This window comes from Thalassophryne amazonica, chromosome 18, assembly GCF_902500255.1.
Source record: "Thalassophryne amazonica chromosome 18, fThaAma1.1, whole genome shotgun sequence".
Taxonomy (NCBI): Eukaryota; Metazoa; Chordata; class Actinopteri; order Batrachoidiformes; family Batrachoididae; genus Thalassophryne; species Thalassophryne amazonica.
Genome location: NC_047120.1, coordinates 57,663,973 through 57,736,061, shown reverse-complemented (window position 1 = coordinate 57,736,061; position 72,089 = coordinate 57,663,973). Strand labels below are relative to the sequence as shown.

The window sequence follows — 72,089 nt, the reverse complement described above, 5'->3', positions numbered from 1 at the left end:
GCCGTCTTAAGGATCAAACGCCGTTGTTAACGCCGGCACTAGGGGGTGTGGCTTAGTTCCGGCTTTACCAGGAATCATCGAAAAAAAAATTATTCAACATGTTGAATAATTCCGGGAGTGCTCCCGGAGAATTCGCGTGACGACGGAGAAAACGCGAACAACGGCGTTTGATACTTTTAAATCGTCGTTTCATCCTGCCCCTTCCTGTAGTGCCGCAGTTTACACCGGCATAAATGGCAGCCGGCGTTGTATCCCTAACCAATGGTGATAGAGCCCACATCGGCGTCCTCAAAGGCGTTTTAACTGGCGACAGAGGCAGACAAAACGGCGGCGCTAGCAGACAGTACGCCGTTCTAAATGCCACCTCCCGGTTAACAGTGTTCCAAACGGCCAATAGGCAGCGGTCAATATCAAAACGCTAGCGTGCTGCATGCAGGCCTCTCACTCGCGGCCAGCTCCAGATATTTTTGCAGAGAAGCTCCAGTATGCCTCCTAAAAGAAAATTGGCAGCGGCAAGGACTTACCAAGAGGTCTGGTTCAGAAGCAGAGGGGAGGCCTGTGGTGGAGACGAGCAACACGTTGAGGAGGGGAAAAGGAAGGAGAATAAAAGGCTGAGTATGATCTCCCTCCCCCTGCAGTGACAGCTGCTTCAGCCTATTATACTCTGGGGGTGGTGCCTATATCCAAAGGTTCCTGGAGTAACGCAGGATTTGCCTGGATAAATCCAGCGATACACAGGGCATTATCGGCGGCAGCAGAACACAGCCGTTCTCACACGCATCTTAACCTGCGATTGTAAAGGATAGAACTGGGTATTAACCCCCATTGCCTGATGTGTGCCGGATGCTACAGCGTCAAAACGCTGCTTTATTCGGCGGATTTAGCGGCGTTTTATCCACATATTTGCAGCTAGTACGGTGCTCAAAACGCCGGCGAAATGATCTGCCCCTTTCCACCGTGAAAACAGCCGGAACTACCGCGAACTTCGGTCTACGTACTACCCGCCGACAAAACCGTCTATGTGTAACCTGGGCTTAAGGTCCAGATTTTCCATAACTTCCTGGACTTGGCCATCAGAAGTATGCCTGTATGCGGGGAAAGTGTTGAGCCTGTAGAGACATTCACTGTCATTCATGTCTCTGGGTTTTCAGTCTTTATCTTGAGAGACATGTGGCAAGAGCTTAATGGGATCATGAGGTTACTGGACAGAGATATTTAATGATGCCGCACTTTGTGCAGGAAAACGAAGGTCCAAGTCCTTAGGGTCCTTTTGCTTCCTGTCTTACTGTGTTATTTTGAGATTTCTAGTGAGTAGATGTCTTTGGCACTTGGTCTGTTTGGTGGATCCTTGAGTATAACTGGAATGACTTTGTGTCAAATGAATGGTTACTTGCACAGTTCAGCACAGTGGCTTAGTGGTTAGCACTGTTGCCTCACAGCAAGAAGGTCATGGGTTCGATTCCCACCTGTGGCGTTTCTGTGTGGCGTTTGCATGTTCTCCCCGTGTTTGCATGGGTTTCCTGCGGGTGCTCCGGGTTCCTCCCACATTTAAAAGACATGCACGTTAGGTAAATTGGAAACTTTCTAATTGTCCAGGTCTCCCTCACAAAAGAGGTCTTGATCTCAATGGGACTAACAAAGGTTAAATAAAAATTCATAATTACTTAAGGAGAATAAGATGAAAATTACCACTTGCACCGTGAGGTCGTTCAGTTATGATATTTTGGCCATGTGGCACATTTCTCTGGCCCTGATCCCACATGCAGAAGTCTCAGTCTTGAGGACCCCATCAGTTGGAAAAGATTCAAGGGGACAGCCATATTTCTTACTTTTACAAAAGTTGGGGATGACCCAGCTGACTGCCTGGGTGGTTACCATACAGGCCCAAGATGGCTCTGTGGTTTGGTGGATGTGCAGACATGTGGTTGCAGGGTTTGCTCCCATACCTGGCCTGTTGTGTAAAAAGACCTTTCTGCCACTTGCTGAACACTGCCACCTGCTAGAGCTTTGGTGAATCTTAGACAGATGATGGAAATTAGGAGTAGGTGTAGTTAAGGTTACTTGTGTAGCATGAAATGAGCTTGTCGGTTTCTTTCATTTCCAAAGCATACGTCTGATAGACATCAAGACCACTGCGGTTTGTTATCAGTCTCTCCTCATTTTTCCCTACAACATGCCCAGACATGTCCAGGTAGTATTTTGGGTGTGCTTGCCAGAAGTGAAGCAATAATTGATTCTTGTTGCTTTAAATGGATCAAAACTGTTGCACAGACCGGCATAAAGAGTGTTTCTTGCATAAGGGTTCAAATAAGGCGTTCCATTACATATGTCACAGAAGTCTAAAACAATAGCTCATAGCAGGACGTCTACATGTGTTGTCATAGAATTGTGGAACATTGTGTATATTTAAGAGGAAACCACACCCATGTGCAGTGGTGTCCACAGTTAACCGAAACGTTAGCTTTGATAACCACTAATCTAACTGAAAAGTTAACATTTATAATGCTAAACCAATAAATCGCTAAAAGATTTAGCGGAAGTTACAGCTAACTGCTAACTTTTAGTATCAACTCGGGACACTGTCAGCTACTGATAAGCCAGTTCATGTTTAATCACCGCAGAGGCTTCTAAAGGCAATCACAAACCCAAAACAGACAAAAAGCAGGAGTGGCAGGAGACTTTAAAAGCAAGGCATTTTTCAGTCATGGTTTCATTTATAAACAAAACTAATTCCGGACAGTTTATCGACATTAATGGCAACTTGACATTTTTACAAAGTAATGCGCTAATTCTGAAGGTTTGAGCATTAATCTACACACGCGCCAAAAGGCATTATGGGAAATGAGTCTCCTCTCAATCACTCTCCCCCCCCACCCCCATCAAAATGCATAGAACACTGCCATCTACTGGATGGGAGTGTGAATAAACCAACATATTTGTGAATCTGAAATGGAGTTTTGTGCTCAGAATGTCTCAATATTGCATAAGTGAGCAAAGCGGTGAATGCATGTGATCGGTGATCCACAAATGCTGAATCGCACTTCACAAACAGAATTTTCAGTTTTGCAAATGCCTTTTTTTTTTACAAATGAAAAAAATTACATATTTACAAATACACGTTTATTTGTAAAAACCAACACACAAGTTACAGTAACTTGTGTGTTGCCATTCATGTGGATAAAGTGTCCGGAATTAGTTTTGTTTATAAATGAAACCATGAGTGAAAAGCACCTTACTTTTGATGTCTCCTGCCACTGGTTGTGTTCTTGTATGTGGAAAGTAAATGACGCTTTTTTTTTCTTTTTTTTTTTTGGAGCGGCAGCTGACCCGTCCCCTTCTGAAGCTTTACTCACTATGCCAGCAAAAAAAATGTTAGTGGACTGAAAGTTAGCTTAACTAAATTTAGCAGAAGCTAATTGGTCCTCTGATGGTTTTCAAAGTTATCTGAAAAGCTAATCTGCTAATGAAAAAGTTAGTGTCGGTAATTAGTGGTTAGCAGATTAGCGGAACTGTGCCCATGTGTAACTGATAAAGATAAATAAAAGTGATTTTGCACGACATGACTCCTTTAAAGAAATAGCCTATGAAAACATCACATCTGCTCTCGTATTCGTTGATGTGTAGATGAGCACACTGGGTGGTAAGGAGCACAAAGTGTCACAATATCCTGCACCTTTTAATATCTCCCGCAGTAAGTCCTCCTCCCAAAGGTGCTATTTACCAAGCACTTTTCCAAGTTTGATGTCAGTCCAGTGTGCACAGTCCCTGAGCGAGTGTACAGTTTCTGTTTTGACACCAGCTCCTAATCACACCTGTAAATGATTGATCACCTGGATTTGAAGGGGGAGCAGATATGGAGGTCCTTGTCGTATGACGGCGCTGCGAATGTGTCCAAGCTCAGGACTGTTTCTGCTGCAGGGAACAAGGAAACAGATACCTGAAAAGACCCGCCGAGAGCCAGCAGATTAAGTTCTGCACAACTCACCGCTGGGACCAAACACCGTCTCTGTTAATGGTCCTTGAGGAGCAAGTTTCACAGGTGCAGCTGGATATCTATGGCTCTTTGTTTGGAGTAATCCCACACAATTTAAACCAAGGCTGCACCTTTAAGACGACTGCGACACCTGAGGGGGCAGCCAATTGAAAGCAGGTACTTTTGTGAAATGTGATTTGGCTAATTGATTTTGGAGTGGCCAGCGTGGAGCGCCTGGAGATACGTGCAGGAACAGACAATGATGGAAGCTGAATCTCCTTACATGCAGGTGGAGATCTCAACCTGTTGCTCCAAGGGTTCTCTCCTTTTAGCTGCAGAGGGTCTGGCTGTGGATGCATTGATGTGCAATGCAGGCGCTGCAGCTCAAATGGTTAAGAAAACAAATAATGCCCTCTCAGGCCAGAAGTGATTTACAGATGGGGTTGGAACCTCTCTTCCCCTGCTCTGCAGCAGCTGCGGGTTAGTCCGTGCTTTGACTCGGGTATGGAGCCAATCTGAGGGCCAGGAGGGTTTTAACCCCAATCTTCTCCTCTGTCTCTCAGACTGGCAAACATGGGCTGTGCAGCTGCACTTCTCATTGATGTGCCGAGCTGCCTGCATGGCTGGTTGGCTGGAGGGAGATCGATTGGAGGGGAAATGGCTTAATTGCCTTCACTCTCACTGCTGGAATGCAAATAGCTCTCCACTACTGGCCTCCACTGTGCACCGAGAATCCCACATTGAACAACCAAACCTGGCAAAAAATGCACATTTTATACCCACCGTGCACTGGAATCAGTAAATGGATTTTACGTTCAACTTTGCTCAGTAGGTCTTCAAAGCGCATTAAAGCAAAGCTGAGAACAGCAGCTACTGGTGTAGGTGCCTGGGCTCATCCTTGGATGACGCCGTTGTGCCACTTAGTCCTTTGCTGTTTAGTACTGCAAAAAGGAATGTTGAGCTTTGACCCCAATGAAATAACTGCTCACTTTATTTTGATAACCACTGATGCAAACAAGGAATTTTTGTATTGAAATTACTCAAAGAACCCAAGATTCTCTTTGCTCCTACTTAACATTTGTCCAAAAAGTGACACAAAATTCCTATTTTGACCTTTGAAGCCAATGAAATTAACCCATGCTTTATTTCAACAACATTTCAGCAAAAACTGTTCTATTTAAGACTTTATGCCCCGTTTACTCCAGACTGAGACCTAGATAAGACCTACAACATGAAATATTGTCTACTATCACAAGTCTTGGCTGGTCTCCATTTCGATCAGTCTTGGCTGGTCTCCATTTCGATCTGTTATTTGCATTTACACCAAGCTTGCATTGCAATTGAATTGTGCGTGTGAAAGAAATGTTAATATTCATTGATGCAACCACAACCAGAGCCAACTGAGACTCCATTACGACCCATAGCATCAAGTTGACAGTGAGTTCAGACCTGTGAGAGTTTATCAACTCCGATTATGAGACCCGTGTCTCTGTTAACTGGTCGCACAACTTCTGTGAGTGCTTTAAACACTTCACTACACTTGCACACCTGTTGGAGAGTGATGGCAACCAAGAGGGATCGTTTTCCAACCATGGAGACACCATTGACACCCGGCAACCCCAGCAAGAGTCAGTGGGAGTGATGGCGAGCAGAGGTCATTTTTTGATCGCAGATCAGTCGTGGACTCGGTGCAAACCGGGTGTTAACAACAGAATGTAATTTGGAATCATCCAAATCAGTTCTTCAATGCATGATGAGTCCCATAGGAAAATGTAACCAAAATCAAAATAATACAACCAGTTGAAAAACCTGATAGGGGCGGTTCCTGACATTGCTTATTGTACACTGTAGGAGAGTTTGACTGGTTAGTTTTATAAAACAGGACCTCTTTAAGGTTTTCTAATCTTTCCATTATGAATGGACACCACAGCATACTCCCAACATGTTAGTGGGACTGCCAAGGAGATTTGGACCTTGCAATGAGCCAGTGCAAGGGATGCAAGAGTCTGTGAACTAGTCCAACAAGGATTTCCAGTTTGTGGAAACATGAAGTTGAAAAGAAAGGGTTGGGGAATATAACTCATTGGAGCTTTTGCTTATCTCTGGATTCTATTGCACGAAGTGTATCAGAGTCTATGACTCCCCCAAGATGGGACATCAGTGTGACCGGGACTCAAGCTCAGGTCTAAATATTGATAATCCATCTCCTTACCTCTGTTCTACCCATGCCAACAGCGGTGTCATGCCAACAGAAATGTACTGCATGGCCAAAATGTCATAGCTGATGTTCCATCACAAGCCAAGTGATATTCCTTATTTTAGGTCTCCAAGTACCAATTCATTTGGTACAAAGTAATTCCAGTGGTACCCAAGGATCCTCCAAAATGACCTAGTTCCAAGGACATCTAGTCATCCCCTTCGGTCACTGGTTAGCGCCCAAGTCTTAGCACCATACATTTTAGGGTTCCTCAATAATAGCTTGTTTGAGACAAAGTCATTCCAGTGGTACACAATGATCCTACGAAGAGAGCCAGTGCCAAAGATGTCTAGTCTTCACTTTAGATCACTGGTAATGCCAAAGTCTCACAACCATACATCTTAGTCTCCCTGAGTAATGGCTTGTTTGATACAAAGTCATTCCAGTGGGACCCAAGGATCCTCTGAGGAGACTTAGTACCAAAGACATCTAGTCATCAGTTACTGATTAGCCACCTATTCTCACAACCATGCGGTAGCACAATAAATTTACTGACCAATGCATATGTCCAGGCAGATGGACAGACTTGGAAATGGTTGCGCAAAATTTCACCAAACTTGGATGAGGTATTGTGTGGATGAGTATCTCCAGATGAATAACCTTTGGAGCACATTGGTCAAAGCCATGAAAATATTTTACAAAAAACATGTTTTACAAGACATCTCTGAAACCAGTAGGAGCAGAAAGACATCGTGAAGCTTATGAGTTATATGAGTGATGTTATGATGGCTACAAGAGAACTCAGCCTGGTGAGAACTAGGCCCCAGGTCTGAACTGCATCCAATGGCTAACCCGAACCCTACTCCTCCCCCTAACGCGGGCTGAGTTCTTTCCATTATAATAATGCATCCTAAAATGTTTTGCAGTGCAGTATTGTGTATACCCACAGAGTATTAATGGCTGCTTCAATGCCATTCAGTAATACTGCTTTGATAAATTTGTTGTGCCGTATACAAATAAATTTACCCAATGCACTTTCTTTTAAGCCTTGTGATGAGGGCTGTCATTTCTGTTCTCATTTCTCAAATATTTTCTCACTCCTGCCACCTGCTGTTGACAATGGCACAGCGTACTATGCACCAGTTTAAATGCAATTTTACTCTTATTTTACTGTGCGCACCAGTAACTGCCGGTAAACTTATAATGAAGGCCGACATAAAGAGGCCTTCTATTTTGAAAAGTGTGAAAATGACGTTATAAGGTAACGGCATCTCAAAGGCAAGAGAACATGTTGTAGCAATTAGCTTATTAGCGAACCAGCGAGTTGGATTTGCTACTGTAACTCATGGTGATAACATTACTAATGTTGTCACTTTGGAAATGTAATTGTCAGAGGCTTAAGTAAATGCTGTGTGTATTTTAATTGCTTTATCTAAAAACTGCTTCTTTCTTAGTCATGTAGAAACTGAAGTTAGCGCCAAGCTACAACTTGAAACATTACCTGATTTTCTGATTAAGAAGCTCAACATCACTCTGGGTGTTCTTTTGCTTTTCTAAGTTTGAAATCTGAAGTTTAAAAAGGTTGGATTTCAATTATTTAGATTTGTTTTTGTCAAGTAAACAAAAACCGTATTGTTACCCAGCACCAAAGCTATTCATCTGCCAGAGGTCAAACAGACAAGACAGGTGAAGGGTCACGCCCGAAGTCAAAAAGGCTGGAGATGAAAGAGTGAAAGAGTTAAATATTGAGGCATACATATGTATCCTGTCTGACTTTGATGTCTCCAGCAGGTTACCAGCCATCAATCTTAGCTTGGAGCTGATGAGAGGCTGCTACTTCTGATGAACGGGCTTGCTCAGACTGAACTTGTCTCCTTGCTTTGACATTACAAGTATCCATCCAGACAAACCCAAAGTCAACAATTAGAATTTCCATTTGTTCACAATATGACTTTTCTTAAAGGGGTCTTTAATTAAACTTTGTATCAAATGGAATTGGAGATGTGGAGCAGATGTGTTAGTAAATTCCAAAAACAGCATTTTCAGTTTTAGAAGTGTTTATTTCTTGCTAGCTTTTACATAATATATGAGAAACATGTTATATAAACACATAAATTAAGTGATTTAAGACAGACCAGCCAGTGACATCACGGTGCTGCTGTACTCTGATTGGCTGTCACCCCTGCCACTAAAAAAAAAAAAAAAAAAAAAACAGAACAATGAAATAGAATGTGACCTTTTAACCTCTTAAGATACCTCTTAAAATAGGTCAGGGTTTGCTATCTTTGAACTTGTCCTGAGAATGTTCCCTGTGAATTTGAAGACTGTGACAGGACTGAACTTGTGCTGAGCACATACAGACAGACAGACGGACGGGTGGGCCAACGGACAGACGGAGGCAAAGCCTTTGCAATACCTGATGGCCATATTTGACGGCCTCGGGTAAAAACATAGTTCCATGTGCGCAAGTTTTGAAGTTCATTCAAGAGTAACTGTGAAGTCAGAATTTCTGATTTACAACTCATAAAAATACATCAAATAAAGCACAGACTCAGTTTGGCAAAGCAAATAAAAATGTAACAGTAACTAACATTAGCACTGACGAATGAGACATTAGACCTGTGTGAGTGTTGTTTTACCTGTCCAGCAGATATCCCGCAAAACCTTTGGGTACAGCGTTTACTGATTTAATCCAGAGTTCTTCACAACGGGATGTTTATTAGTTGTGCCTTTTGCCTTTACGTTTGGCACTTTGGTCACACTTAACCTACCGTGTTTCTTCAGCTCCATGACATGAAGCTAACACTAGCATATGTAGCATAGCGTTTCCTTTTAGTGGCATTCTGCAGTGTCTTGTGGTGACTTTTAACCATGTTGTTCAAAATATCAAAGTTTTACCAGATAAGCTCTTACTCTCTCAGCACATTTGTGGCTTCTTCCTGAAGGAAAGAAATGTTATTTGCTTGACACTTGATTCTTTTCCACTCTATTGGTTCATTTATGACTCTTGCTCTTAGGACAGTTTACGTTTCTACATATCTTTTATCATTATTTCCATAAAGAGGCAACATGCACTAAATGATTTTATGTCATTTAGTGCATCAATAAAATTCCCCTTCGGAGACTCTGACAGAGAAAACTCTGATCTTTGTTTACTCAAAAAGTAATTTGTTAAGAACTAATTGGACAAAAACATTTAAGGCCCATTCTCACTTTCACAGATGTGCATCCCAGAAGCTCACAGTTTGAAATCTTGTCCTTACCTTGTGTGACCGGAGGACTTATCTTTGTGGCCGGGATGGCAGTGGGATTCGAACACCAGACTGCTCAAACTGAAGACCAAAACTCTACCAGGTCAGCCAAAGGGGAATTCCCCCCTAGCCAAGCTAGCAGGAACATCTTTTCAATCCAGACCTCACCTTGCTACATATTTCCCCGCCATTTTTGACTTCGTCCCAAAGTCACAGTTGCATTTAAGCATGTTCTGTGACTACCCACATCCTGCCGACAACGCCAGTTTGTGACCAGAGGACCTATCTTTGTGACCGGGACAGCGGTGGGATTTGAACACCGGACTGCTTGAACTGAAGACCAAAACTACCAGGTCAGCCAAAGGGGAATTCCCCCCTAGCCAAGCTAGCAGGAACATCTTTTCAATCCAGACCTCACCTTGCTACACTTGGAAGAACCTTAGAGTGTGTGAGAGAGTGGAAGATGCTTGATCCAGTTCATATGTAAGATCCAATGTATGCAGGAGCCTGAGTGTTGAGGACCCTACTGGCTGGAGAAGGCAAATGGGAAGCCCACACTTCGCTTTGCTGTGGCAAATGGACAGTTACTTTTCAAGAAGTGGAGATGGACTGATTGTCTACCTGAATTATTGCAGTCCAGGCTTGACTTGACTTGTCTGGGACGGTGTCCAAGATGAGCTGGGATACTCTAACTTTGTGATGCCTTTACAATCTGCTACAGGTGAAACAAGGTCACCCCCTCTGTCTTCTTCAACCACTCAGGTCTTTAACACTGAGACACCTGTGTGTTGGCTCTTGTCCAGAGAGTTGTGTCACGTGACCAAAATGTCATAGCTGATTTTCCCTCGCAATGCAATCCATCCACGTCGCCTTAAGTAACCGTTCATCTGGCATTCCATTTGTGCCCAAGGATCCTCCAAAAACACCAAAGACATCTAGTTGTCACCCCAGGTTGCTGGTTAATGTCCAAGTCAGTAACATGAGAAGCACCAGGTCCTGAAAGACCTCATGAAAGCAATGTTTTATTATGTCTAAGGTCTTATTTTTAAATGTGCTTGTCCTTTAATATCATTTGGCTGAGTTTTAGCTGCCGTCATTTGATAGGCAGCGTAGTCCGGGCTGGATGCTGTGGGGCCATTGTGTCCTATTGTAGGTCACAATGGAACTTAACACTTGACAGAGGCAGAGCTTGTTGTCAGGAACTGAACTTGATCCTGTCATGTTGTTCCCATTGAAGAGCTCTAAAGAAAGAATGTTGACCTTATGGCTCAGCAAACTCAGTATCAAACCAAAAATGAATTCTCTGTTGTCGAACAGAAGACCTGCTGTGGAGCTTTGATGAAAACCTGTTTTGACACGTAGCTAGAAAAATACAGTTATACATATCTAGAATTGTGATACAACAGGATATAAGGTTTCAGAACAGAGCCGTCACTTAACCTGCACGTCCCCAGGGGGATGCGAAAGGAGCCTGTCCCGCTGTCCCTGCAGATGTCCGATCATCAGCTGCTTGTCATCTCCGACACCTCTGACTTTCTCACTGTTGCCCTGCAGACCACAAAAAGGGGGGTTCACGTTACCAGAGGGGTAGGTAACTTCAGATGCATAATCCTGGGACCTGGTAAACCGGTCTTTAACAGGAGGACCCAAACCTGGCAAGTCCGAGCCGTCTGTTGACTGGTTGATCATGTGTGCAAAAATGATTGTCCACCATTTGCGCCTCCATCTGTCATCTCACCTGATCTTTCGGCAGCAACACATGGAAGAGAGAACTTTTTGTTTTTTTAATAATTCAAAACCTCCTCTTCATTACTTCATTGTCTTCAGCCTGCAGGCTGACGAACGGCTTTGTAGAAGTTTTATTGCTTCAACAGAAGATTTATATTTCTCGGCATACAGTCGTTACATGATTTACTCATGACAGGCTTTGAAATATTGACAGGCTTTGAAATATTGAATAAAGTCAGAAGTCTGCACACAACCTCCTTAACCCAAGCAGCACGGGATGCCACGCCCTGCTGTCGTGACCCTATTTGAACTCCTATGCCATTTGAAGCAGGGCGGTTACAACAACACATTTGTCACTGATGTCACATTGAAAGAATTCATTGACTATTGGCCAGCTTCTGTCCACTGGATGTTGCCATCAAAATCATTTTATGATGCATAATCATTCATAATCATAAATCAAATCATTGTGAGACTATTGATTAATTTAGTGTTTTGAAACATCACAGCACTGCCAAAACTGGGAATTACCTTTGGTAGCATTAGGCTCAGTGTTATGATGTTTCAAAACACTGAATCATTTTCTGAAACATTTGTTATAGCAAACAAATCAAATGTTTTAAATCAGATCATTGTGAGACGATTCATTTAGTGTTTTGAAACATGACAGCACTGTCAAAACTGGGAATTATCTTTGGTAGCGTTAGGCTCAATGCTATGATGTTTTAAAACACTGAATAATGTCTGAAACATTTGTTGTAGTAAACAAATCAAATGTTTTAAATTAAATCATTGTGACACAATTGATTCATTTAGTGTTTTGAAACTCACAGCACTGTCAAAACTGGGAATTACCTTTGGTAGCATTAGGCTCAGTGCTATGATTTTTTAAAACACTGAATCAATTTCTGAAACATTTGTTGTAGTAAACAAATCAAATGTTTTAAATTAAATCATTGTGACACAATTGATTCATTTAGTGTTTTGAAACATCATAGTACTGTCAAAACTGGGAATTACATTTGGCAGCATTAGGCTCAGTGCTATGATGCTTCAAAACACTGAATCATTTTCTGAATCATTTGCTGTAGTAAACAAACCATATGTTTTAAATCAAATCATTGTGAGACAATTGATTCATTTAGTGTTTTGAAACATCACAGCACTGTCAAAACTGGGAATTATCTTTGGTAGCGTTAGGCTCAATGCTATGATGTTTTAAAACACTGAATAATGTCTGAAACATTTGTTGTAGTAAACAAATCAAATGTTTTAAATTAAATCATTGTGACACAATTGATTCATTTAGTGTTTTGATACTCACAGCACTGTCAAAACTGGGAATTACCTTTGGTAGCATTAGGCTCAGTGCTATGATTTTTTAAAACACTGAATCAATTTCTGAAACATTTGTTGTAGTAAACAAATCAAATGTTTTAAATTAAATCATTGTGACACAATTGATTCATTTAGTGTTTTGAAACATCACAGTACTGTCAAAACTGGGAATTACATTTGGCAGCATTAGGCTCAGTGCTATGATGCTTCAAAACACTGAATCATTTTCTGAATCATTTGCTGTAGTAAACAAACCATATGTTTTAAATCAAATCATTGTGAGACAATTGATTCATTTAGTGTTTTGAAACATCACAGCACTGTCAAAACTGGGAATTACATTTGGCGGCATTAGGCTCAGTGCTATGATGCTTCAGAACACTGAATCATTTTCTGAAACATTTGTTGTAGTAAACAAACCATATGTTTTAAATCAAATCATTGTGAGACAATTGATTCATTTTGTGTTTTGTGAGTTTTCAAAATATCAAGCAAAGTATTTTATGAATCAATTTAGTGCTTTGAAAGATTTTTAAAAATGAATAATCTGAATCAATTTTCTCATTAAACGTTTCAAGAAATTAAAAATACTGAATCATTTTCTGAAGCAGTTGCGTAATTTAGTGTTCTCATCATATCAATACATAGAATTATTTTGTGAAGCAATTTAGTATTTTAAGTCATTTTCTAAAGCAGTTATATAATTTAGAGGCAAAAGTTTTGAAAATGAAAATGGATTTCAGTAGTTCTGAGGTTAAACTGTTTCATTTCAGTCAATCAGTTTCTGCAGCCCATTTTCAAGTCAGTGATTTGAGCGTTTCAAATTTGTGAATCAGTATTTGAAACAATTTTCTTATTTAATATTTCAAGAAATTCAAAATACTGAAACATTTTTAAAGCATTTGTTTCACTTAGTGTTGCTTACAAATAAAAGTATAATTTAATTTGAGTCAAAAGTTTTGAAAACAGAACAGAACTTCTTTCTGTAGCAACTGGTTCAATCTGCTTTTTAATGGTTTCAAATTGACCAATTGCATTTAGTATTTCATGAGTTTCTAAATATTTTCTGAAGCAATAATTTTCTACCATTGTTTTGTGTTTCAGTAGCTTCACAAGAGAAAATTGTTTTCTGGATAAACGTTTCAAAACACCTCATATCAGCCCTCGATGTGGGATATTTTTTTGAGAGATGCTTTAACTTGTAATCTGTAATTATTGTTTTGCTCAAACACCACTCAAATAGTCATAAAGAAGAAAAATAACTGAGATCGGTTTCATGTTTCACTGATCCAGGCATAGACTCCAACAGATTTGCAAAGTTGAAAAGGTTCATATTGTGTGAAATTACGTTTTATGTACAATAAACAACAGGTTTTATGTCATTTTTTTTTAATGCAGACACTTATCCATGTTTATGTGCAGGATAGACTTAATGAAACACAACGCACTCTGCTTTGGGCTCCCTGCAGATCTACACGGACTCCTGGCTTTTGTTTTCCGACCAGCCTGCCCTGGTGTACTGGGGATGAGATTTACAGTGGAAAAAAATATTGCATGTTTTCCCCGCATGTTGAGCTGGTGAGTCTGGAATGTGTGTTTGGGCAAGATTTTGTGAGGAGTGTGAAAAAACAACAGAGCTGTAAACACCCAGGGTAGACCCAGACTGGCTTCTTTGTTCCAGATGTGGAGCGGGAACAGATTATTAGTGGAGCTACAGCCCCAGCGTCACTGTTGTCCATCAGCTGAGCTCTCGTTGGATGTTTCGTTGGATGTTTGTCAGCCCCTCATGATCCTGCAGTATTTTTGCGTTTGGTGCCAGCACCCAAACTGAGAATTGGTACCAAATGTGCATCAGAGCCACAAACGAACGACTAAAAAATGCATAATTTACACGTGACCATCATTCTTTACAACAATGCCAATGCACAAAAACGGCTTATACATGTATTAAGCTTAACAGATTCCAGACGGGGGGGGGGGGGGTTTCAGCCATGTTGCCAAGGCCTTTTCATTTAACCAATCAATTAAAAGTTTCAGTCTAGCAACCAGCAGCAGCAGCAGCAGTGGGTGATGTTGCTGTCATCCGCTGTCTGGCAACAATTATGCCAATGATGAATTCAAAGCTGGAGCCAAGACCAGACACACTCTGGCATTTCCCACGCAACGTTCTTCGCTGCGGCTCACCCGTCGCGTCTCCAACCCATTGTGCTTCGCTCTTGTTGCTTTTCTCGTGAGTGCATGCGGTTTGATTGACACAGAATAGATCTGAACAAATTGCGTTGGAATGTCTCCAAAGTGCCTGATTGATGAAATCAATATAAATTTGGTCTAAAACCTTTAATTTGACTTTCAGCTTGAGGTGGCCAAAGGCTGGTTAAGTTATACCCTAAAACCAGAAGCTAATTTGAAAATAATATATGGTGAAGAAGAGCCCACTGTATGTGGGCAACAGGCCAACGATGTTTTCAAGCAAAATAATTCAGCCAAATACGGTAACTTATTAATTAATTGTCAATGGGTACAATTACAAATTAAATGCTTGTCTTTTCTTGGCATTTCCCTTCTTTTTGGGGACATGCAGTCCACTGTGCAAAAGTCTAAAGCACATTACTGCTCCTGTGTAAATCAGGGGTTCTCAAACTGTAGGATGGGCCCTCTTCGGGGGTAATTGCACCAGGAACACAGTGGGAAAAGGGGGTACAAAAGTGCAACTCGTGAGCACAAAAATAACGAAGCCTATCTGAATCGTGTAAGCCCATTAGGAATCAAATAAAGATTTATTAAAGCAAAACAACATTCCATTTGCTGCAAGTGGACAGGATCTGCACTTAAAAAAAGAAGCAACTTAAAAAGTTGTTTCAATTAGTAACGTCTAAATAAATTAAGTTGCTTGAACTTAATTTAATAAGTTAGATCAACTCTGACTTGCAAACTTAAGTTCAAACAACTTAATTCATTGACATGTTACCAAATAAAACAATTATTTACATTGGTTCAACTGGTAACATCTAAATGAATTAAGTTGTTTGAACTTAAGTTTGTATGTTATAGTTTATCTAACTTATTAAATTAAGTTCAAACAACTTAATTAATTTAGATGTTACCAATTGAAACAATTCCTTTAAGTTGGTTCAACTATTCTCTTTTTCAGTGTGGGAATTGGAGATGAAAAACGAAACTGCTGATCTGATGATGCTTCAGTTAAATCAATTAAAATGTTGTATTTTGTTGTCACTGTTTTCCATAATATTACCTACATCATGATGAATATGAAATCATTGAAGTATATCATTTTCAACAGTTCATGATAGTTTTTTTATGTTGTAATGAGGACACTGAGGGGAGGGGGGCTTTATTAATATATGTGTAAGAGAGGGGGTTTTGTGTTTTAAATTTCTAAATTAATTTCCAAGCTTTGTTATAAGCTTATTTTGCTGCAGATACTGCATTTTGTTTGTTTGTTTTTAAATAATACCTAATATTTTTACAAAGTATAATAAGATCACAAATTTCTTGATTGAACTCAATTTAACTGGACTTTTTTATTTAGTGCATTCATTCATTCATTGTCTGCTGCTTATCTGGGTAAGTATTGCGGTGGTAGCAGATCAAGCAGCTCTTCCCACACTTCCCTATCCTCTGCCAAGCTCTTTTTTTAAATTGTCAGCTTAATCTGTTATTCATAATACTGTTCAAAAACAATCAAATAAGTACAATTTAACTGACTTTTGAGGAGCCAACCGAATTGCAGTTGAATAATTCTGAAATAAGATGATTAAAACTCAGTTTAACAAATCATACTTGTGCCTGAATAACAACACTATACAAAGAAACAAAATCGAAAGCATGAAGTTCAACTATGAGCACTAACGGTAAACATATGTCACAAAATAATAATAATAATAAATGAAGAAAGGACACCTAATTTACTTAAAGAAAATAAAATTGGAAAATTTCATGTGGGAAAAAAAATATAACTGTAGATTTACATTAATAATTACAGTAATTTTTTTAAACATGAATATTAAGCAGGTTATTCTCATGAAGCATTTGCAGTTAATCACACGAAAGGCAACACACAATAATTAATGTATAGCGCATAACTGTCAGCTGGGACACTGAGATCATGTCACCAAGAGACAATGGCAGATTGTGTAACCAGAAAAAAATAAAATTTAAAAATTTAAAAGCTGATATTCCTCTGATTCTTATTCTAACCCGAAGCCTCCATTATGAATGCTGAATGACAAATGCGGGTTGTGCGTGCACATGGATATTCATAGGATTCTGCACAAACTATCTCTAGTTATATGAATCACTGCATGAAAATATCTGGTAATAAGGGAGAAGGCCTGTTTTATTTATATTATTTTTAAATCACCTGATCACAAGCATTAACATTTGATCAGTATGAGACAAGACGTTTACACATGAGTGATGTTGAGCATCAAACTGGTGAACTTTCTGGGTCTTTGGAGGCTGCCAGGAGACACACACACACACACACACACACACACACACACACACACACACACACACACACACACACACACACACGCATACATGCAGCAGCAGCGGTGTGGCTGCACTTAAGGAATGAGACGATGGGCCTTCCAGATAGTTTCTGTCTGATGGTGCCTGGAGCAGAGATTAGAGGCCGGTCGTCCTCTCCTGCTCCGTCTCCTCCTCTGCTTCCTTGTGTTTCCTGAGGCAAAAAAAAAAAAAAAATCATATAGAGGAAAACACCTGAATTCTTTTGTTTGCATCACCTTTGTTGATGGGGGGAGAAAGAGAGAATGGAAAAACATCAGGTTTGAATGGCAGCATGTGTTACAGAAGTGCATGGACAACAATTTTAAGAAATCTCTCACATTACAAGTACTTTTATTTTTTTTCCTTCTTAAAAATAAGCCAACATTATGATTTTGGTAAAAAAAAAAAAAAAAAAAAAAAATCATACCCCAAAATGCTGAAACATACAGAATAATATTCAAAAGCGTCAACATGAATGAGAAATACCGGAGAATTCATGATCGCTGATGAATGTGATTGTGGTTTGATGGTGGAACGTGCAGGAATTGTACCATGTGACATGTAAAAACAGCTGTACCGTGCCCAGGGTATAATTTTAACACAACCTTAACATGTCTGCAAAACCTCACAGTGATGTCACAGCAGGCACGGCAACATTACAAACTGCCATATACACGTAGCCGCTCAGTTTCTGAGGAAATGAAAGGATTAGTAAATTATCTCAAAATTTGCAACAGGGAAACAAAAAGCAATTTTCTGATATTTTGAAAATCTCACCACGGTTTAAACGAGATTACGTCACAATGATGGAATATTATGGTTCGTCTCGGACGCCTTCCTGGATCCCTCATTCCAAGGAACGCACAAGGTCTCAAACCGTGACCTTTCACAATGCATATCTGTGAAATAATTACCTAAAGCCAACTACGAAACAGTCTCCAAAATACTTTAAACTTTGTGTAAAATGGAAAGAGTATAAATTGAAAAAAGTACAAAAACAACATTTTGTTTTTTCAATATATATGTTCATTTTGAATTTGATTCTAGCAGCACAATTATAAAAAAAAAAAAAAAAAAAAAACTTGGCACAGTCATGTTCACCACTCTGTTATCTAATCTTTCTGCCAAGTGTTTGGATATGTTTGTTGTTAAATAATAACTCGGTCACTTTGAAGGTGAATATAATGCGTGGAAATTTCAATATCTTGGTCTGTGATTTTATTTATGCATAACCTGTTGCTATGGGCAACAGCATAGTTACAACAGTTTGTGTAATTACAGTTTTTATCATTTGAATAATTGCTGTTAAATTTTTGCTGGTGATCATTTGTGATTTTGTGTGTGTGTGTGTGTATATATATATATATACACACACACACACACACACACACACGCTTGAGCTGTTGCTAGTCCAAAACTTTCACAATAGTTTCACACGTACAGTACTGCGCAAAAACATTTTGGGCACCCCAGAATTATTAGAAAAGTAATTTTTGATCCCCCCCACCTCCTTTTTTGTTGTTGTTGGCATCTCAACACAAAATTAGTTATGTAATAATTTATATAATAGTAGTTATATAATGATAATAATAAGTCAGTAAAAAAAAAAAAAACAGTCCCAGCAAAAGTGAACATGTGAGCTATATACTTTTTATTCTATATTAATAATAACTTCTTCGTAAGTGTACTGGGCATTAGAATACCACACAAACACAGTTGCAAATGCTCATGAAATATTAAAATAATTGTTAAAAATGATTGCTTCCATTTTAAATCGTGTTTTTCTGAAAATAGTTTTTGAGGTCCTGCAACTTTCATACCAAAAAAAAAAAAAGAAGAAAAAAAAATCACTCAGAAATACAACCTCAACTATCATGTTGATTATCATCAAAGTTGAAATTCATCACACATTTAATTTATTTATGAATATTTTTCAGGCTTTCATAATTTTCTATGCCTTTTTGATGCATTAAATGTGCCTAAAACATTTGCACAGTGCTGTATGTCATGTATTTGTAATTTGGATGTTTATTATTCAGCAATAAATGGTTCTTTTATACATGAGTATATGTAAAATGTTCATATCATGGTCTATCTTTATTTTTATTTTTGCATGGCTTGATGCTAGGGAATAACTCATTCACAGCTTAACAGGTTGGCACGATAAATTTGCAGTTTATGCAGAGGTGCACGCCGTAGGGTGCGTATCGCTGCCAAACTACAACAATCCCTTCAACCATGCATATGATATTTATTTTATTTTACTTTCAGAAAATATTGTTTATGCATCATTTCATAATAAATTAAAGTATGCGCCATCCTGCCACCAAATTTTAAAGAATGACATCAATATGCTTTATTTTTGAGTAATCCTGGGAGCAAACAATCCAGCCATCCAGTTTAAGGGTGAAAACCTTCTTGGTGGAAATAGCAAATAATTCTGTGAAACTTCCTCTTTTGCCTCAGTGTGCTGCCGTGATGACAAGTGGCGCTTTTGATCTCGTGTGTTATGTGGTGAGCTGATAGATCCTGGCACCCCGTCCGGGTCAAGGACTGTCAGTCTCAGCGAGACTCAGTTGAGAGGTGCACACAGAGCGTTACTTGTAGAACACGATGTGCTAGTACCGAAGATCACTGCTGCACCAGTTGCCTGGGAACGTGCACTTGGTTTGTAGGAATGCTGTCACTCTGCGTCAGAGCAGCGTGATGGACAAAACGGACCGGTGTGTGTGCAAAGCAGAGACAGAACACACCTATGCAGCATATTTAAACACGCCTCTGCAGATGTACACCCATGTGCACTGTGCAAGAGAAGACGCCAGTAAGTCTGGGCCACGCTCGGGCGTACCTTTCCCCGCACGCCTTCCCTTTGCATGCATGAAGGCAGCCTTTCCGAGGACCTATCCCTGCCCTGAAACGGCAGGACTCGCCTTGTTCTTCAAGGCAGACATAATTACAAACTTCAAATAACTCCTCTCTGGCTCATGGATCTCGTGCCCACACCTTGGCTTGCCACAGTTTTGAAACATTCACATGCTTCTGATGATCAGCTGGATGAAAATCCACATGTCCTCATGGGTTTTACCCACCTGTCCAAAAGTGAGACCTTTCTGTGGACCTGCTTTCCCAGTGATAATCTTACAAACCTGCACCCAATGGAAAAAGAGAAATCTCTCTGTCACTGGTGGACAACTGCAGTAATCCCAACAGACATCAGAGAAGTACTCAAAGAATGCTGGAAGTGTAGCTAATGGTGGGGACATTGGGTTTAAACCCGTCATGAAATGTTTTACGCAGTAACAGCTGAAACAAATCGTTTATGAAACTTTGAACCAAAAGATTCATTAGTCATTCATTAATTTTCTATACTCCCTTGCTCGGGTTAAGGGTTATGGGGGCTGGAGCCTATCCCAGCAGTCATAGGGCGAGAGGCAGGGTACACCCTGGACAGGACACCAGTCTACCAAATGGCAAATGATTCATTAGCTTCAGAAAAGGATTCACTATTTTGAAACACTACAAATGAATCCATTGCTTCAGAGTATTATTCAATGTTTTGAAATTCTTGACTCAATAAAAATGTTTTATGTGTTCTTGCTGTTAAATGCTTGAAACAAAATTATTCAAGTTTAAAAAAAATATATGGTTGATGTTTTTGGAATGTTCAAAATGCAAAAGATTAAGTGTTTCAAAGCTTTAAGCTTCAAGCATTAAGAAAAGGATTCGGTGTTTCAAATATTACATTATACAATGACTGATTATTAGTTATTGTTGTAAATTAGATAATCTACGAGTGAATGGATTATTTTACAGAATTTTCTGTCATCAAAAACACAAATTGATGTGAATGCCAAAAAAAAGTTCTGTCTTGCAAAATCTCGACCAGAATCCATATCATCCACCCCCCACCCACCCAAACACACACCCAAACAACAACAAAACAATGTTTTTGAAAGTAATTCAAAGTTGTATAATCATAATAATATTTATAACACCTCGTGATTGATAAGACTTATTATTCTACAAAATTTTATGGTGACAGGCTCTAACAGTCTGAAAGGTCTAGAAAATGTCTCTTTTTTAAAAAGATACACATTTGGATCCTGATCCACACCTCAGTTAATTCTTCTCTGTTGCTGAAATAGGTTATGTAATTTGCATGAAATGTTTCAGAAATTTATTGAAAATATGAGATAACCCCTTTTTGGGGGGGTGGGGGGTGGGGGTGGGGTTTGGTTTTAAGATCAAGAATCAACACCTGGATCCTGATAAGGACCGAAATCTAATACTGTAGGTTCCCCCCTCTTGAGACATATGACATATCATTCTCTGAAATTTTATATTTTGAGAAATTGTTTGAAATGTCTGGACAACCTCAAAATGTTTGGTTATATCGAATAACAACAGCAACAAAAAGGTTCCAAAATATACATGTGGTTACTTGATTAAAACCAAACCAGGTCTTCTTTGTGAAACTGGTTATTTCACCAGATTTCCTGTAAAGCTGTTGAAACTTTTTTGATGAATTGACAAAAAAAAAAGTTTGAGAGAAGCACTTACTAAAGAAAAATAAAAAAGTGTGTGTGTGTGTGTGTGTGTGTGTGTGTGTGTGTGTGTGTGTGTGTGTGTGTGTGTGTGTGTGTGAGGGGGGGGGGGGGGGGGTTTGATGCTCCAAATCTGGATGTTGGTCCTCTCCAAAACTGAACGGGTTCTACCTCTTCATGACATTGTTTGTTCCAGCAGCAGGTTTTGTGATGATGAGTCGTTCGGTCAAACAAAAGCAAACAAAGGAAACCAATTCTGTGATCAAATAACCTCCTTGGCAGAACCGATGATCTCAGTCATCATGAGTGTGCTGGGCGTCAGGATTTTCAGCTCCAAGGCCGATCTGGTCTCACACACTTTTGTGACTGAATCTTTTTTTTCCCCACAAGCTATGATCATTTGTGGGTCAGTTCTGGTTGGCTGCAGCCTGTGGGGTTCTGGAGCAGCTCCAGTCCTCGGCAGGCCTGATGTTGATGTTGCTGCTGCAGGGTCACCGTGCTGCAGCTGCAGGAGCGACGTGACCAAAATGATAGGTTTGAACAACAGCTCAGCACTGCACTCTGCAAACACTAACTGCTCCTGTGGCAGAGACATAAAGGTGATTGAGACGTGCCAAAACTTAAAAACATGCAGTGCACGAGCCTGCTCCTCCCACAGTGCTCTGCTCCACCTGTGGATTCACTCTGAGCTGAAATGTGGGGATGGTGTTTAGTTCTGCTGACTCTGCAGCCTGCACCACATCTTCAGGCATTTCTCCCCCCTCAGTGTTTTAACACATTTTGTTTTCCTTGTTTTATGCACCCAACCTGACCTTTAACCAGAAATATGTGGTCACTTTTTAAAGCACCCTTTAAAACTGAGGGATTAAGGGATCATCATTCTCTCTGCAACTCAACTGGTGAATGGAGACTTTTTTGTGCAAAAGAAAATGTGAATAAGATTAATTTTTATGCATTTTACCTCTTCTTTGGTGCAACCAAAAACAGCATTTAACATGCAGCAAAACTGTTGCTGCTATTTATTTATTTTAAGGCAGAGAATCAACACCTGGATCGTGAAAAAGACATCTAACACTGTAGGACCTATCATTCTTCCAAATTTGTGTGATAGTGGCTCTGGATACTGGAACGCAATGTTGAAAAAAAAAATGTTTTATATATATATATATATATATATTGCATTCAGAAAGTATTAACAGCGATGCACTTTTTCCACATTTTTTAAGGACATGGTCTTATTCCAAAATGTAAATTAATTTTTTTCCCCTCAAAATTTTACACACAATACCCCATAATGACAATATGAAAAAGGTTTTTAAGATTTTTGGCAATTTATTAAAATTAAAAACTAAGAAATCAAATGTACATGAGTATTGACAACCTTTGCCACACAGGCGAGAATTGAGCTCAGGTGCATCTTGTTTCCACTGATCATCCTTGAGATGTTTCTACAGCTTACCTGGAGTCCACCTGGGGTAAATTCAGTTGATTGGACATGATTTGGAAAGACACACACCTGTCTACATATAAGGTCCCACAGTTGACAGTGCATGTCAGAGCACAAACCAAGCATGAATTCAAAGGAAAAGTCTGTAGACCTCAGAGACAGGATTATCTCGAGGCACAAATCTAGGGAAGGGTACAGAAACATTCCTGCTGCTTTGAAGGTCCCAATGAGCACAGTGGCTTCCATCATTTGTAAATGGAAGAAGTTCAGATCTAATTCTTCCTAGACCTGGCCACCTATCTAAACTGAACCACCGGGGGAGAAGGCCCTTAGTCAGTGAGTTGATCAAGAACCAGATGGTCACTCTGTCAGAGCTCAAGCATTCCTCTGTGGAGAGAGGAGAACATCCCAGGACAACCATCTCTGCAGCAATCCACCAATCAGGCCTGCATGCCTGCATAGTGGGAAAATGGAAGCCCCTCCTTAGTAAAAGGCACATGGCAGCCCACCTGGAGTTTGCCAAAAGGCACCTGAAGGACTCTCAGACCATGAGAAACAAATTTCTCTGGTCTGATGAGATAAAAATTGAAGTCTTTGGCGTGAATGCCAGGCATCATGTTTGGAGGAAACCAGGCACCATCCCTACAGTGAAGCATGATGGTGGCAGCACCATCCAACCAGATGGAGCTTGAGAGGTCCTGCAAAGAGAAATGGGCAAAACTGCCCAAATATGGGTGCGCCAAGCTTGTGGCATCATATTCAAGAAGACGAGGCTGCAATTGCTGCCAAATGTGCATCAACAAAGTATTGAGCAAAGGGTGTGAATACTTACATACATGCGATCTCTTAGTGTTTTATTTTTAATAAATTTACAAAAAAATTCAAATGATCTTTTTCATATTTTCATTATGGGGTGTTGTGTGTGGAATTTTGAGGGGGAAATGAATTTACTCCATTTTGGATTAAGGCTGAAAAAAAAAGTGAAGTTCTGTAAATACTTTCTGAATGCACTATATATATATATATATATATATGTGTGTGTGTGTGTGTGTGTGTGTGTGTGTGTGTGTGTGTGTGTGTGTGTGTGTGTGTGTGTGTGTGTGTGTGTGTGTGTGTGTGTGTGTGTGTGTGTGTGTGTGTGTGTGTGTGTGTGCGCGTGTGTGTGTGTGTGTGTGTTCACAAAATGTTTTATGTCTGATTGTGCCACTCTTGATATCGCATTAAGTACTTTTTTGCAGATGTTAAAATTTTCCCATGAGAGTTAGAAAACAAACATTAACCTCTGGCTCAACATTTGTGTTTAGTTAATATATCATAATGATTAGGAGGAAATTATGATTAACAACTACTTAAAACACACTTGATCATTTTGTACGTAGGTAAATTTTGCACAGAACTTTTTTTAAATAAAGTCAAAAGGCACCCCAATCTAAAGAAGATTTTAACTTCAAATTAACAACTACAGAAACTACTTTGGAATTTGCCTGAAATTAAAAATATGCCAGCATATTTTTTTATTTATTTGAATAATTTGCAATGTATGTTTACATATATTTAAATTTAATGTTTTAATTATTGTCTGATTAAAAAATAAGCTATTTCTTTTCTGTGTTTAATGCTAAAAAGCTGCTCTCAAAATTTATATAAGTAAAATGATGCTTTCACACATAACCTTTTTCTAAGCAGATTCATAAATTAATGTGCTGTTTATTTAAAAACACAATTACATGCAACCAAATGTGTTGTTCAACAAAAAACATGCTACAAATTAGGTAATTTTATTCTGTGGTATAATATGGAGTCTGACCCTTTAATAATTTACAATGGATTTTACTGGCCTTCCTCATCATAAAAGTTGCCCATCCCTACTCTATAAATACTGCATCAGTACTCTTGTCAGATATTTTCGACAAAGTCTGGACCTTTGCTTTTTACAGCTAGTAGATTGGAAACAAACGTGAGAATGATTGTTTGAAACTGCGCAGAATTCATTATTCAACCAAATATCTCCAGTTCGTCCGGTGCCAGTCTGTCAGTGTGGATTTCTGGCATGAATTAATGGCTTTTTAAAGTTTTTATTGCTTAAGTTACAATGGAAATAAGTGTTTACACTTCATTGTGTTATCCATATATTTTATTTGTATTTTGCATATTACGAAATAAATTCATTTTAATCAATTATCTCGTGAGAAGATGAAATAATATCGAAGGAGGTCTGTGAGTTATGTTAATGAAGCGGATGGTGGAGCTCAGTGACAGCTGGCTGCTGAACACCAATCAGAGCGCGCCGATCACAGACGAAGCCAGTGCGTGTTTGAGGCTCTTGCGGGTAGAAGGTGTGTGAACAACCGTGTCAGCTCCACCGATGATGTAAAGGAGGATCCTTGTCGTTTTCATTCGATTTCTTTTTTAACAACTCCTAAAACCGGTGCGAACATGCGCTGCGCAGACCACTGCGGAGAAGCTTTTGCGCAAATTGGACTCCGCCGTGGATTTGTTGCAGGTTTTTCCTCATGAAACCTTCAGATTGACGGATTTATGGACTCGCGTGTTAATGATGTCTATGGGTTTTATGTCTGACAGTTTGCGTGATCCCTCCAAATCGGCCTTTCTGGAGTTTGGCCACGGACATCCAGCGCACCCGCAACACCACCAGCAGCACCAGCAGCACTCCCCCGGACTTTCTCATATTTACCCCGTGCATGGCTTACACGGTGCAGCGCATTCCCAGCACGAAAGTCCCTTCCCCGCGAACGCGTCTTACGGCCGCTCTTTGGGCTACGCCTACCCAAGTGCGATGAACGCTCATCCCCCGTCCGCGTACATGAGTTACCAGCACAGCAATCACAACAGCAATCTGACGCACAGCAGATTAGAACACGCAGGTATGTGAAAAATCGATCACAAATTGTATGCGCAATTACGCACAGGACGAAGTCTTCTAATGAGAGGGGGGAAATGGCACTTGAAAGTTTATAACATTTTTTAATGCTACAAATGATGTCGAGCGAGTTTAAATGACGCCCAGTTTTTAATCACCTCTTCTATGCATCCCTCTGTTTTATGAAGGCACGTGGGCCATTTTTATTGACTATAATTTTCCAGTAATGGTCGTGTAAAAGTTCTTTTGTCTGCACGTTAAAAAAACGATTCCTCCTTTCATCTTTGTGAATTTAAATGCTGTCTATTGCCAATATTAAATTCCTCCCTCCTTTTTTTTTTTTCAAATCACACAATCATGCATAAATACATTCAAGAATTTTTAATCTAAAATTTTAAGAAAAGACTAAGCATAATTTAAAAAGTGATCAATTCCCATGTGGCTTTAATGTGACAGCATGTAAAAATAATTTGGGTTTTCAGGCCCTGAGGCTTGTGTGCTCTGCAGGCCTTTCATTAAAATAATAAATTAATGAATGAATAAATAAATAAGCACACTCGTTCAGTTCCTTTTTTAAAAGTCTGCTCCATAACTCTGCCTGAAAAGTTAAATGCAAATTTTTTTAATTGCATTTTATCTCCTGTTTTATCAGATCGAGATAAGTCCACCATACATGAAAATAGAGACATTCGTCTAAACGGCAAAGGCAAGAAAATTCGGAAGCCTCGGACCATCTATTCTAGTCTGCAGCTGCAGGCTCTGCACCAGCGCTTCCAGCAGACCCAGTATCTGGCCTTACCGGAGCGGGCCGACCTGGCGGCCAAACTGGGGCTCACACAGACACAGGTGGGCACTGAAATCCAGTGTGGAGCTCAGAAAAAACAAACAAACAAAAAAACCTGACACTTTATATTTGCTAAATTACCTTAATAGGCATGTTGATCCAAAAAGTGCACTGTAATTGGACAGTATAAGACAAAATGTTACAAATCATATAACTCACAGCAAACTTAGTATTGTTAGTTATACCTCTCTGGATGAAAAGAAACTCTTCACATTATTTTTAAGGATCAGGGCTCATCTGGAGATCAAATGAAAAACCCAAATTGTTGCGATTTGTACGACAATCCCTTAATGCGTGCCTTATTTACCGGACTTAATTTGGTGGCTGTGTTTCCATTGTGCGCCGTCATCCTTGACGTGCTCAGTGAATGAAGCACGACTGCAGTTAAAGGATGATCAAACCCGCGTTCCGGGCCCGCAAAACGAGCGGCTTAAACTGTTTAAACAACGGCCTCAGCTGATTTGCAGAGCGGGGGTCCCCGCATGCGCTCATGCGTCATAATTACGCATACGATTTAGAAACGCAGTGCTTGTTTCCAAATGAAATTCATATTTGTGGATGCAAAATCGGCAAACATTGTTTTTAGGCACGTGACCGCGCACGTTTAGAAGGAAATATACAGAACGACCCATTCAAAATAATTAAGATATGTAAACATAATTAGAGGGAAACAAGCAGCTGTGTTATAACTTATGATGTGATATTAAATGAGATTTTTAAAAGGAGAGCTTATGAGATGTTCTGCTCTGTATGTTTGTGTTTTTGTTTTATTTCACCACAAACTCAGGAGTCTGACAGATTTTTTTTTTTTAATAAACACATCTGTTTCCCTCTTGAACGTTTTTATTAATCCCTCAGGAGTTCAGCAGCTGCTGCTTCGTTTTGCACTGGGTAAATGTTTTTAGTAAGCTCTTTGAAGGATTTTGTAAATATTTGTAGCTTTATAAATTAGCATCACTGCACTACCACAGTTTGGACTTCTATGCAATGAGCTCAATATAATTGATGTCACGTTCATGCGTCATAAAAGAGGAAAACTGCAAAATATCTTGATTAACGGTTAGTATTGCGCACGTTAGGCGGAAAATTGGTGGTGGTGGTGGGAGTTAATCTCAGCCCATTAGTGAATGATAGTTCAGTTTAATTATGGATTTAAAAAGAAATTTGCGAGGTTATTTTTAATATGTTTGTTCCTTTCTTAGGTGAAAATCTGGTTTCAGAATAAACGCTCCAAGTATAAAAAGATCATGAAGCACGGCAGCGGTCCAGAGGGAGAACATCTCCACGGCAGTAACTCCATCTCTTCCTGCTCGCCCCATCTTTGGGAGGTGTCGATGGCAAACAAAGGAGCCCCGGTGCACCCCAACAGTTACGTGAACACTTTTGGCCATTGGTATCCAAACCGCCACGCGCATCAGGATGCGATGTCACGGCCTGAGATGATGTGAGCGCATCCAAGACTAAAAATCAAGAAGTGAATTCTGTTAATGTGGGCGACTTTGCGATTTGAATGCGTTTTTTTTTTTTTTTTTTTTTTTTTTTTTCACCACTTCTTCCACTGACAATCCGCAGCAATTTACTCGGACGTGAAGTGTTTTTTATTATTATTATTCTTTTTTTTTTTTTTGTAACAAACTCGACGAATTGTGGACTGCAGTTTTAAACACTTTGGATGAAAAGGTATTTTTAAAAGTGTGTGCATCTATTTTATAAGATAAAAATACATGATTCATAGAGAGTTTATGCTTCATGGTTCAGCTCGGAACTTTATGCAAATAAATTGTTGCAATTGTTTTTATTGTTAATCCCTTGTGCCAGATTGTTGCTGAAACAGGTTTAAGTGCCAAATATTTTGATACTACTGGATCACCAGTTGATGCGTGTTTTTTTCAGCTATATCAAATAACTACAGCTCATTCTGTGGTCAAGAGGAACCGTTTCAGATTTTTGGAGATATTCAAGCAGAGTTAAACCAGAAAAAAACAACAACAAAACAAAAAGGAACAAGCGGTGCCAGCCTTTTACGCACAGCGGTGCGCACTGCTGAATCTGGCTTCGACCTTTTAAAATTATCTTAAATCTGGAGTCTGCACCGACGGGTACACATTTGTAAGATACAATTTTTTATATACATTTGTTAGAGCGATACGCCATGTGTTAAGAGAAAAATATTCTTTCACCTTGTGAAAAAATAACAATATTTCAGGTAATAGTACTTTTAGGAGTTTCTTTTTTAGCACCAGGCTCCGTGACGTTTAGAGTGGTAAACCAGAATTATTTCCCTGAAATATTAATTGGACTTAAACACAAAACTCGCTTTTATTTTTTATTTTTATTTTTATTTTTTTTTTGTTGCATGTTTCCGAGCCTTTGGACCCCATGACCATATGACGCACGTGGTGATGTCACATAATCTGTGCAACTATATATATATATATATATATATATATATATATATATATATATATATATATATATATATAGTGCTGTCCAAAAGTGTTTGGCATCCCAGAGTTATAATCAAAGTAGTGTTTGATGCTCCCACCCCCTTTTTTTTACTGGCATGTCAACACAAAATCAGTTCCAACAAAAGTGATTATGTGAGCTACATATTTTTTTATTCCATAATAATAACAATCATTTCTTTGCAAGTGTACTGCCCAGTAGAACACCACACAAACACAGTTGCAAATGATCATGCAATATTAAAAAGATTGTAGAACACAATTACACTTTAAGTCACATTATCCGTAAAATAGTTTTTGAGGTTCTGTGACTTATACTGTGATGCGACATATACCAACACATCAGATGCAAATAGACCCCAGCTTTCATGTTATCATTAAATTAATTAAATTAGAGTAATCACACATTTTGTTTATAGTTATCAGGTTTTTGCAATTTTCAATGCTTGTATGAAAATGTGGCTAAAACATTTGCACAGTATTGTATACAAAGACACACACACACACTCAGACACTTTTTGTTCTGGCAACATATATATATATATATATATATATATATATATATATTTTTTTTTTTTTTTTATCAAGGCTAGGTTTTTGGACAGTACTGTCATAATATGTTTTGTCTTTTAGATGTCATTGTTATAGATTCATCACATAGGAAATGAATGTCAAGCTGGAACACACACCCACCACAACATCAATAAGGGGTCCAAAAAGTCATGAAGCTACACAATTATCAAAATAAAAATTGTGATTCTACCAGAAAACAGTTTACATTGTATGTCCACTTGCACTGATTTACACTTCTAACTATTTAAAGAAAGGCTCGTGCTGTTCTGTGGGTCCTGCAGGTGAACAGTCCACAGAAGTTGCTTGGGCTTCCTTTTGGTGTGTTTTTAATTCAGCAGGCTGAATGTAAACATGTGCATCAGCCTGTCTGAAACAGGAGTCGGTCCGTCCCTGCTCCAGGTGTAGTTTTTCCAAGTGTGATGTCATCTTGAAAAGGTCATGACATCTGATAATGTTTCTAGGACTGCTGATGCTTCACTGTCTGTAAACCGTGAGTACTATTCATTTTTGTAGCCAATAGATCTAGAAGCAGCATGAAAACCCAGCAGGGACGCTTCATGCTGCATTGCATTTAAGAGAAGAAACAAAATGCACCACCGTGTTGGAGCACGTACAGTCTGCACACAATCCTACCTCAGTCAGGGAGCTGAAGCTTTGTGCACGAGGTGAAAATCCTTCAGCAGCCGTAACAAAGCCATATCAAGCTCCGTATTTTCACTCCTCCACGCTGATTCTCTCACATCAAGACAAGCATTGTGTTACATTAACATCTCCTTCTTTATATATACACAGCCTGGTGCCCTTTCCTCATTCCTGATCATTATGTGCCTTGTTAACACACAGGGCCGGGGAAGAAGAGGCGAGCATTGCTGAACAAAGTAACGTGGGCATCAGGGAAATTATAGGCAATTTCACATCTTCAGATTAGAATAATGGCTGGTGGAGTTGGACAGATAGAGTAGGACCTTTCAAACCGGGCCAATTATCATGCAGGCAGATTGAAGAGAAAGTGAAAAGGCTCCTTGTGTAATAGACACAGTAAGAAGAGGGGGCGGGAGGTTTGGGTGATGGGTTGAAGGCGCGTCCGACTGTATCAGTGCTGTGGATGGGGGGTATCACATATGAGGTGTCTGATGAGTTTTAATTGCCGGGTAGCAATAAGAAGGGAAAATAGGTTGTTATTAACTCCCAGTTGCCTTGAATGTACAAATGGCAAAGCTGGTCTCTCGGGTGATTATTGTTATTAACAGGAGTGATCTGACATGTCGGGGAATTGGGAGCAGCTTCTCTCTAGAACTGTCCTCATGTGGTTTTATGTAGCACGAGACATGACGCAAACTTAAAGATGGCATGTGGTGTGGCAGCAGCACATGCACAGACATGTCAGAGAACAAGACACTGACTTACCTTTTCTGTTTCTGGATCATGATCAAGGGGACAATGTCGTCTTTGATGTTATAATCAGGATCAAAGAGAAGTGATGAGGATGAAGAGTCCAGCAAATAGGATCAAAGTTAAAGATTAAAGAGAAGTGATGAGGATAAAGAGCTCAGAAATTTGGATCAAAGTTCAAGATCAAAGAACAGTGATGAGGATCGGTAATCGGATCACAGATCTGGAGGCATATGCACCCATCCCCCTGAATATTTTAAAATTCTATACCCTTTTTCCTGCATTCTAAGACAGGCTTGGACACTAAATACTAACTCTCTCCTCAACACCTTGGGGGGTGGGGGGGGTTAAATCTTTTTATTTTAAACTCTATTAATCTAATTCTGCATGCAACAGTACTCATCCATCAGGCCTTGTTTATGCAAGACTTTGGTCAGTGGCTCAATGGGAGGGTTGCCGCCACCCCCCACCGCAATCCACCGAGTCTCACGTTTGTTTTCGTGCCCCTGTCAGGAAAAGCGCTATCTATAATCTTCCGTTTCTCCTAACTCTAACCCTAACTCCCAAGACCCCCCTGCCACGCCATATTTCATTCCCTTGTCACAAAATGAATTTGTACCCTCGTCACAGAAAGCATCCCATTTTCGTGCCCCCATCACAAACCAATAGATGAATGTACTTTTCGTGATGCCATCACCGAACTGGCGTGAGACTGGGCTGCAACCGGATTTTACTACCTTGACCAAATTGCCTTTTCCCTGACATTTTGTTGAAATCTAACCGCTGCTGTATTTACTGTGTATGCAGACAGAGATGATCACAAACTCTGCCCTGTTGAACGGCAGATAAATTAATATTGTAGGCAACTAACAGTATAAACCGTGCCTGTCTGACTTGGATAACACCAAAAATCATCCTGAATTGACTCCCAGTGGCTTGGAAACAGAATTTGAAAAGAGGGATGAATTGCACAGCATCATCAGCATAATACAATAACACCAGCATCTGATTTCTAAAATGTTACCATTTGTCTTTCTGCATCATTCATTCAAGCTGATATGTGGAAACCAAATTTTCAGAGTGTTCGTCAAGGTGATGTCACGTTGGGAAAGTTCGGCACTGAGAACAACCTTGAGGTCAGTCGGGGTTCACAAGTCCACAGCTGTCAAAGATGCCTTTGTGCCGTCATTTCATCTGCGTTTACAACAAAATGGTGAGAGTGAGTGATGTTAATGCAGCAGAGGCTCAGCCTGGCCCAGACAGCTGCTGGAAGTCTTTCCATGGATGCATTTGACTCCCAAACTCCATCTCAACCCGAACGGTTGCACCCCAGAGACGAGCGCTGACACCACACTGATGATGTGTCGGGGAGCAAAGAGGATCAGGAGCCGTGGACTCCGGCTCTATTTAGGGTGCCGTGCTGGATCACATTCAGGTTCAGCAGTTCACTTCCACCTCGATGGCCGCGTCCACTTATTAGTGTTCTTTGAGCCACGCTGAACAGCCCACACACGCACAGCGAAGACATTTGTCTCTTGCACAAATGTTTACCCTGACGATGTACAAGCGGGGCCACACAAGCAGAGGGAGCCGCCGAGGGAAGTACACATGTTGATATCAAAAGGCAAAGTAATCTACTGCTTCTGTGGCATCAGCAGGTTGAAGAGCAACATGCCGAAACGATGACTGACACCACAGACAACTGGTGTAGAGTTCAGCCAAACAAGAAGGCAAAACACCGTCAAGTGCTGTGGCACATTTCACATTTTAGGTGAAATGTGTGCAAAGTTTATCGTGTTTTTTTTTTTTTTTTAATTTGATGTTAAAAGTTGTTCTGTGGCAGATCTGACATAAAGAAATACACTGAAAATGTGTCCATAGGATATTTATGCACATTTTAAAAATTTTTAAATCACAAATTAATAAATAATGAAGTTCATACAGAGGAAAATATTTTCATAAACAATTTATAGGAATGGGTAAGCCTAAAATCACCATCAGCTTTCAAATTAATCCACTGAATCCAAATGGGTCTTTAAAAAAATCTGGAAATTCAACACATGACGTTCTTTTTTTTAACACATTCTATTGCTGTGGAACAAATGAAAAGCTTCCAAATATGAAATAATCTACAATAAAGACTAATGAAAAAAAATCTCATGTTAATGTCATTTACAATTATTTATTTTTTATTTTGAATGAATTATCCCACAAAACACCATGTTGATCAGCTCTTTATTCACTGATTATGAGTTGTGGAATTCTGTATTCAGATGCAAACTTTCAAATCAGGTTTGTAATTCTTCTGAAAAGGTATAACTTACAGCTTGTTTTTGTTTTTTTTATTGGAAAGTGAATAGTAGAACATTTCTAAATGTGCTATTTTACTGACAACTTTTAATTTTCTTTTCAAAACCAGCTCTGTGTGTAAAAGATTTCATCATAGAAAGTAAAGGATAATTTTGAGATGCTTAAGTATTCCTATTAAAAGCAACAACAAAAATCAAATGTGGCTTTTCATATGTGATTAAAAAAATTAGGCAATAATTAGAATGCAAAACATAATTTTCAAGTTTTAAAACAGCGTTTTTTTTTTTTTCCTTTCTTGTTTTGAGTGCACAAATGCAAAAACAGTCATCTATGATATAACTCAAAAATTAAAAATAAAAGAGAGGAAAAAACAAAAACCTAATTAAATAACTGTTTTTTGCATTGTCTGAAACCTTTTATCCCTTAAATAAAAAGTGGACAGATTTTTTATTTACATACACTCACTCATCACTCATCATCAACTGCTTATCCGGGATCGGGTTGAGGGGCAACAGCTCCAGCAAGGGACCCCAGACTTCCCTTTCCCGGGCCACGTTTATAGTGTATCCAGAAAGTATTCACAGCACTTCATGTTTTCCAGATTTTGTTATGTTACAACCTTATTCCAGAATTTATAAAATTCATTTTCCCCTCAAACTTCTACACACAATACCCCATAATGACAACATGAAAAAGTTGTTTTGTTTGTTGTTGTTTTTTTTTTATAGATTTTTGCAAATTTATTCAAAATAGAAAAAAATTAAACCCCAAAAAATCACGTACATATGTATTCACTGCCTTTGCCATGAAGCCCAAAATCGTGCTCAGCTGCATCTTGTTTCCACTGGTCATCCTTGAGATGTTTCCACACCTTAACTGGAGTCCACCTGGGGTAAATTAAGTTAATTGGACATGATTTGGAAAGACACACACCTGTCTACATATAAGGTCCCACAGTTGACAGTGCATGTCAGAGCACAAACCAAGCATGAAGTCACAGAAATTGTCTGTAGACCACTGAGACAGGATTGTCTCGAGGCACAAATCTTGGGAAGGGTACAGAAACATTTCTGCTGCTTTGAAGGTCCCAATGAGCACAGTGGCCTCCATCATCTATAAATGGAAGATGTTTGGATCCACCAGGACTCTTCTGCCCATCTAAACTGAGCAATTAGGGGAGAAGATCCTTAGTCAGGGAGGTGACCAAGAACCCGATGGTGACTCTGTCAGAGATCCGGCATTCCTCTGTGGCGAGAGGAGAACCTTCTGGAAGGGCAACCATCTCTGCAGCAAACCACCAATCAGGCCTGTATGGTAGAGTGACCAGATGGAAGTCACTCCTTAGTAAAAGGCACATGGCAGCCCACCTGGAGTTTGCCAAAAGGCACCGGAAGGACTCTCAGACCATGGGAAACAAAATTCTCTGGTCTGATGAGACAAAGATTGAACTCTTTGGTGTGAATGCCAGGCATCATGTTTGGGGGAAACCAGGCACCATCCCTACAGTGAAGCATGGTGGTGGCAGCATCATGCTGTGAGGATGTTTTTCAGCAGCAGGAACTGGGAGACTAGTCAGGATTGAGGGAAAGATGAATACAGCAATGTACAGAGACATCCTGGATGAAAACCTGCTCCTGAGCGCTCTTGACCCCAGATTGACCCAAAGCAAGCCAAGATATCAAAGGAGTGGCTTCAGGACGACTCTGTGAATGTCCTTGAGTGGCCCAGCCAGAGCCCAGACCTGAATCCGATTGAACATCACTGGAGAGGTTTCTAGAGACCTCAAAACAAAATGTTCTCAGAGCCACTATGATGGAACCACTACGGTTACGAAACCACTATAATCTCTGTAGGACATTTATTAATCCAGTGACATTGGAACACTACGTTCCTGGTACCACATGTATCCCGCAATTTTTTGAATGTGTTCTTCACGTAGTTCTCTTCAAGAATCATATACTGAATTTTATCAACAGCACACTGAAGGTAACTGGAGACCTCGGAATCTGCCACATGGAGGAAAGGGATAAAGGCCAATTAATGTCAGTGTCGTTAAGGAGCTTTAAAGTACTCCTCTGTCACGAGGCGCAGTCACCATGGGGGACCAAAGGTTATCGCCGATAGAGTCAGTGCCACAAAACCTTTCGTTAAAAACGGGCTCCAATTTGTAAAAAAATGAAATAAATAAAATAAAATAAATAATAATAATAATGAAACATACTCATTGAGACTAACACTGAATGGTTTCTAGGTGAAGAACATCACATTAATAAATAAATTTAGCACGAAAGGACAAATATTAAGTGAGATGATTGCATATGAAATACATGAACGGCTCCCGAGATCCTAGTGTTTCCAAGATTGTAGTAGTTTGTAGTGGATCAATACACATGATACCGTGATCGCACTGGTTCCAAGAACGTACTGGTTCCAAGATCATAGTGGTTCCAACAACGTCGTGGCCCAGAGATGGTATTGGGTAAAACTGCCCAAAGATAAGTGCACCAAGCTTGTGGCATCATATTCAAGAAGACTTGAGGCTGAAATAGCTGCCAATGTTGCATCAACAAAAAAGTATTGAGCAAAGCGTGTGAATACTTATGTACATGTGATTTCTTTTTTATTTTTAATAAATTTGAAAAAAAAGGCTTTTTTCATGTTGTCATTATGGGGTGTTGTGAGTAGAAATTTTGGAAAAAGGTTGTAGCATAACAAAATGTGGAAAAAGTGAAGCACCTTGAATACTTTCCGGATCCACTGTACCACCTGTGACTGGGAGATCCCGAGGCACCAGTGTGGAAATATAATCTCTTACTTACATTTCATAACCGTTTTACTCACGTTAATTGTGCCTGACATTATTGTCCAAAACTGTTTATTTAAATACACTTTTTTTAGGTTATTTGTTGCAGTATGAGTACTTTCTCATGATATTTCAGAAAGAATCTGATTTAAGAAAAAAAAATGTTATTTTAATTGTCTCATATTGCTTCCTTTCCGGACAGCCTTAAACTCTTATGACGCAGTGACACGCACGCACACACGCATAACCACGCAAACAACCATGAACTTGAAGTTGCACGTTAGAAAAACGAATATGATTGGTGATTTTCTATTTAAGTGGAAAAACGAAATGAGTAATTCGTGTTGCCGTGACGAAAATGAGGCGCTTTTCGTCGCAATATCACGGACCAATAGATTAATGTACGTTTCGTGCTGCTAAATCACGACTTGCCGTGAGATCAGGTTGCATCACTCATTCATTCATTTTCTGAACCCGCTTATTCAACTTAAAGGGTCACGAGGTGCGTGACAATCAACGATTTCAAAATAAGATCAAATAAAATTAAACACAAGTTGGAGCTGTCATGACAATCATCACCTTCTGTGTCTTTATGGAAGGATATTTTAACTGCTTTAATAATAATAATAATAATAATAATAATAATAATAATAATAATAAATGAATTGCATTTTTTTTTACAAGTTTAATATGCAAAACGCGCGTGTTCAGATGAACACTGCGACTCTTCCTTGTCAAACTCCAAATGTTTTATTTCTTTGGCAGCTCTTCGATCATGTTGCTGCGCGTGTGCGTGTCAGATCCACTTCGACGACCTGCTGAATTCTTCTCCATCATCTGGCAACAAGAAAAAAAGGGGAGGAAAAGAAAAAAAACGAGCGACTCCAGCGTGTCTGCGTTCGTGGAGGCTCCAAACCGCAGCGCACGCACAGGCTTGCTCCTCCAGAGGCTGGGAATTTTTTTTTATATTTCTATGCGCAAAGTGGATTTTTGTGTTTGTTCTTTTCCACACAAATTTTGCATTCGGAATCTTGTTTCAGCAAGATGTTGCTGAAACAATAATTTATATATATATATATATATATATATATATATATATATATATATATATATATATATATATATATATATATATATATATATATATATGTGTGTGTGTGTATATATATGTGTATATGTGTGTGTGTGTGTGTGTGTGTGTGTGTGTGTGTGTGTCTCTCCAGTTGGAATTGGAAAAAAAATGTAAAATTACAGCTTGAATCCAGAATACATGCAATTTAAATCGTGCAGCAGCGCAAGACGGTCCCACGAAACGCGCACGACGCACAACCTTTTAAAATTCAGATTCATTTGACATAAATATTAATAAAGTGGCTGATCGGGAAAAACACATTTCAACCACATTTTATTTTGAAACTAAACCATTAAAAAAATGGATTTTTTTTTCTCCTGGATTTCAGAAATGTTTGGTGTTTTCGTAGCATAACGTTTGAACCTTAAAAATCTGCGCAAAATCAGACACACAAAATTTCCTTAGAAGGTCTTGACACAGCGTGGATTTAACACCTTTATTCAGTTGACAGAAGGCAACAAGTGGACTAATTACATGAATATAAAAAGGATTTAGAAAGCACCACAGTGCAGTGTGTCAAACAAATATGATTAGTGGTTCTGCATATAAACACATATTTACAGCCTTCGACGTTTTGCACAAATTCGTATAAATATAACCTGAGTTATTGATCCACGTGATTTGAAGGTGTCGCGAATCAACTGCACAGTTTTGTCATTAGTCTGGTTCTGGCTGGGTTAAAAACTTTGCATATTCATTTACAAAAGATAAAGAAATACAACTGTAGTGATAAATAATAACAATAATAAAAAAAAAAAAACACGCCAGATGTCCTTTAAATATGTTGCCACAAATGATCTGAAATCCCTCGTGCGCTGCTTTGTGATGCAGTTCATCGAAAACGTTTCACTTCTTCCCACTCACGTCCCCCTTTGCTCTCCTGAGTCTTTTTGTGGAGAGACCTCGTTTGGAGAAAAATAAAAGACAAATGTTCTGGAGTCACTGTTAATAAACAGCTCCGACGCTTTGCTGCGGGATAGGATGGTGCACGGTACCCGGGTGCTGTAGGTGCGATCCCTGCTGGTACCAGTGGTTAGTATAATCCTCCATGTACGAGGGCGACGAGCTGTGCGTCGGCTGCGGGATCTGAGGTCTGGTGATCGGGGTGTTCTGAGGGGTGTTGCCCTCCCAGACTGTAGGGGACGGCGGGGAGTTACAGGCCATGGAGTCGCTGGCGTTGGGACTGTGATCCAGGGGAACCTCACCGTTCTTGTACAGCTTCTTGAACTTGGACCGCCGGTTCTGGAACCAAATCTTGACCTGAAAACACACACACACACACACACACACACACACACACACACACACACACACACACACACACACACACACACACACACACACACACACACACACACACACAAGGAGCTTTGAAATATCAACTACAATATTTGGAATGGCAATATGTTCTGATCCCAAAGACTTGTGGAACAGAAAAAGGTCGTGCGTAATTACGCGTGGTTTTGCAAAAAGGAAGCAGGGATTCACGTCAATGCATCATCAATGTGAAGAGATTTTGTGTCACGCTTTTAATCAGGAGGCCTACCTGAGTCTGAGTGAGGCCGAGCTGAGCCGCCAGCTCGGCTCTCTCTGGCAGGGCGAGGTACTGCGCCTTCTGGAAGCGCCTCTGGAGCGCAGCGAGTTGGTAACTTGAGTAGATCGTCCTCGGTTTGCGGATCTTTTTCGGCTTTCCGTTCACCATGCGGACTTCAGGCTCTGGCTCCTCTTTCACTAAAAAAATAAAAATTAAATAAAATAAAAGCAAAATTAATTAACACTCCGTGCCATAACTGCAAAAAAAAAAAAAAAAAAAAAAAAAAAAAAAAAAAAATCCCGGAGTAAAATGTTGATTGCAGCCGCGACAAACAAACAAATGATTCCCACTCATTTGTCAGATACGAATTTTTTTGAAAACACCAAAATTGCAAGCAGACAATTTATTTTAAGGAAATAAACCAAAAATGACTCTTAGTTTGTCGAATGTCACGCGGTTCCACCATCACCAAACGCGCAATAAACCGAGTTGTGCGAATTACCAAATTTAGGAGAACACAAATCAAGAAGTCTTTCACTTTTGTTCACATTATCATCCTTTCCACCTACAAATAATCTAAACAAATCAATCCTCTAAAAACCCAGTTAGTTTGCACTTTTGCGCGATCTGTGCCATTTTACGCACGATAATTTTTGCGTTTAATTCAACAGTCAGGTTGACTGCACATAAACAAGAAGGCAATAAAAATGTACCTGAGCTGGGAGGCGAGGTCTGCAGATGATCTCTGTTGTAATGTCCGTACTGTCTGTAGCTGTTCGTGTAAGGGTATTCGGATTTGGTGGGGTAAGGTCCAGCGGGCCCCATTCCGTTCAGATTAAACTGATGGTGGTAAGAGTTCATGGGCTGTCCGTACGCTTGCGCCTGGTAATATTCGTGATGTCCGTGGGCCGTCTGTCCGCTGTAGTAGCCCATGTCCGTCACCGAAGACTCGGGCAGAGTAGGAGAGTCCTTGGAGTTTGGGTGGCAGCTCATAGATCCGGGAAGATCGGTCAAAATGCTCGCAATCTTCTTCTCATACGTCTGTCCGGCGCTCATCGTGATGGCAGCCTTCTAGATAAATAACAGTAAAAATGTATTTCTTAAAATCCTCCCGTGGATTCTTCTGGAGCGCGCGCGCGCAAAGCAAACTTTGGATAAAGAAGCGGCGTGTGCGCTCTCTGTTAGGCGCGCACCGGGAGAGCTTGTATTCCACGGAAAGTCTCCGAGCTGCAGGAAGTCTGTTGTGGCGTCGCTCGGCTCCTGTCACACAGGGTTATAGAGAGCTGGGCTGCAAGCTGCCTCCTCATTGGCTCCACTCTTGTCCCCCCTCTTGCGCTCGAGGCGCATTTGTGAAACCCAGCCTTCAGCTATGCGCGCATACGCACGCATCTCCCTGTCTGTCTCCCTCTCTGTGTATTTTTTTAAATTTGTATTTACCTGTCACTTAACTCGCATGCAACTCTGCAGTTCTGCAGAACCCCCGTATGCACACAAAATTAGACATTTTCTTTATTATTGATATTACTATTTTATTTACTTGAAAGATTTATTGTGGCACACAAGTGGCGTTAATCCTGCAGCCAGACTGTCTCCTTGTTTTTATGTAATGTTTTCTTAACAGTGCCGAGAGATCACACTTGATGCAGCCCACTGAAAGGCTCCCACGGACTCGTATTGTTATTCAATTACGCGTCGGGGAACAGTGAATTTTACGAGGAGATAGAAGCGATAGGCAAATGGCCTGTGGGCAAATTCCTCTTCAGGTGTGAAAGCTCTGACAAACATGGCACAACTTTAACTGATGCTGACATTTGAATAGCTTTCTTAACCTAAACAAGCAAGCAAATATTGTTTCGTTATAATTTAGACAGGGTTTTTGTTGTTATTAATTTTTGTTAGTTTGTCTGCAGCTTAACCCGCGGTGCATAGCGCCCCCTGCTGTACTCATTCACCTCAGAGAAGAAAGACTTTTTGCATGCAAACTAAAATAAAAAAAAAAATACATGTAAACAACATAAAATATGAAGCTTCAAGTAATTTTTTTTAGTGTTGATTTGTTCACACGCGTAGATAAAACAAACCCCTTCAGATTTTATGGTTAAGGCAGTAACTTTTACATTTGGTGATATACTGACCTCTACTGGTATATTTATGCAGCGCTGGGAGAAGGCTTTAAAAGGATCAGTGCACTAATCAATGGAGTTATATCAGCATCTTATTGTAGCCTGTTGGAGAAACACCTGAAGCTGGATCTAAAACAGAAAACCAAAAAAAAAAAAAAAAAAAAAAAGTTAGTGATTTTTTTTTTTTTAAGAATACATTGTGCCAAAATAATCGCTACCAACAAAAAACTGCTCAGATGCAGTGAGCATCAAAATAGACGCATGCAATGCATGGATTGTTATTAGCTGAAGGTGTTAAGATCATGTATTTGCCATCTTGGTGTGCAAAAAAAGCATCAATTTAGGGTGATTTTAACTAGTAAATCATTCATTCTGTTTTTCCAATATTCTCTCATTTTTAAACCTTCTGAGTCAAATGACATATATGACCGAACTAATCAGCATGGACAAAACAAGGATATTCCTTTCAGATTTCCATCAGATCCAGACGTATGAGTAAAGTGATTAGCAACAATGTGGTGGAAGGTGCCGTTAACATATTTGAGGATACTGACCAAACAATTCTCTCAGTTTTTTCTTTTTCTTGTTGCATTTTTGCTTGTCTAACATCAGTTAAGCGAGAAAAAGTTTTGAAATAAGGCATGCTTCTTGCTTTTATATCTCAGATGTGTGTGCAGAATTCCACTGAGCACGCTTGTGTACACAGAAGGAAGGAAAAGTCTTGAGACAAATGAACATCTTACGTGATCATTTGTTCTCTGCAATATTTGTAACTGTTGATGAGTTTAGCAAGCTATGGCCTTTTAGTGTCCACGAGACCCCAGGCTGGGAAATTAAAGGAACTGACAGACAATCTCCTGTCCGGTGTCAGGGATCAGCACTCACTCAGCACTCCACTGCCTTCACTGCGCTTGCGTCACGGCGGAGCGTTAGCAGTGATTAACAGATTATCGCCTCGTTTCTGCTGAAAACTGACTTTAGAATGATTTAAGAGGTTGTCATCTGATGGTTAATAATCACATTATTCCGTTTGATTGCTTTGGGTGTAGAGAGCTAGACTCAGAGAGTCAGGCTCAGAGAGAGAGTCTCAGACATGCTCCTGTCACGCTGTGATCACTCCCTGCCTGGGCCTTTGAGTGAGCTGATGGCATCTAGTGAATCTGGGACGATGGGATTCACTGCTGAAGCCTCTGCAGGTGTCGTGGGCCTATCAGCGACACCCCCAAGTAGGAAGGGGCCCACTTGACAACCCAAAGGATGCCGTCACCCCACAGAATCTCATTGGTGTCTCAAGGGTTTTGTTTGTTTGTTTGTTTTTAGATTTTTTGAGGGTTAGCAACATCTTAGTCCTACACAATAGATCTGTAAAAAAAAAAAAAAAAACTCCTACTTATTGCAAAAAAGTTTTGCCACATGTATGAGTTGGTGTTTCAGGCTGTATGAAAAAGCTTTATTTGAAAAACCTTATAAACCTGTTTCCTTTATTATAGCTCACTTGACATACAGAAAGAGTCACATGACATTCTTCTAAAATATATGACACAGTGTGTAGACTGTAGATGAACTAAGAGAAGGAGATTAAAGATATAAGAAGTGACATTACAGTGATACTGAATTTGAAAAAAATGTCAATATTTAGCAGGATTCAGAGGTGGAACAAAGTCACCAGCAAGTCATTCTCATGTCATGAAAGTCATAATGACCACCGACTTGCCTATTCATGACTTGAGAATGACTTGGCAGGGACTTTGTTCCACCTCTGGCAGGACTTATCAAACCATCTGTTGTGTGTGTGCTCAGCTGCCCCTGATGCATCCTTTTTTTTATGTGTTTTGCCTGTGGCCACGCCTCCGTCCGGTTTTCTGTGATTCACCTGTCATTCATGTGTTGTGTATGCACCCTTGGGCTGTGTCTGTCATGTGTATGTGCGATCGTGCCTTCCTGCTTCATGTCCGAGTCTGGTGTGAGTCCCGTGTGTGTGTGTGCGCATGCGCACCCGTGGGCCATACCGGTCTGTCATATGTCTGAGTGAGTGTCTGTTTCCTGGTTCGTGTCTGGAATCTCATGTGTGTGTCATTCATGTGGGTCTGGTATGTTTATGTGTGTCACTCATGTGGGTTCCGTATGTCTATGTGTGTCAGTCGCGTGGGTCCTGTATGTGTATGTGTGTCACTTGTGTGGGTCCCGTATGTGTGTCACTTGTGTGGGTCCCATATGTGTGTCAGTCGTGTGGGTCCCATATGTGTATGTGTGTCAGTCATGTGGGTACCATATGTGTATGTGTCACTTGTGTGGGTCCCATATGTGTGTCAGTCGTGTGGGTCCCGTATGTGTATGTGTGTCACTTGTGTGGGTCCCATATGTGTGTCAGTTGCGTGGGTCCCGTATGTGTATGTGTGTCACTTGTGTGGGTCCCATATGTGTATGTGTGTCAGTCATGTGGGTCCCGTATGTGTATGTGTGTCACTTGTGTGGGTCCCATATGTGTGTCAGTCATGTGGGTCCCGTATGTAAATGTGTGTCAGTCATGTGGGTCCCGTATGTGTATGTGTGTCACTTGTGTGGGTCCCATATGTGTGTCAGTTGTGTGTGTCCCGTATGTGTATGTGTGTCAGTCGTGTGGGTCCCGTATGTGTATGTGTGTCAGTTGTGTGGGTCCCGTATGTGTATGTGTGTCAGTTGTGTGGGTCCCGTATGTGTATGTGTGTCAGTTGCGTGGGTACTGTATGTGTATGTGTGTCAGTCGTGTGGGTCCTGCATGTGTGTCCCTCGTGTGGGTCCCGTATGTGTATGATCGCTCCTGCATCTGTCATTTGTGTGTGTCCTGTTTCTGTGTGTGTACGTGGGCGTGTATGTATGCTGTCAGTCTCCTTCTGGATGTGTCTGCTGTCTGTGTGTCCTTGTCACTCTTCAGTTCCTGGTCATCATATGTCTGTGTTTTGTACTCCAGTCACGTCTCAGTGTTCCCTCGTCCTCTGAGTTCCTGGTCTTTGTGGTTTTGGTTCTTCAGTGTCTATTACTGTATTCTCCGTGGCTGGTCACCTTCCTCAGTTCTTTATGTTGTTACTTGCATTTATCTTTTGGTTTGTTGTCTGATCAGTATTTCAGGGTTTATTAATTATCATGTTGTTTTTCTCTTCCATGTGTTTTTGCATTCTTTGTTCCTTGAGTTTTCACATGTCCTTGTTATTTCCGGTCCATTGGTCTCCTGTTTATAGCCTCACCCGTTTGTCTTTCCATTTTTTGGGCAGTTAACGTGACGTTTGTCTACTCATGTGTCGTGTTGTTTCATCTTGTGATCTAGCTTATATTTGCTACGTGTGTAAGTACACCTTTGGTTATTCGCGGACTGGGTGGTCTACTGTCTTAGTTTAATCCTTCACATCACACCTCCAGATTTTTTTTTCATTTTTATTGGATGCACATATCGACACCTGCTTTAGCCTTTATGTTCTTATTTGGACCATTAAAGCACTTTGGTTTTTGTACTCTCAGTTTTGTGTCCTGGCTGCCTGCTTATTTGGGGTTCTATTAAATTCGGACTTTGCCTAAATCATAACACCGTCAGCATAACCATTGCAAATGTAGTTCTCGCGAGAGCCTCTATAGAAAGACATTTACAGCGAGAGGACAAAATGCAACAGTTACGTTCAAGAACTCAATGCAAATGCTGTCATAGGTTACACACTCAAAGGTTTTATTCAACATTCTGAAAATATTTCTAAATTTATGTATAAATCTGTAATGGAAACCCGGCTAACGGCTGATCTGGCATTAATACACACACCAGATATTTACTAAAGCAACTTGTTTCACCGGGACTCTATACCCCACTGCTGTTTTTTCCAATAATCCCATCATTGTGAACACTAGATTATATACGGCTGTTTAGCTACAACATTTCTGTTACCAGATGCTCTGTCAATTTTGTGCTTTTTGTTTTTTTCTTGTTAATATGGTCACAGCAGATGGTCACCTCTTTGAGTCTGGTCTGCTTGACTTTTCTTCATATAATTAAAAAAAATGCTGAGGCAGTTTTCCTTACCACTGTTGCCAATGTGCTAGCTCATGGAGTGGGTACGGTTTAGACTGTAGTGGAAACCGGAGCACGGTGAATCACAGGGCACAGTGAATCAGTAGCTATATCTGCAAAACTACATATATATTTGCAGCAGTTATGCCATATTGTATGCATTAAGACATCCCCCTTATAAATTAGTGTTTTGTTTTTGGATACATTAAGGGTAAAACTAAGTGCCAAGTGAAGTCAGTTTTTCCCATCAAAGTAAATTTTGTGGATGTCAGTGTCTTTGGATTTATTTCTTACAAAAGAGGAAAGGTGGCCCAAACTAACTGTTATTAGTTAGAAGACGACCCTGTCCAACTGATGAGCATGTGTTATGTCTTCTCCAGACTATCAGCTATTTGATAACATGACTCATGTATGTCACATGCACCCGGGGCACAGTGAATCGGTCTAGAAAGTGATTTACTAAGCCCCAGTATTAAGTGGATGACAAATATTACTTGTTGAAGCTTATACATTTATTTTTCCATGAATTATTTCTATAATTTGTGTATATAAACAACTATTTTCACATTTAAACAGAAATGATGACAGTTGTATTAATAATAGTTTCTTATATCACTATATAAGACATTCACACATTGCATAGCTGGTTTGACGGATTATAGTTTGTATATGCATCAGCATATATTTAATAATTTTGAAGAAATCTTTATAATCATGTTTTTTTTTCTTCATTGTATTCTAAGTTGATTCACTGTGCCCTGTGAATTATGTCCAGGGCACAGTGAATCAAAAAAAATTAAAATCGATTTTTAACACCTGTAAATTACACTTGGGGAAACATAAATAACACAGCCTTATAAAGAATAACTTGCTGTATTAAAGCCACAATAAACATCTTTAAAACATCTTGATATTCTTCTGTTTTAATAATTAATTTATTCCAATACACTACCAGAGGCAGTGTGCAGCACTACAACATGATGGAACCACCATGTTCTAAACCAGGTATAGGGTATTCTTTTCCTTATGCATCTTCATCATCTATAAACAAACTGATGCACTGTAATCCCAAAGAACTGTGGTTTGATCTGGCCATGGAACACAATGGAACATTATCTCAGTAAGACTGTGTCTTATCCATGATCGTTTGACAGTATTTCCTTGGGGTTTCATTGTTTTGTGCATCCACTGTACAGGAGTCAGTACAAGAAATGTTGCCAGACTTGTTTGTTTTTTTGTTTTTGTTTTTTGTAAACTGAAACAAGCAACCATGGCTTTGAAAAGAAGCCAAAAACAAGCAATTTCTTCAAAACTAATCCTAATAAAAAGCAGTCTCCTATAACGGTTCAGTTTAACTAATTATTTTATACATTTTGACACATTTAAACATGTAGCCAAAAAGTACCCATAATCACCATTTTAGTCAGATTTTATTTTTTTCCTATATCAACTTACTCCAGTCGAGGCTCACGGGGGAATGGAGCCTATCCAGCAGTATTAACCAATGTCTTAATAACAAAATACAATCTGTGTATGATAAAATCAACTTTCATATAAATGTTATTTATTTATTTTTACTTTGCAAATTGCTGCAAATAACGGCATCTATGTAGCAAGCATCATAAATAAAGAGTTTTTTTTAATGTGAGAACTAACTGCTCCACTTTTATTTTGACACTTTCTTCTATATTTGACTAGTTTGGGCTATTTTTAAAATTTTCTTTCTTTCTTTTTCTTTTTTTTCTCGCCATCATTACATATGGTCTGTGGATGGTATTTGCCCATTAAGATGCTGCGTAAAAGCATAAAATAGAAACTTAACTTTTAGAAGCAAAACGCTAGTTAATTAAATAAATATGTAACCCACTGCTTCCAAAAATTATGATCCTTTGCCATTAACACAAGATTAAAGTTACTTATAATGATTAGACCTGGCAACACGGGAAATGACGCGATTGCCGTGATGGCGGGAAGAGCGGGGGGCGTGGCATTGAGAAAGTAAACCTTAATGGCCGTGTCAGAATAAGAACAAAAACGAGTGTTGTCTGATGATACTCATTTTATTATTTTCATGCTGATGTTAGAAGTAATTCTGAATATTATTCCTACATGGTTGAACCACAGTTATAATAATAATAATAATAATAATAATAATAATAATAATAATAATAATAAGAAGAAGAAGAAGAAGAAGAAGACGAAAAACAGCTGGTAATTAATTGACAAGTTCTTGTGCTAATGAGTGATGAGCGACAGGTGTGCTGCTGCCTGTGATTGGTTCCTCCTAGGGTGACGTAGATGATATAAGGTCTTCTGCTTTCTGGAGCTCTTTTAGCTTCTTCGTTTTCTTTCCTGCTTTGTGTTTGTGTTGGTTTTTCCTGAGTTTCTTTAATTATGAGGATTTTCTTTTTTTCTGAGCTCTTATGTAGTTTTCTTCAGAAAATCAAAATAAACTGTTTAGGGAGAATACGTAACTGAATACTGCTTCGAAAAGTTTTTCTTTCTTTTAAAAATGGCCACGTTGCAATGCAGCGAAACATCCAGTAGATGGCGGAAACTTCTTACATTTCAAACTTTCGAAGTGACACACAAACGTGGTGACGTCATGAAACGACAAGTCAATGTAGAATTGATCATTTTCTTTGGAAGGACTTAACACGCATTTTTTTTTTTTCCAAATATGTAGCACGTGGTGGTTGCTCAGCACAACCACACACACAAAAATAAATAAATAAAAAACCAGAAGAAATCAAACAAATGAGTGATTCTTGGTAGCTGGTATGATGTGATCCATAGATGTTGGCATTTCTTTGTTTTTAAGTTTTATTGACTTTAAATTGGGTGTCAAACAAGATGAGGTCTTTTAAAAACCCATAAAGATCCTGCATGTGGTTAATGTCCCTTAAGAAAACATGATTTAGCTCTTTTAAAAACCCATAAAGATCCTGCATGTGGTTAATGTCCCTTAAGAAAACATGATTTAGCAAGTAGTAAAACTACACCCTTTTTTGTTTGACCTTTCACTCTACATGGTTCGAGCAATGAAACTACTAAACTTCAGGTTAAATATTCAGTGTATTTTACATATTGTGCTTCTCACACATTCAACAAAAAAAATGTGATGGTTTATATTTAAGGTATGTGATTCCAGTGTCATGAGAATATTGCTGTAGGTCATCATACTTGTTCTAAAAGCAAAATCCTACCATTGATTTTTTTTTTAAGTATTTTTGTTCATCTTCTTCTTTCCCTCTCCTTGTTTGTTTCTTGTGTGCTTTACTATTGGCAAGCACTGACATCATGCAGCAGCAGATGCCAGCCATATTGTTGACTTTGCAAAAATTTTGCAGTGTATCACTTTTTTAACATTTACAAAACTTGGCGGTAACCATGCCTGTGTTGCAACTTCACCGTGTCACTGTGACAAGCAATTTGCACGTATTCCCAGTTTATATGCCCCAAATAATTGCAGGTTTTTCTGTTGACATCAAGCTGTTACACTTTTGAAAACCCCACAGATTGTCCAGACATGAAACCCCCAACCTGGCAGCTTCATTATTTTTTTTAAATGCAAATTTTCAGCATTTTGCATGTAGCTGTACACTTCTTTGCAAGGTGACCAGTCATAACTCCCAACACTGCAACACAATAGGTTTTAGACATCTGTTCTGGTTTTCTTATGCAATGTGTAAACGTGGAACAGTTGGTATTGTTCCATAAACAGGATTGAAGTGCCAACACAGCAAAATGAAAATCCTGCACAAACTGTTGAACTGGTGTTGAAGCAAATTGCAGTTGGTTAAACAGATTTGGTCTTTTATATGTTGTAGCTATAGACCACCATCGTCCTCAAAAAAAAAAAAGATATCTTTTTTTTTCTCCCATCACATCTACATGCAGCGGTAATGTTTGCAGGCAGGTTTTTTTTTTTTTTTCAGCCCACTAGGACTGCCTGTTCAAATCCTTAAATAACTTAAAGTAACTTAAAAATTTGTGGACATTCAATCCAGTTTGCACCAGACTGTGTGGACCAATTAAGGGTCATGCAAGGTCAAGTCAAAGTCATTCAAGTTAAGAAATGTATTAAGCCATTGTCAAAACTGTGGCCAAATGGTTTTGTTTATGTGTATATTGATACGTCTATAGAGGAATAGAAATGGGATATGGAATATTTGGAATATTTCACAGAATAGGTTAAATGCACCTATATTACTTCATATTGGTGTTCAGTAACACCAATATGAAGTCTTATGCATGACTTTTCTATTGGTCACATGTTTTGGTACCTTGAAAGATCAAACTCAAGTAGAACAGTTTGGAGTTCATATGGTGCCAACATGGTGGAAGGGTTGTGTGTTTGTCAGTGATCAAGTGGTTTAGTTTTGACATAACTGACTAATTGCCAAACATATGAGGTGGGAGTTGCACTCTTTAGTGTCCATTCTTGTTCTGAAATGTTCCCGACAGCCACGAAAACAATCATAGGATGTCGTTCAGACCAGTAACTGCTGAAGAGTTTGATACAGTTAAAGAAGCTCGTGGGCGAATCCGACACATTGTTCACAGAACATTTGATAAGACGACAAAGGCGCTGGTTATCAAAAAGTACACTCTGTACCTTGTCCTCCAGCACTCCTCTGCACTTGCGCTCAAATCCTAAATTCCAGCTTCAGCATTCCAGTTTGATATTATTCTCCCCGAGGCTATACAAAGGCTTCACAGCTAATCCACCGTATTATCTCCTAAAAACTCAAACTCTGTGTACTCAAATCTACAGAACTGCATAATTGCTGCTTAGAAACACACGTAAGCGACTTGTCTGCAAATTTCTGTAAGAGCAGCAAAGATAAATGCACATTAATCTACTGTATACATGCAGGATTGAAAGAAAAAGTGGAGCTCAACTATATGAAGTCACTGCACAAGAAATGCGTACAAACTCGAATTTATTTCAGTACTACAGATGACTAACAATATATTTGGTCTTTATCAGACTTTCAAGGTTTTAGGAAAAAAGTTGATTTAATGCCAGGGGCCTTGAGTCACATGGGGCCCCACATTTTTGTCCACAATAACACACACACATGTTATTACTTGCGACCAACAGCGCCAATGGATTCTGTTAATTAACCTTCCTCAAGAAAACACAATAAAGCATATTTTTATTAAAGCAAAACTCTACAGTTTCCTAAGACTTGGCATTGTGGGGCAACATCAATTCCGGTAATACAGCCATGTGACTCACTTTCCTGGGCATGATCCCGCATGCCGGTGCTTCAGTGTTGAGGACTCCAAAACTGCACGTTGACAAAACCGACACCCACCTACCACCTGGTTGCAGTAGATGGGAAGCTACTTCAGGAAGCTGGGGATGTACTTTTGTAGTAGATCAGTGGGATGAGGAGTTGAGCAGCCAATAGACTGATTGCACTCTACACAGGCAAAACCAGAGGTCCAACATATCATAGAGACCAGTTTGAATCAGCCAACTGGTCTCTATGACCTGTTGGATGGTTTGGTTCGCTGATAGTCCTCATCTTGGCACAAATAGACATATGGGTGTTTTTTTAAGTGGTAGTACAACTGCACATCAGGACTGCAGGTGGCTTGATGTAGTGCGCGCCAGATTCTATCAACTCAGCAGGATGTTGGGCCACACTAGGGAAATGTTTACACTGGTGTCCACCAAAGCTGGAGTTTGTTTTGTTTTATTTATGCACTTTGTATACTATGAATGATGGATGTCTCCAGTAGGTTTGTAACGTCTTGTGATGTTCATGTTCATCTGCATTGTCTCAGTCCACTCTGCTGTAAATGGACACAAACCTGGGCTGGGGTCCCAACCTGCAGTGAACTGGCATCCCCTTCCAAGGGGAAACTAACTCTCATGGACTATGGACTTCTTCCTGACCAGATGAGTGTTTGGTCCATCACTTTGAGCCAGTCAGGGCCTGCTGCCACCCACTCTGAAGAATACCAAATATACTTGAGCTGGTGACAAAATGTTGGCATTGGGTGGTTTGGGATGCACACAGGATTGAGTTCTTGGATCACTTTCCAATGGACCAGGCTATAGGTTGGGAGGACTACATGAACATGCTTAAATGACCATGCAAGATTAATGGTCAAAATACCCAAGGAAGTTGATACAAGGTGTCATTTTCATTAGGGGAACACCTGTGCTCCCCAAATTAGTCTTTGTCATGGGTTTGAATTCATTGATGACATGCTCTCGTAATTTGGCACAAGGGACTTCCACCCATTAGCGGTTTCAAAATTATACATTTGTTGTTGAGGGCTTGTATGTGTGTAAACTAGTGTGGCTTAAACCTTTTACTTATGGCACTGTTAGAACTTGTACCACAGCACTATATTTACGCCCCCTATAAATACATTAACTCAGGAGAGGACTCCCATTTTATGTGCATCCCACCTACACTGCAGAGGATGTTTAGAATTTCATTAAGATGGAAGAGTGACACCACAAAAACAAACTCCACTCTTTGCTTCCAAAAAAAACCCACACAAACATCATTGCCATTTCATTCCTTTTGAAAAACTTCAAGGTAGCCCAGAGTTCTTTGAAATAATGAAGCACTGTTGGCTAGTTTGTACTGATCTGATTGAAGACTTGGGGAGTCGTGCTATCAGGAGTGGGAGAGGTGGAAGTTTATTAACGGTTTCCTCTCCTTTGGTGCTGATTAGAGATAAAAGATGATGGGAACAATTCAAGGTCTTCTAGCTGCTTGTATAACAAAGATCTGCATGGCCAGACTGAGAGAACCAACTGATCTTCTCCTTATTACCCCTGATTTCTTGACTAAACCTAAGGATGGGACCAAGACCTGAAATGGTCGAGACCAAGACTATGGTAACTTTGGAGTTGTCGAGACCATTACCTAAAAACAAAAAAACGTCTGTTTTAAAGACCAGGTATTAGACTTGACGTCATCCCTGTTAATATTCAAAAGTGAAATTTCTGTCTAGGAGACGGGCTTAGCAGCTCAGCTGGGGTCAACGTGAACACCATGAAGTCAAAAGGTCCAAAAAAGGGGGGCAAAAAAGGATATCAAACAAATCAATCAGAGATTTCTGACATCCGCTGATCCAGATCACCTCCAAAATGTAGTAGTCTTCCATGGCCTAGCTATCAGTGGTGAAAATTTAGTCAAAATCCGTGCAGTTGTTTTGACGTAATCCTTCAAAGACTATATAAAGTGAAATCTTGATCCAGAATCTGGATCACCTCCAAAACGTAATGGAGTCTTCCATGGCCTAATGTCTATCTGTGGTGAGAATCCGTGAAGTAGTTTTGAGGTAATCCTTCAAAGCCTATATAAATTGAAATCTTCTTCCAGAATCTGGGTCCGGATCGCCTCCCAAATTCGGTGGTGTCTTCCATGGCCTAACATCTAACTGTAGTGAAAATTTCGTCAAAATCTGTGCAGTAGTTGTGACGTAATCCTGCTAAAAGTCAGACAGACAAATAAATAAATGCCTACCGATTTTTGTGTCCTTGGCGGATGTAATAAACATGTTTTCAAAAACATCTCAGATGGATACTGAACTCTTTGATGGTTATCATTTCAAAGATGAGACAGACGAAGTGAAAAAGTGGACTCAAGAGCAGACTAGAGTACTACAACATTAGCTAAACTGGAAATTTGCTATCAAGGACTTCTGACCTGTCTCTTAAACAAATATATGGGTGATTCTTAGACTACGGGCACTTATTATGTCCTTTGATCATATTGTATGAAAAACAGAAAAAAGGGGAAATTTCACACTTTTATAGTTATCTTTACAATGAAAGTGTGTTAAGAAATTTGTTCTAGTAGTCTATGATGACTTTTTCACCTTTTTTTCAGCATCATTATATGCAAATATTGCCGTTTTGTGCTTGTCCCACACCCAGACTTTTGATCTTCAATGATAAAAATGAATGGTAAAAAAAAAACGTTTTTTCTAATGTTTTAAAAATATCTCTGAATAAAATATCAGTAAAATAATCAAAACATAATTGGGGTATTCAATGTCATACAACTGTTGTGATTTCTTTAAACAAAATGTAGTTGTCCCACACTATTGCCGTAATTTCCACCACAACACTGTAATGTCCCTTTAAACAGTTTGTATGAAAGATTGTTTGGGTAGTTTCTATGGAGATAAACAGTGACATCAGAGCACATGTATATAGCGCCAAATCACAACAAACAGTTTCCCCAAGGCGCTTTATATTGTAAGGCAATGGTGTGGTGGAAATTACATTTACAAGGCCAATAGTGCCCGTAGTTAAAGAATCACCCATATCCAGGTTTGGCAGCATACACTGGTGCTGCACATTGTTGCACCCACCGCATTGTAGAACTGGCAACCATCAAGGCAGACAACCAGTCACCTCCGAGATCAAGCTCTATACATGAATCTTTGACTTAAGATGTGAAGTTTAGGACTAAATGGAACTATTAGCATTAACAGGTTTGTAGAGTGGTGTGGATTCAACCACCTGCAGCTCAACGTATCTAAGATGGAGCTGGTGCTGCATTCAAGATGAAAGACCCTTCCGAACCCAGTAATCATCAATGGAACTGAGGTGGACATTGTGAGCTACTACAAGTATCTGGGTGTCCACATAGACAACTGCACTGGACTGTAAACACAGATGCTGTGTATATGAGAGGTCAGAGCTGACTGAGCTTCCTCAGGAGGCTCAGATCTTTCAATGTCTGCAGAAATATGTTGCAGATGTTTTTTCACTCGGTGGTCTCCAGCGTTATCTTCTACGCTATAGTGTGCTGGGGCAGCAGGCTGAAGGCAGCTGACATGAACAAGCTCATCATGAGAGCTGGCTCTGTCCTGGGGGTGGAGCTGGAGTCTGTAGTGGAGGTGTGAGAGAGGAGGATGTTGAGGTCTTTCCTACCTGTGGCAATCAGACTGTGTAACTCCTCCCCCTTCTACAGGATGAATACATAATGATGCCATGTGCAATAATGTCAAACATCTTGAGCAAGTGTCTTTCAGGCATTTTGCATAAACATGTTCTCGTCACCTCTACTGGTGGATGGCTCTCACTGCGGTATTGTATCACTTCCTGTTCCGGAGCACAGCGGTGTTTTGCTGTATCTGTTAGCTGTTTAATCTGTGCAGTTAGATTGATCTATACTCAACAAAAATATAAACGCAACACTTTTGGTTTTGCTCCCATTTTGTATGAGATGAACTCAAAGATCTAAAACTTTTTCCACATACACAATATCACCATTTCCCTCAAATATTGTTCACAAACCAGTCTAAATCTGTGATAGTGAGCACTTCTCCTTTGCTGAGATAATCCATCCCACCTCACAGGTGTGCCATATCAAGATGCTGATTAGACACCATGATTAGTGCACAGGTGTGCCTTAGACTGCCCACAATAAAAGGCCACTCTGAAAAGTGCAGTTTTATCACACAGCACAATGCCACAGATGTTGCAAGATTTGAGGGAGCGTGCAATTGGCATGCTGACAGCAGGAATGTCAACCAGAGCTGTTGCTCGTGTATTGAATGTTCATTTCTCTACCATAAGCCGTCTCCAAAGGCGTTTCAGAGAATTTGGCAGTACATCCAACCAGCCTCACAACCGCAGACCATGTGTAACCACACCAGCCCAGGACCTCCACATCCAGCATGTTCACCTCCAAGATCGTCTGAGACCAGCCACTCGGACCGAGTGGCCCATGGTGGCGGTGGGGTTATGGTATGGGTAGGCGTCTGTTATGGATGAAGAACACAGGCACCTGTTTCCTTCATCCATAACAGAATGCACAGAGATACCGTGACGAGATCCTGAGGCCCATTGTTGTGCCATCCAAGAACATCACCTCATGTTGCAGCAGGATAATGCACGGCCCCATGTTGCAAGGATCTGTACACAATTCTTGGAAGCTGAAAATGTCCCAGTTCTTGCATGGCCGGCATACTCACCGGACATGTCACCCATTGAGCATGTTTGGGATGCTCTGGACCGGCGTATACGACAGCGTGTACCAGTTCCTGCCAATATCCAACAACTTCACACAGCCATTGAAGAGGAGTGGACCAACATTCCACAGGCCACAACTGACAACCTGATCAACTCTATGCGAAGGAGGTGTTGCACTGCATGAGGCAAATGGTGGTCACACCAGATACTGACTGGTATCCCCCCCCCCCCCCAATAAAACAAAACTGCACCTTTCAGAGTGGCCTTTTATTGTGGGCAGTCTAAGGCACACCTGTGCACTAATCATGGTGTCTAATCAGCATCTTGATATGGCACACCTGTGAGATGGGATGGATTATCTCAGCAAAGGAGAAGTGCTCACTATCACAGATTTAGACTGGTTTGTGAACAATATTTGAGGGAAATGGTGATATTGTGTATGTGGAAAAAGTTTTAGATCTTTGAGTTCATCTCATACAAAATGGGAGCAAAACCAAAAGTGTTGCGTTTATATTTTTGTTGAGTGTAGTTAACTAGATAACGATTTGTTTCACAGTGTAATCTTCACGTGCCTTAACTAAAGCACTCCCTCTGCTGAATCACCTCTAAATTATTTACACATTATTCACTTTGTGTGTTTTTAGGAATCCGCTAGCTTAGCGCAGCTACAAGGTCTTAGCCGATTTAGCATGGCGGCTTCTCCTGTCTGTCCTGCACTTTTCTGCTATGGGTGTGAAATGTTTAGTTATTCCTCAGCCTCCTTTAGCAGTAATGGTACTTGTAATAAGTGTAGCTTATTCGTAGCTTTGGAGGCCAGGCTGGGCGAATTGGAGACTCGGCTCTGCACCGTGGAAAATTCTACAGCTAGCCAGGCCCCTGTAGTAGGTGCGGACCAAGGTAGCTTAGCCGCCGTTAGTTCCCTTCCAGCAGATCCCGAGCAGCCGGGAAAGCAGGCCGACTGGGTGACTGTGAGGAAGAAGCGTAGTTCTAAACAGAAGCCCCGTGTACACCGCCAACCCGTTCACAGTTCTAACCGTTTTTCCCCACTCTGCGACACACCCGCCGAGGATCAAACTCTGGTTATTGGCGACTCTGTTTTGAGAAATGTGAAGTTAGCGACACCAGCAACCATAGTCAATTGTCTTCTGGGGGCCAGAGCAGGCGACACTGAAGGAAATTTGAAACTGCTGGCTAAGGCTAAGCGTAAATTTGGTAAGATTGTAATTCACGTCGGCAGTAATGACACCCAGTTACGCCAATTGGAGGTCACTAAAATTAACACTGAATCGGTGTGTAAATTTGCAAAAACAATGTCGGACTCTGTAGTTTTCTCTGGGCCCTTCCCCAATCGGACCGGGAGTGACATGTTTAGCCACATGTTCTCCTTGAATTGCTGGCTGTCTGAGTGGTGTCCAAAAAATGAGGTGGGCTTCATAGATAATTGGCAAAACTTCTGGGGAAAACCTGGTCTTGTTAGGAGAGACGGCATCCATCCCACTTTGGATGGAGCAGCTCTCATTTCTAGAAATCTGGCCAATTTTCTTAAATCCTCCAAACCGTGACTATCCAGGGTTGGGACCAGGAAGCAGAGTTGTAGTCTTACACACCTCTCTGCAGCTTGTCTCCCCCTGCCATCCCCGCATTACCCCATCCCTGTAGAGACGGTGCCTGCTCCCAGACCACCAATAACCAGCAAAAATCTATTTAAGCATAAAAATTCAAAAAGAAAAAATAATATAGCACCTTCAACTGCACCACAGACTAAAACAGTTAAATGTGGTCTATTAAACATTAGGTCTCTCTCTTCTAAGTCCCTGTTAGTAAATGATATAATAATTGATCAACATATTGATTTATTCTGCCTTACAGAAACCTGGTTACAGCAGGATGAATATGTTAGTTTAAATGAGTCAACACCCCCGAGTCACACTAACTGCCAGAATGCTCGTAGCATGGGCCGAGGCGGAGGATTAGCAGCAATCTTCCATTCCATCCTATTAATTAATCCAAAACCCAGACAGAGCTTTAATTCATTTGAAAGCTTGACTCTTAGTCTTGTCCATCCAAATTGGAAGTCCCAAAAACCAGTTTTATTTGTTATTATCTATCGTCCACCTGGTCGTTACTGTGAGTTTCTCTGTGAATTTTCAGACCTTTTGTCTGACTTAGTGCTTAGCTCAGATAAGATAATTATAGTAGGCGATTTTAACATCCACACAGATGCTGAGAATGACAGCCTCAACACTGCATTTAATCTATTATTAGACTCAATTGGCTTTGCTCAAAATGTAAATGAGTCCACCCACCACTTTAATCATATCTTAGATCTTGTTCTGACTTATGGTATGGAAATTGAAGACTTAACAGTATTCCCTGAAAACTCCCTTCTGTCTGATCATTTCTTAATAACATTTACATTTACTCTGATGGACTACCCAGCAGTGGGGAATAAGTTTCATTACACTAGAAGTCTTTCAGAAAGCGCTGTAACTAGGTTTAAGGATATGATTCCTTCTTTATGTTCTCTAATGCCATATACCAACACAGGGCAGAGTAGCTACCTAAACTCTGTAAGTGAGATAGAGTATCTCGTCTGTAGTTTTGCATCCTCATTGAAGACAACTTTGGATGCTGTAGCTCCTCGGAAAAAGAGAGCTTTAAATCAGAAGTGCCTGACTCCGTGGTATAACTCACAAACTCGCAGCTTAAAGCAGATAACCCGTAAGTTGGAGAGGAAATGGCATCTCACTAATTTACAAGATCTTCACTTAGCCTGGAAAAAGAGTCTGTTGCTTTATAAAAAAGCCCTCCGTAAAGCTAGGACATCTTACTACTCATCACTAATTGAAGAAAATAAGAACAACCCCAGGTTTCTTTTCAGCACTGTAGCCAGGCTGACAAAGAGTCAGAGCTCAATTGAGCCGAGTATTCCTTTAACTTTAACTAGTAATGACTTCATGACTTTCTTTGCTAATAAAATTTTAACTATTAGAGAAAAAAATTACTCATAACCATCCCAAAGACGTATCGTTATCTTTGGCTGCTTTCAGTGATGCCGGTATTTGGTTAGACTCTTTCTCTCCGATTGTTCTGTCTGAGTTATTTTCATTAGTTACTTCCTCCAAACCATCAACATGTCTATTAGACCCCATTCCTACCAGGCTGCTCAAGGAAGCCCTACCATTAATTAATGCTTCGATCTTAAATATGATCAATCTATCTTTATTAGTTGGCTATGTACCACAGGCTTTTAAGGTGGCAGTAATTAAACCATTACTTAAAAAGCCATCACTTGACCCAGCTATCTTAGCTAATTATAGGCCAATCTCCAACCTTTCTTTTCTCTCAAAAATTCTTGAAAGGGTAGTTGTAAAACAGCTAACTGATCATCTGCAGAGGAATGGTCTATTTGAAGAGTTTCAGTCAGGTTTTAGAATTCATCATAGTACAGAAACAGCATTAGTGAAGGTTACAAATGATCTTCTTATGGCCTCAGACAGTGGACTCATCTCTGTGCTTGTTCTGTTAGACCTCAGTGCTGCTTTTGATACTGTTGACCATAAAATTTTATTACAGAGATTAGAGCATGCCATAGGTATTAAAGGCACTGCGCTGCGGTGGTTTGAATCATATTTATCTAATAGATTACAATTTGTTCATGTAAATGGGGAGTCTTCTTCATAGACTAAGGTTAATTATGGAGTTCCACAAGGTTCTGTGCTAGGACCAATTTTATTCACTTTATACATGTTTCCCTTAGGCAGTATTATTAGACGGCATTGCTTAAATTTTCATTGTTACGCAGATGATACCCAGCTTTATCTATCCATGAAGCCAGAGGACACACACCAATTAGCTAAACTGCAGGATTGTCTTACAGACATAAAGACATGGATGACCTCTAATTTCCTCCTTTTAAACTCAGATAAAACTGAAGTTATTGTACTTGGCCCCACAAATCTTAGAAACATGGTGTCTAACCAGATCCTTACTCTGGATGGCATTACCCTGACCTCTAGTAATACTGTGAGAAATCTTGGAGTCATTTTTGATCAGGATATGTCATTCAATGCGCATATTAAACAAATATGTAGGACTGCTTTTTTGCATTTGCACAATATCTCTAAAATTAGAAAGGTCTTGTCTCAGAGTGATGCTGAAAAACTAATTCATGCATTTATTTCCTCTAGGCTGGACTACTGTAATTCATTATTATCAGGTTGTCCTAAAAATTCCCTGAAAAGCCTTCAGTTAATTCAAAATGCTGCAGCTAGAGTGCTGACAGGGACTAGAAGGAGAGAGCATATCTCACCCATATTGGCCTCTCTTCATTGGCTTCCTGTTAATTCTAGAATAGAATTTAAAATTCTTCTTCTTACTTATAAGGTTTCGAATAATCAGGTCCCATCTTATCTTAGGGACCTCATAGTACCATATCACCCCAATAGAGCGCTTCGCTCTCAGACTGCAGGCTTACTTGTAGTTCCTAGGGTTTGTAAGAGTAGAATGGGAGGCAGAGCCTTCAGCTTTCAGGCTCCTCTCCTGTGGAACCAGCTCCCAATTCAGATCAGGGAGACAGACACCCTCTCTACTTTTAAGATTAGGCTTAAAACGTTCCTTTTTGCTAAAGCTTATAGTTAGGGCTGGATCAGGTGACCCTGAACCATCCCTTAGTTATGCTGCTATAGAATTAGACTGCTGGGGGGTTCCCATGATGCACTGAGTGTTTCTTTCTCTTTTTGCTCTGTATGCACCACTCTGCATTTAATCATTAGTGATTGATCTCTGCTCTCTTCCACAGCATGTCTTTTTCCTGGTTCTCTCCCTCAGCCCCAACCAGTCCCAGCAGAAGACTGCCCCTCCCTGAGCCTGGTTCTGCTGGAGGTTTCTTCCTGTTAAAAGGGAGTTTTTCCTTCCCACTGTTGCCAAGTGCTTGCCCACAGGGGGTCGTTTTGACCGTTGGGGTTTTTCCGTAATTATTATATGGCCTTGCCTTACAATATAAGGCACCTTGGGGCAACTGTTTGTTGTGATTTGGCGCTATATAAGTAAAATTGATTTGATTTGATATGATTGTATTAAAAAAGCAATGTTTACTGTTTTGGCACTTTGGCAAAATAATTTCCTTCGGGATTACTAAAGCTCTTTCTTATTCACTGGAGAAGTGATGGTCAAGAGGTTAGACAGGGGGCGTGTGACCAGAGAATCCTCTGTTCCATTCCTCATCAGATGGGAAAATCACTAAAGTCCCTTGGGCCCAGTCCTAGTGTGCACATGAACACCTTGCACTGACAGCCCGTGCATGGGTGAGGTAAAGCACCATGAACATCTGCATCTGATGGAAATGCAGCAATTCACCGTTCACTCACATTCTTCTTAAGCCGAGACTGTTCAAAACCTGGAGTTTTCCTTGAACAAATGACCGTTTTAGGCTCCCAGTGGTACGGCATAATGTTCACATGGCGGTTTTCACAGGAGAATGCACTGATCGGAGGTGTGTGTTTCAGGGGATCAGGGTACAGCCTGAGTAATTTGCTCCCCAGAGTCCACAGCTGGCAAAGGAGTCGAAACACTAATGGAAGACACATGTGGCCAATGTTTTATAGCGCATGCCTTGTTCCACTCGGATATATGCACACACGCATTTAAACATTCCCAAAACACCTTCTGGAGCCTCCTGTTCCCCTGCAGAGCTGCTTCCACCCACACGAACCATCCTGTAAGCTGAAACAGTTTGTCTGCTCCTACTGACTGCTGCCTCCAGTGGAGTGCTAATGGCCTTCATCGCTCTGCAGTCATGCTCGTGACTTAACACACTTCTATTTGAAGTCTTTTTTTTTTCTTGTGTGCATTGACACTCTTCTTACGTGCATTTGCTTTAATTACCTCCATTAAGACTGTTATATTTCTGTTTTCTTTCACTTGCCCGCCTACTTTTGCATTACTGAAAAGAAAAGTTGATTTATATATAAAAAGGTGTTTTTGCTTACAAAAGGAAAACTCATTAACATGTGCTGATCGAGGAATTCTTTTCAAACCATCTGAACAAACGAAATTCCTTGAATGTTTATACCATGTTGTTGTCAGCAGGTGGCTCTGTTGCATATAGTTTTTAGAACGCTGTGCAGTTGAACCCTAAAATTTTATGTAGCATTAAGGAAAAGTCAGAAATCATAAATTCCAACTTTGACAAAGCATTTTTAATGTATGATTTGGTGGGATTTCTTCCCTCACCCCCAGAAATTCAGCGCTCCATCTTCTCCAACTTGACGCCACAATTACAATCATGGCTTATTGCTATTAAGACAGCAATGTCATCAATTTTACTGATTTGATAACAAATTATTTACTTTGGTATCTCAGAGTTGAGATTATAAATAGAAATTTACAACTTATGGTTTTTGGTTTAGCTGAATCCAGTCTAGTATATAGTTATACTTAGCAATGCCTCTGGAAGTGTTGCTCTCACAATCACTTTGATCGCTAATGAAATCATTTTAGCAACATACCTTTTATAAAAAAGTGGCAAATTTGATTTTTGTCAAACCTGGCACGTGCTTTGGTCCTATACAGTGCATCTGAAAAATATTCATAGCACTTCACTCTTTCCACATTTTATGTTACAGCCATATTCCAAAATGGAGTAAATTAATTTTCCTCCGCAAAATTATACACACAATACCCCATAATGACAATGTGAAAAATGTTTTTTTTTCTTAAGTTTTGTAAATTTATTAAAAATAAAAAACTAAGAAATCACGTGCACATAAATATTCATACCCTTTGCTCAATACTTTGTTGATGCACCTTTGACAGCAATTGCAGCCTCAAGTCTTCTTGAATATGATGCCACAAGCTTGGTGCACCTATCTTTGGGCAGTTTTGTCCATTCCTTTTTGCAGCACCTCTCAAGCTCCATCAAGTTGGATGGAGAGCGTCAGTGCACAGCCATTTTCAGATCTCTCCAGAGATGTTCAGTCACATTCAGGTCTGGGCTCTGGCTGGACCACTCAAGGACATTCACAGAGTTGTCCTGAAGCCACTGCTTTGATATCTTGGCTGTGTGTTTGGGTCATTGTCCTGCTGAAAAATGAACCGTCGCCCCAGTCTGAGATCAAGAGCGCTCTGGAGCAGGTTTTCATCCAGGATATCTCTGTACATTGCTGTACAGAGACATCTGTACATGTTTCTGTACTCTCCTCCATATTTGTGCCTTGAGACAATCGTATCTGAGGTCTTCACACAATTCCTTTGACTTCATGCTTGGTTTGTGCTCTGACATGCACTGTCAACTGTAGGATTTTATATGTAGACAGGTGTGTGCCTTTTCCCAGTCAACTGAATTTACTCCAGATGGAGTCAAATTAAGCTGTAGAAACATCTCAAGGAGCCCAATTTTGAGCTTCATGGCAAAGGCTGTGTGTACTTATGCACATGTGATTGCTTAGATTTTTTTCTTATTATTTTTAATACATTTCTAAAAATTAAAAAAAGAGAAACAAAAAAAAAACCTTCTTTCACATTGTCATTATGGGGTATTGTGTGTAGAATTTTGAGGGGAAAAATAATTTTTATCCATTTTGGAATAAGTCTAACATGAAAAAATGTGGGAAAAGTGAAGCACTGTGAATACTTTCCGGATGCACTGTCAATTGGAAAAAGTAACTTGATTTTTGGATAGGATCACTCAACTATCAAGGTAAAATTTCTGTACTTTCTGACAGCATAGTTTCTAGAATATAAATCACACCTGAAAGAGGAAAGAAATGCCTCCTTGAAGAGGAAAAACCGATATAAGTCACACAAAGGAAATTCACACCCTTTTTCTGTATTATCGGCTCTTTAATTTGGGATTTTTGTGCATTGTTGTAGTGTACTTTGACTTGCATCCTAATGTTGGTAACCCCAAAACAAAATTCGTGGCTTGCTTTGACTTCAAAGGTTTGTGATGTCACCATCTCACTGATGTTTAGTACCACCTCGACCCTAACTAGAAGAGAAACTCCTGTTGTTCCTGTTTGAAACAAGTAAAATATTTATTTTGAATTACAAGTATATCTGAACACTCGTGCACTATGATCTGTCAGTGTGGCAGAGAAATGAGATTTAATGGAGTTATTCAGTATGTGTGCTGATGATGCAGAAATGTAATCAGTGGGCTCCAGGGAGGAGATGGCAGCCCTCTGACCCAGACAGGATTCTGTGCCAGTCAGCTTTTGCAACAGTGCACTGCAATAATTAAGAGGTCTAGTCCAACTGGATGTGAGCAGTGGCATCCTGGAAAATGTATTTATTTAATTTTCATACTTGTCACAAAAACAGATGGCCATATTTCAATACACCAGCTATGTACTACAGACTAAAGTTGTGGTCTATTCTTCAGTACTGACACCTTCAGTGTAACCTGTTTTTGGCAACTGGTCATGACATTAAGGGCCCCTTCACATAGAGTGAGAATTTGGTCGAATTGCGCATTAAGTATGCATGAAGCAGGAATTGTATGCAAACCGTGTAATTTCATAGCTGCTCCCAATGCCTCATACACCTCTAGTTACAGCTATTTGCGCACACCAGAGGTGCTGTGTGAACACATCGCACCCTCTCGCAGCAGGTGTCGGCTAAATTCCAGGTGACGCGCACGAACATCTAACACCGCTCGCATGGCACTTAGAAAATGTGTGGCCATTCACACTCTTGGCACGACAACAGACTGCAGACAATCATTGTCATGTTGGCAGTGAAATTTGTCTAAGTGCCCCACGAGTGTGGCTTTGGTGTGTGCGCTGAACTGACAGGAGGTGTGGCTATGACAGAAGTGGCTGTAACATCCCAGCTGGACAGTACTGTGTTTGGACGGACATGGACTAACAACTGACCACTGTGACATCCGTGCATCTGTTTGTCGTCAAGTGGACATGAGTAAAAACATATCACTGTGGCAACGTGCTGCAGCTCTGTTCGACATGACGCGGTGTCCTGTGGCGCGCCATCCACAAGACACGCGTGTCGGCAGGACAAGCACGCAGGCCGACTGGACGCCACCAGTGGATGTGGACATCAATGAGAGGAGCAAACTGCTTCTCATTCATGTCATTTCATGACTGTACATCAGTGACCATGGGTCATCTACAGAGGAACAGACGGATCATATTTGTATTGCCCACTTGATGAGAGGGATTTAATACAATGCAATGTTTTTATATGGTGTGTCATTTTTTTAATCCATCCATGTGCTTCCTGATATGAGGCAGTTTTCAGCACCTTTTATAGGACAATGATGTTAGCTCACTTGATAAAGTTTATGACTGGTAATCAGAGCTTTTAGAAGGCACAGGTTCGAATCCCATGGGTGACTGTTGGGAAAGTGTAGTGACACGGACCCACAACAGGGGGCGTAAATGAACGGACAATGGAGCCAAAAGTATAACACTTTACTGTTGTGAAATGTGCACAACGAAATACAGACAATTGCAGATTTTGGAATACAGCCAAATATACAAAGGTGACGTGCGGGCAGGCTCGAGGATAGAAGATGTCTGTCCAGAGAAGAGCCGGATCCCACATGATTTCCACTGCCAGCGGATCTGAAGCACATCGGAGCCACCAAGTCCTGAGTCCCCAGGTGGCCACTGTCTTCAGCTGTCAGACTTGGTACTGCTGGCAGGAAGAACAGACAGATTATGGTGGGTGCGTGAACACCCAGCAAACAGTCAGCACAGCACAGTTCTCTTGTGGTGGAATACCTCCACCTCCTAATCACAATTATCCCAAGAGTTCGTGCAGAATCCAAATGTCACACTAGTGGAGTCTGGGATGAGGAACGGAGAACGCCAACTCCCCAAACACACCTACAAACTCTCGTGTACAAAGGTACATCTGCAAACTGAGAATTTAACGTAGTTAAACACAGAAGTAAAGACGTTACGACTGTCTTACGTTTAGCTGAACAATTCGTGTTCAAAGGCTGAGTGTTTACCTGACGGGTAGACGATATCTCGGCAGCGAGGTGGAGATGCTGCCCGGCTTTTATGGTGGTGGTGGTTGATGAGTGACAGCTGGCGTTGATGATGAGTGACAGCTGTCACTCCCAGTTGCTCCCGTGGGGCGGATGCGCCCTCTCGTGCCTGAAGCCCGCACTTCAGGCAGGGCGCCCTCTGGTGGTGGACCAGCAGTACCTCCTCTTCAGCGGCCCACACAACAGGTAACTTTTTTTGTTGTTGTTGTTGTTTTCAGCTGCGAGATGTGGTTACACATCACGCAGCTGCTAGAGAAAAGCTGCTGTGTTTCCGCGTGCACAGAACCGTCGCATGTATTTTATTTATTTATTTATTTATTTTCTTCACACCAGTTGGTGGCACTGTATTCCCGCGTGCACGAACTGTCACACCAGCATTGTGCACGCCTGCCTATCGGCCGGATGTTTCACGGTGTGCTCATACCAGCTGCTCTGATGGGTATCACAGTGGAGTTGTACATATTCGCACTATGTGTGAAGGGGACTTTACTTTTACAATCACATTTAACCCCTTAACGCCTGAATTTATATAGCTATATATAAAAAAATGTTTTGTGTGTGTTTTTGCCTTTAAGTAGATGGTAAATAATGTTGAGATTATTAATTACACTTTTGCACAAAAAATAAATAGTAATTTTGGTATTTTGGTAATAATTTATGTTATAATGTTATAATAATAATAATGGTATGTTGCAAATTTGCGACAACAGGCATACTGGTCAGTTTGGTATGTTGCATATTTGAGTCAAATATTGTAGCATATATGCGACAATAGGCGTTAAGGGGTTAAATTAATTTATTGCAATGAGTTGATTCCTGGATTTGTGAAGATTGACTTTCTGCCAAAGATTCACTTGAAGCTACAAAATCCCCCCCCCCAAAAGTCCTTCTACTTGACCTCAAAGGCGGAAAGTCTATCCCCTCGTCCCACCATGTGGTTCTCGGTCACCAGACTCTCTCCACGGAGGCCTCAGTTGTTTTGACATGAGCGTCCAGACTGTGACTGAACTTCTCATCACCTTCGAGAGCACCTTCCGTTTCTCCAGTGTAGACTTTCAGAGAAGACACTGTGAAGGATTCCGGACTTTAAAGTGTCATTTTTCACATGTAGCATGCCAAGACGCACTAGACAGGTGTCCTATGTGCAAGGCTGGGTAGGATTACTTTGAAAGAATACATGTGGATTACATGTATGTATGTATGTACATACATTTGGATTACTTGTAATCTGATTACTTTTGGATTACATTTCAAAGTAATTCTACCCAACCTTGGCTATGTGTCCATGATAGAGAAGGAAGAAGCACTGGGGCGTGGACCAGAGCTTGGCTAGCAAAGTCTTTCTCAAGAAACCAAACTTGCACTTGAGAAGCCACTAGTTCTGGTGAGTTAGCTAGGCTAAATGCGCAAGCAGTTAACAAGCTAATTTGTTACAGTAGCAGTGACAAACACTGAGCTGAGCTAAACTGCTGAAGCTACATGCTGGCATAGCAAAAACTGTCGTGAAAAACAACAAGCTAGCAAGCTAATGAAGTTTTGGTGCAGGAACAAACTTTTCCATTTAATCACACAAGCAAAGGTCCTGCAGACAGAGATCTCACAAGGACACAACTCTTTCCCTGAGCAAACATGGGTTATAGTCATAACTACCAAATATTCACTGATTCTGAACAAAATTTTCTCTTGTGGAACTGTCTCAAAGTGGTGCAGCTATGCTAGTTTGTAGTTTCACTAAATCAAGTTCGATAAAATTTTAACTACAAAAATGATAAAACAATTAGTGTGTATTCAATTGGAAGATGAACCCGAAGAGTGCTTATATATTACTGACGTACCAACAAACATACCTAAATAAGATGGATAGCCTAGCCAAATCGGGGAGCGCAGTCTCAGTTGAAGGTGGACACTAAAGGGGTAAAATATGAAGCATATGATGTAATTTCTTTACTTCTGGGGGCAGAAACACTGCACTTTCTGAGTTTTTGGGCAAATTACACACAAACAAAGTAAAACTGCAAAGAAAAAGCAACCAGCAGGTCCGCTAGGTGACAGCGAGTATGCTTTTAAGTTTACCAAGCTGGGCTGATTGGTTTGTGCTGAAACTCCGACACTCCGCCCGACGATTCTCTGCCGTGTTCGTGCCTGCTGTCCCCATATGTGGTCAAATCCCACAATATCACGTAGGGGTTCAAACAAGACTGCGCAGCCCTATTGTTTGAATAGCTTGGGTAGCTAGCATGTAGCTGGTTGAACAAGCAGCTGGCAATGTTTTGGCTAATGATGAGCTACCCAGTTGGTTTAAATAACTTATACCTTACAGTTGTGATGTTCGACAAGTGGGTTATTAATCAGATAATAGCAATAAAGCAATAAAGTAAACTCCTGCTGTAACCGCAACCCTGTACCTTTACCCGTCACCTTCTATTAGCCCGAGTTTTCTTATCCAGCGATCAGATGCTACACTGAGCCTCACCCTGGCAACCGCAGCCTCACGGACAAGAATGACTGTATTCTGTCCACTCTGAGAGGATGAGTAAGAGACCGGCCTGTAGAAACAGCTGTTCAGGGAGCAATCAAAAGAGAGAGACTACTTTTGATTGCTGCCTCTTTGTGTGCTTCTCCACTCAAAACTTTCTTATTCAGTGAAGCCACTCTGAGTGGGCCATGAGCCAAGAGAGCACACAAGGGAATGTTATGCTTACTGGAATGGGGAAATGCTTGTACCTACTTGAATTTTCCTGCACCAACATTCCACACATGGCTAACAGCTACGAGTCCATTTAAAGTATAAGATCAGAAAAAGAGGTAACCAAAGTTCAACATGTCATCTTGACCTTTCACCCTCTTTGTTCCAGACTGTCTGAGTGCTTATGGCTGAGCAGTGAATATGTAACCTTGGTTACAGCTACTCTCTCTCTCCTGGAGTCCTCTCCCAGGATTCAAAAAGGAAGCTCCACCTAGATCCAAGCGTGTTTGTTTTTGGCTCAGACCGAAAGGCAGAGAGGACAAGATGAGACTTCTACCTGCGTGAACATCTTCACTGCATGTGAAAGATGGATGACGCCAGTTCACCAGTCAGCAGAAACTAATGTGTTGCACTTTTTCTAGAAAGGTGTTCAGATGTCATAAAGGCTAAAGTAATTCTGTGTCAAAGGTTGTTTTTTTTTTTAAGTAAGTTTATAAAGTGCAAGATATACTTTATAGACTATCGATACCTAGTTTTTGATTTTTCAATCAGAAAATATGGAATCCATGCTTTGTCATGAACAAAAGTTAACATGCAGAGCGGATGTGCGCAAAGAAATGTCTTGTGCAAGACGTCCACCTACAGCAGTTGTTTGGTGGGCTTGTTAACATGGTGCAGTGAGTCTGTCATTTTTCTAGACGTGCCTGAGCACGGTTGGTTTTGGGAGTTCCCATCCTGCCTTCTTCTTTTACAGATTACACAAAACTTCATCTTTTTCTTAAAACCAACGCACCCCTACACCTTAAACCAAATGACGTGAATCAGGCAGGTCGAAACAAAGCGCGTCAACATTATGAGTAAGTTATTTGTCCCCTGGAGGCGAGTTCCCTCACTTCATTCCCTTTATCTCCTCTGCAGGTGTAAAAAAAAAAAAAATCAAACAGAAAACCTGGATTTGTGATCCTTAAAAGTAAATACGAGTATAAAGGTTGCATCAGAGTATCTCATCAAAACCGGTATCGATGAATGGGTCTGAAGATAAAATATTCAAATCAGCCGATTGGTATGAACCTGTGAGTTACTCTGTTTACATTGTGCAAGGCCATTTATCTGACTTCAAATAGAAGAGACACATACAGGAATATTAAGTAAAAGCTTGTCCTACTATTATAGTTTGTTTAAAGTAGGTCAAAACTTTATAAATACAGCTGCATCATCTGCAAACTAAAGAATCAAAACATCAGATTCTTCCCTAAAATGACAGATTCACTATTCATTCATTTTCTGCTTATCCAGGTCGCAGTGGCAGTAGACCAAGTAGCTCATCCCATACTTCCCTATCCTTGGCCAAGTTTTCTAACTTTTCCTGTAAGATCCCAAGGGGTTCTCAGGCCAGCTGGGAAATTTAAACCCTCCAAGAATATCTTAGGTCTTTCCCAGGGCATCGTCCAAGTTGGACAAACAGGGGGCATCCTCACCAGATTCCCCAACCACCTCAAGTAGCTCCTTCTTTTCGATGCGAAGAAGCAGTGGCTCTACTATGAGTCACTGCACCAAATCTCATTTACCAAATTGAAACTTAGAAACTAAACTGAAAGGATTTGAGCTTAATTCCCAGCTAGCTTTTGAACATAAAAAGGTTTTTACCTCTGGTAACTGCATGAGAATGGCCACCTCAGAGGCTCCTCTGAGTCTGTCCTGCTGTCCCTGCTAGTGTCCCTTCCAAGACATTCTAAAGAGTAACAATCATGCAGGTCTGGAGTACAGTCCACTTGGTGCAGCAACTAAAACGTGCAGCTCTGTATTCCCACAGTGGAACAAAAGCAGGTCTTCAAAGTTGAAATTTATTTCCACATCAAGTGCAAATCTTTGAGATTTCTCGAATATCAACATGGGTTCAGACTAACTGGAAATTTTTAAGGAAGACCATTTCATAAACTAACAAATTTCCTGAATAAAATCTCTCTAAATATTAGGGTTGAACAAGTATAACAGTGCAACTACTGCAAGGGCTAGTACTGACATGATTCATTTTCAGTAACTTATAAAGTGACATGACAAGCTTTGACACCTTTCTTTTTTAAAATCAGACCTTTTAAAAAAAATTTTAACAAACAACTAATTTGACTAGTGTAGTGGGATGAAAGTCCCGGGTCCTGATTGAAAAGATGTTCCTGCTAGCTTGGCACTGGCTGAGCTGGTAGAGCTCTGGTCTTTAGTGTGAGCCGTCTGAGGTTCAATTCCACCTCCGTTCCGGCCACAAAGGTCCTATGGTCATAACTGGCATTGCCGGCAGGATGTGGGTAGTCACAGAACATGCTTAAATGCACCTGTGACTTCGGGACGAAGTAAAAAATGGTGGGGAAATATGTAGCAAGATGAAGGTCCCGGGTCCAGATTGAAAAGACGTTCCTGCTAGCTTGGCTAACGTGGAATTCCCCTTTGGCTGACCTGGTAGAGGAATGGTCTTTAGTGCGAGCCGTCCGGGGTTCGATCCCACTGCCGTCCCAGCCACAAAGGTCCTACGGTCACACTAGTTTAAAGATGTGTGGGTGTGTTTTTTTTTCTCAAGGTAAATCAGTGCTTTTTGTTGTTGTTGTTGTTGCTGTGCTTCTAACACACAACACTTAATTAGTTGTATGAAATAATCATCAATGAAAATTCAGTTATATTAAACCTTACAATTCCCTATCAAATCAGAAGCATCTGCCAATCTGAGCATATTAAAGGCACTCTGCCAGAAGACAAAACTGTCCTGGCTGCCTGTCCTCAAAGTGCAGGTGGGGGTAAAGTATCATCTAAATGCAAACACCATGGAAGTCACGGGGTGTCACCAATATAAAAAAATATCATGCAATGCTAAAATACCCTCAGCCATAGCAGCATTGTGTTCTTTATAATTTGCAGTTGTTAATTATTAAGATCCTATTGTCTTGCATACAATTTGTACATGTTCAATAAAGCCCCTCAATCAATCAAAACAACATTTACATTTTAACTGATTCTGCAGGAGGCCGCGTGTGTACAGGAGCTTTTGACAAGAGTGGAAGTTGCACAAATCAAGGAATATTTGTAGATCACCCTCTGTGCATTTGCAGGTATTAATGACACAAATTTAACTCCATAGAAAGTTAGCTTTGAGTTAGCGGAAGTTGGCGTGCACACTGACACCCGTGAAATGTCCTAAAATCACTCCAGAGGTGTTATTAGGTTCCAAAAACAGAGTTTTCAGTTTTACAAGTGTTTATTTCTTGCTAGCTTTGACATAATATATGAAACCAAAGCAAAGTTAGCAGCTAGCAACACCAGGAAGTGACATCACCACACTAACGTCCACTAAATGTTTTGTAAATCCTTCCAGAGGTGTTATCAGGTTACGAAGATGTCATTTTCAGTTTTAGAAGTGTTTATTTCTCGCTAGCTTTTACATAATATGAGCAGTGTTATTTCTAGCCAAACACGAAGCAAAGTTAGCAGCTAGCGACACCAAGACATCACCACACTAACGTCCGCAACATCATACCATAAAAATAGGAACAGAATGTGACTTTTTAACCTCTTAAAATAGTCAAGGTTAGCCATCTTTGAACTTGTCCAAGGTCTGTGTTCCAAGAATGTTCCCAGTGAATTTGAAGACTCTGGCAGTTAATATGACTGGACTTATGCTGAACACAGACAGACGGACGAAAAGCCTTTACAATACCCGATGGTCATATCTGATGACCTCGGGTAACAATAAATTATCTTGCTCTCCTTCTGCCTCAAAATCTAAACTCAACCCTATAGCACCACCAAATTTCACAAAATGTCTCCCTAAAAAACACAGCCAGTAAGCACTGCCCTACTTAGAATGTCCTAACGCAACGTTATGGGGTCATATCATATAGAAGTAGTTCTAATTTTTCATCCGTGGGACTCCCATTGGCCAAAAACTCTGTGGGACCTTTTGAGTAGGGTGGTTCATGGTGAAGATTTTTAAATGAAACATTGGCCATAACCCAAAGATCTGGCTATTAAAAACAAAACATATACAGTGGAAAATATGTTTACGGGTCATGTGAACAAACGAGATCCAAGACATGGTCTGCCTGGTTTACAGTCACACACCCTGCAAAGACGACGAGGAATTAACAACAGCACTGTAAATCATCACAACTCACTTTACCAGTGAGGATGAGCAGCACTGCCAAGAGCTAGCACTGTTTACAGGTCAGATTTATTGCAGTTACCCTGCAGATTGTGTCATTATTCAGTGATCTGTCCACAAGATTACATCAGGCGTGGTTGCAGCTCCATCCATCAGATTTACTGCCCAGCGTATCC

General features: G+C 40.3%; 2 protein-coding genes and 2 long non-coding RNA genes across 5 annotated transcripts; 2 read left to right on the top strand and 2 right to left on the bottom strand.

Moving 5' to 3' along the window:
• Nucleotides 1-16,984: 16,984 nt before the first annotated feature.
• On the bottom strand, nt 16,985-33,128 carry LOC117531252. The gene is made up of 3 exons (XR_004566591.1): nt 32,093-33,128; nt 30,408-31,322; nt 16,985-17,192 (listed from the first exon to the last, which is right to left on the bottom strand). It is a non-coding gene; the product is annotated as an uncharacterized LOC117531252 (long non-coding RNA).
• dlx4b (distal-less homeobox 4b) lies at nt 25,414-35,269 on the top strand. Of its 2 annotated transcripts, XM_034194266.1 has the most exons (5): nt 25,414-25,896; nt 26,545-26,738; nt 27,939-28,192; nt 33,734-33,738; nt 35,254-35,269. In XM_034194266.1, the coding sequence occupies exons 1-3, from the start codon at nt 25,566-25,568 to the stop codon at nt 28,182-28,184; spliced, it is 771 nt and encodes a 256-aa protein (XP_034050157.1). In that variant the 5' UTR covers nt 25,414-25,565; the 3' UTR covers nt 28,185-28,192; nt 33,734-33,738; nt 35,254-35,269. The 2 variants fall into 2 exon arrangements, with proteins under 2 accessions (XP_034050157.1, XP_034050158.1); XM_034194267.1 differs by lacking the exons at nt 33,734-33,738; nt 35,254-35,269 and having other exon boundaries at nt 27,939-28,198.
• Nucleotides 35,270-37,833: 2,564 nt separating this feature from the next.
• Nucleotides 37,834-40,251, bottom strand: dlx3b (distal-less homeobox 3b). Its single transcript, XM_034194536.1, has 3 exons — nt 39,659-40,251; nt 38,958-39,142; nt 37,834-38,671 (listed from the first exon to the last, which is right to left on the bottom strand). The coding sequence occupies exons 1-3, from the start codon at nt 39,999-40,001 to the stop codon at nt 38,357-38,359; spliced, it is 843 nt and encodes a 280-aa protein (XP_034050427.1). The 5' UTR covers nt 40,002-40,251; the 3' UTR covers nt 37,834-38,356.
• Nucleotides 40,252-53,745: 13,494 nt separating this feature from the next.
• On the top strand, nt 53,746-63,684 carry LOC117531577. Its single transcript, XR_004566650.1, has 3 exons — nt 53,746-53,891; nt 54,209-54,212; nt 63,674-63,684. It is a non-coding gene; the product is annotated as an uncharacterized LOC117531577 (long non-coding RNA).
• Nucleotides 63,685-72,089: the final 8,405 nt, after the last annotated feature.

Excerpts from the sequence above, each read along its gene's own strand:
- dlx4b (XM_034194266.1), top strand. The coding sequence starts at position 25,566 with ATGATGTCTATGGGTTTTATGTCTGACAGTTTGCGTGATCCCTCCAAA. Across the intron at positions 25,897-26,544 it reads CAGCAGATTAGAACACGCAG|ATCGAGATAAGTCCACCATA; the intron begins GTATGTGAAAAA and ends CTGTTTTATCAG. Across the intron at positions 26,739-27,938 it reads TGGGGCTCACACAGACACAG|GTGAAAATCTGGTTTCAGAA; the intron begins GTGGGCACTGAA and ends TTCCTTTCTTAG.
- dlx3b (XM_034194536.1), bottom strand. The coding sequence starts at position 40,001 with ATGAGCGCCGGACAGACGTATGAGAAGAAGATTGCGAGCATTTTGACC. Across the intron at positions 39,143-39,658 it reads GACCTCGCCTCCCAGCTCAG|TGAAAGAGGAGCCAGAGCCT; the intron begins GTACATTTTTAT and ends TTATTTTTTTAG. Across the intron at positions 38,672-38,957 it reads TCGGCCTCACTCAGACTCAG|GTCAAGATTTGGTTCCAGAA; the intron begins GTAGGCCTCCTG and ends GTGTGTTTTCAG.